This window comes from Felis catus, chromosome A1, assembly GCF_018350175.1.
Source record: "Felis catus isolate Fca126 chromosome A1, F.catus_Fca126_mat1.0, whole genome shotgun sequence".
Taxonomy (NCBI): Eukaryota; Metazoa; Chordata; class Mammalia; order Carnivora; family Felidae; genus Felis; species Felis catus.
In genome coordinates, this window is record NC_058368.1 from 233956043 (window position 1) to 234028131 (window position 72089).

Below are 72089 nucleotides of genomic sequence, written 5' to 3' on the forward strand. Positions count from 1 at the left end.
CCTTGCTTGTTAAAAAAATATAATAACTTCGAAAGCCTTAATAGATGGAACATCATAAGTAAAATGGAAAAAGTTTAAAACATACACTAAGAACTAAGGGAGACACCATTTTCAATTGTGAGGTTAACAAAAAAATGTTTTGAAAGCTTCACGGACGTGGGCGAAAGTGTGGAGAAATCCATTCTGACGTGTTGTGGTTGACGCATTCTTTAATATCACTTCTTTCAAGAATAATATGACTCTAATATTATCCAAATTTAAGAACGACATACCCTTTGACTTGATGATTCTCTCCCAGAAGATTCTCTCTTGGACGATAAAGTACACACCCACGGGTATCCAGTGGGGTATTGGTTGGAGAGACAAAGCACTAGAATCAATACCACTTGGTTCTGCGAATCATGTTTATTCAATAAAATTCCAGGTGACCTTACAATGAAGGAGGGAGGCTCACGTTTTAAAAATTACATTTTTAAAATTACATTTCACAATGCATTGATGGATTTTCTTTAACTACTCATCATGTACATGCATTACATCAAAAGCAACCACAGCAGCAACAGCCCTGATGATAGTTTGTGGGGAAGTTTTCATCTAACAAGGTGACTACTAGGAAAAATCTTATTGTTTCTAATTAAGCACATGTCAGAACTAGTAGAGTTATTGTCCTTAATTAGCCCTCTCCCTATTTCCCTCTGTCCACCTGATCACACAAAATGCATGTTGCATGGATTCTAAATAGACACCCATCATCTCCAGGGTCTACTTTGTATCTTTTATTCTGTGTTTTCCATAAACACCTACATTTGCTGACTGCTTACCGTATGCCAGGCCTTTGCTAGGCACATAACACTGACCTGTAAAGTCGACACAGTTCTTCGTCAATTTGAACACAAAGCTCTCTGGGGCGCCTGGGGGGCTCAGTCAGTTAAGTGTCCGACTTCAGCTCAGGTCATGATCTTATGGTTTGTGAGTTCCAGCCCCGTGTTGGGCTCTGTACTGACAGCCCAGAGCCTGGAGCCTGCTTGGGATTCTGTGTCCCCTCTCTCTCTGCTCCTTCCCCTTCGCTCTCTGTCTCTCTCGGTCTCTCGCAAATAAATAAATGTTAACAACAACAACAAAAAGAGTCTCTTATGAAAACGAAGCTCTCCAACAATGAAGCAATAAGACTTCCTTGAAAAATACTTTTGTACATCTCCATTCCCAGAGTTTGAAATAACAATTTTAACGATTAAAATAGTAATTTTAATAATGTAACAATCGCATGTAACAGCGGTTTTCATAATTGAAATCATATTTTGATAATGTAACACTTGTTAATGTGGTAATAATTATAATTCTAAAGAGCTGGAAGTCAGGAAGCAAGCACGCAGGCTACTGCATTTTGCTTTGGAATCGTATTTGCTCAAATTCTTTTTCTAAAGTTTACTTGGGCTTTTTTGTTTTACTTCTTTTTCTTTTTTTCTTTTCTTTTCTGGAAGTGCAGCTGAGCACAACTAGGTCAAGACAGTTAAAAAGAAAATCATTTTTAGCCACTTATCTTCGCCAGAAAATCTGTTGAAAGTGAATTTGCTGCTGTCAAAAAAAAAAAAAAAAGCTGTGTAATGCCAGTTTTTAAGTGTACATGGTATTTTGAATTTGACTTTCTGGAACAAAATCCAGGTGGGGGAGAAGCCCTCATTACCATTTCTTTTACTTGTTCTGTTTTAATTCATCCGCTTCCGAGTACAGTCACCTTACTGATGCAAAGCTGTCCATGTGGAATAATTCAAGGTGAATCCCTGTGCATTTAGAGTAATTCCTGAGCAGAGCTATTAACCAAAAAGTAATTCATTAAAAATACTTTAATCAAGACCTATTGCAGACTTCATTGTCGTGCCGTCACTTGCACAAAAAGTTAAATGTAAAAGAAACGTATTCGCAAAAAAACGTGGCAAAATTCGCAACCCGCAAGATGCCAGATCACGCCGCGCTTTGCGGCTGTGCTCTCGGAGATGTGCGCATCCAGATACATTTTTCAATACAAAATGTAATTAGGAAACATCACACAAAATCATTATGTATTTGAGCCGACTGGAAGCAATTCTTTGTTCATTTTCTCTCTTGCGCTCTGAGATATTAACCTTCAGAATATTTCCCAGCAGACCCAAGTCATTACTTTCACAGAAGAGGCCAATTCAGCTAAGCCACGCGGCACTGCTCTATATTTATCACCCAGTAGATGCAGGCTCTGGGCGGGGCTGGGAGGTTAGGGGTGAATTAAACACTCTCGAGTCTGGTTAAGTGTGGATGGACCTCTCAACACGGTGCAGTTGCCAAGGAACAGCACCATAGCTCACGTGGCCGTCCCTGTGCTGGAGGAGAAGGCAAGGATAGGGAGGCCCGCAGAGGAGGAGAGCTCGAGATACTTCTGGTAGAATAAAAAGGCTGTGATGCTTTCAGGAAATGCCAGGCTTCCTGGAAAGCAATGCAAGCGGACAGAGAGTTCGTCGAGGTGGGGATACGGACAGAAATCAAGGCAAAGGAAGACCGAGGCCTGTGGACTCCCAGAATGGCGGTGTTATCAACTTCAGATTGTTAAAATACACTGGAAGGCACTAAAGGACTCCAAACAATAGTAAGCAAGTCGACAATTACAACATATAGCTCTTAAGGTATAAAAGTGCTTTGGGGCGCCAGGGTGGCTCAGTCGGTTAAGCTTGCGACTTTGGCTCAGGTCACCATCTCTCAGTTTGTGAGTTTGAGCCCCACGTCGGGCGCCGTGCTGACGGCTCAGAGCCTGGAGCCTGCTTTGGATTCTGTGTGTCCCTCTCTCTCAGCCCCTTCCTTGCTCATGCTCTATCTCTGTCTCTCTCTCGAAAATAAATAAACATTAAAAAAAAGAAATAAAAGTGCTTCAGTCATATCTGTACCTACCCTGAGTCTCACTGAAAATTTTCATCATTAATAGATTCAGCGATGCCCCTGATGATGTTGTGTTATGTATCTAGGATTCCTCCCTTGTTCTGGGAAGTGTACGACCCATGCATACTGCAGGCTGTGACCAACCAAGTCCAAGATTGCCTGGGTAGCATCTATAGCCCAATATCAGACCTCTCCAACCTCTGAGGTTTGTCTTGCCCTAGATGGCGTGCTTGGCTGCTGATTCTCCACTGGGTACATCCTTCCATCCCATGGTTCCCAGCACCCTGCCATCCAGAACCCCTCCACACATGGAGACCACCAAGAGCCATAACCAACAGCCCCCTCGAAAGAATCCAGAGATGTAAACACTGGGAAGGCCATGGCTGACTTTACCTTACTGCCTCTACAGCAGTACTGGAAGTCTACAAAGGACGCTTTGAGTTGAATGAAGAAGAGGGGTTAGAGACAGGAAATTAAAATGTGGGAAGAGAAATGCAGCCTCCAAATGAGTGTTCCGTCAATTGAATGAACAAGCCCAAATAGAAGTTAATTGTGTGCAAGAGACGCTTGTGTTTTGCTTGCTGCTGATGTATCTACCTCCGAGAGAGGACGTTTCCAATCGGCCCTTCATAGAGATGTACAACTTCACCCATTAGGTGGTCCAAGGACAAAGAAATTCCTCACAGAAACTTTCCCCACATAGTGGGTTGGATCGTGTCCCCAGAAAAGACATGTCCAAGTCTAGGACAGAGGCAGGGGTCAGAACAATGCTGCCATATGCCACAGAATGCCAAGAGTCACAAGAAGCTGGGGGAGGCAAGGAAGTATCCTTCCCTCGAGCCTTCGGAGGGAGCGTGGTCCTGTTGACATCTTGGCTTCAGACTTCTGGCCCCTGAAACTGTAAGAGAATACGTTTCTTTTGTTTTAAGCCATCGATGCTGTGATAATGTCTCTGAGCAGCCCCAGGAAAGTAAAATATCCCCAACCTGTGTTATTTAGTCTGGGTCAGGCTAACACTCAGGGGAAGGAGGAGATTGGGGAGTGCGGAAGAGGTGGGAAGCTTCAGGGGGCCGGCGGAGGATGGAGCACAGAATGACAAGCCTAGTCCGGTATCCGGTGCCGCAAGGTCAAGCATGGATCCAATTCTGTGTGGACATGGGACTGGATCACATCGGACTGAATCATGGTTGAGTCAAACACTTGCCATGTATCTCAAAGACCGATGTAAATTCTGAACGAGGGTACAGTCTAGTTCCATGCTGGAAATAAAAACTTTGCCTTCAGTGCCACACCAGGTTCACATACTCCTGCCCAGAATGGAAGTTTCACTTCACAATGTGAATGTGAATGTAAATGTAACATCTCCCTTTAGTCTCCCCTCCACCCATACCATCCTCTGGCCACGGCGTTGGCCCGGGGCTTGCCGGAGCCATAAAGATCATGACGACGTCAATAATAAAGCTATAAATAAAAAGAATTGCAGGCACTAATGTAGCACCTACTATGTTCCCAGAATGGTTCTAAGCAGCTTAAATCCTTATACATATTACGTTTTCAAAAAAAAAAAATCTGAGACTGGCAATTATTATCCCCATTTTGTTAGAAGAGGCTAAACACAGAACGTGACTCGTTCGAAGACACAGCTTGCTAGCAAATGGCAAGGACTTGGTCCCATTACAGAATGTACACCTGTGTATGGAGACTGTCCTGGGTTGACTTGTGTCCCTCCAAAAGACATGTTGCAGCCCAAATCCTGCGAAAGTGGCTTTATTTGGAAATAGGGACTTTGCAGGTATAGTCCGTTAAGACAAGGTCATCAGGGTGGGCCCTAACCCAATATGTTTGGTGTCCCTCTAAGAGGAGGTAAGTAGGGCACAGACACACACACACACACACACACACACACACACACACACAGGAGAAGGCCATGTGAAGACGCAGACGCAACGGGAAGATGGCCACGTGCAGACACAGAACGCAGTGATGCTGTCGCAGACCAGGAAACCCGCCACCGCAGGAAGCTGGAAAAGGAGGGAAAGCATCCTTCCCAGAGGCTTTGGAGGAAGCCCAGCCCTGCCCACACCTTGATTTTGGCCTTCTGGCCTCCAGAACCATGAGAAAATAAATTCCTGTGGTTTTAAGCCACCCAGTTCGTGGTACTTAGTTACTGCAGCCCTAGGATAAACTAATACGGAAATCTAGGGAATTTTCAGAAATTACTAATTTTCTTTTTCTCTTCTATTTGTGTTTAGATTTTTTTAATTAGAAAAATAACGGACAGCTAAGTAATGAGGCAAGCACCCTGAACTCACCCCCCAGGTCCCAGAAATACAAAACGTTCAGGGCCCCCAGAAGCCTCCTGCACGCATAACAGTCTTCTGAACTTATATTCTCTTAGTACCTCAGTAGGCATCTTCGTATTACAGTTGGGTTTTGGCCGTCTTTTATCCTTGTAAAAGGAGCCATGCAGCATGGATGACCAGTGAGCTCATCGGTATAAAGATGAGCAGAGGCTCCCCTCGCTTGCCCGGCTCATGTTGTGCCAGTGAGATCATCCTAACACCCCACGGACTAGGTTCTTCACTTTGCCCCTCTTCAGGAGTGCCTTGCCTACTGCTGGCTCTCTTAATTTCCATAGAAATTAAAAAAAAATTTTAATGTTTACTTATCGTTGAGAGACAGGGAGAGTCAGAACGTGAGTGGAGGAGGGGCAGAGAGAGAGGGGGAGACTGAGAATCCGAAGCAGGCTTCAGGCTCTGAGCTGTCAGCGCAGAGCCCGACGTGGGCTCCAACCAAGGAACGGTGAGATCATGACCTGAGCCAAGGTCGAATGCCTAACCGACTGAGCCACCCAGGCGCCCCCATTTCCATAGAACTTTTAGAATCAGCTTGTTAAGTTCCATTTGAAAACAGCTGTTGGGGTTTTTATTCTACTCCATTGAATCCATAGATGATAATGGGGAGAACTGGTATTTTCTCAATACCGAATATTCTTCTATATAAATGTGCTGTTATCTGTCCATTTCCTTACTTCATAATTCCTTAAACATATCCCACAGGTGACTGGATTGAATTACTGGGCATAATTTATTAGAATTCTTAAGTAACTTGCTGTTTTTATGCTATTTTACATTTATATCTTTAATTTCATGTTCTGTTTGTTTCTCATATATGGAAAGACCTGTTAATTTCTGTTTATTGACACAATAGCAAATACATTACACTTTTAAATTCTAATAATTTTTCATAGGTTTTGTTATAATTTCAAGATATCAAACATTGACATCATCTGCTAATGTTTGCTTTTCTTTCTTTTTTTAAGTTTATTTATTTATTTTGAGAGAGAGAGAGAGAGAGAGAGCATGAGGGAGGGGCAGAGAAAAAGGGAGAGAGAGAATCCCAAGCAGACAGCGCAGAGCCCAATGTGGGGCTCGAACTCATGAACCGAGAGATCGTGACCTGAGCTGAGATCAAGAGTCGGACGCTTAACTGACTGAGTCACCCAGGTGCCCCACTTTTATTTCTTCCCGTCCAAATATTCTACATCATTTTTTTTTTCCTTTTTTCACTGCAGAGACTAGGACTCTGGAACAAAGTTCACCAGAAGCGGTAAGAGTGAGCACGCCTGCTTGATCCCAGTGTCAGAAAAGAGCATTCCAACATTTTGCCATTTAAGTGATATTTACCACTTAAGAGAGCTAGTGTTTACTGTAGTGGTTTCTAAAAATACCTTTCCAAGATTGAGAGAATTCCTTTCAGCTACTGGTATTTGATGGCTTTTTAAAAAGCATCAACAAACACTGATGATTATAGAACACATTTGCTGCGTCTGTTGAGATGATCGTCCTACTTTCCTTCTTGACTCTACGCATGCAGTGAATCGCAGTGTTGATTTCGAAGGTTAAACAGTTCTCATTTCTGAAATCTGGAGCCAACTGACTAACCGTGATGCAGGGTCACACATTGCTATAGATTTAGAATTTTTAAGAGCATGTTTTTAAAATGATGTTTTTAATTGTATGTGCACATGCAAAACAAAACAACTTCAAAACTATGTCTGTACTATACGTAAATACTTCCTTTTTCAATTTTTGGTAACAGATTGTTTAAAACTGGTATCATTTTTCTGTTAAACATTGGGTAGATTTTATTGGTGATGCTATTTGGGCTCAGAAACTTCCTTGTCAGCCTTGGTAATCTGTATCTTTTATGACTGTGTCTGTTATGTCCAAATTTTAAATTTCCTCGAGCTATTTGTAATATCCTCCTGTGATCTTTTTTATTATGTGTCAATCTGCAAGAAATTACTCTTTTTCATTTCTGGTGCTGGTCTAGAAGTAGTCCCTGCCTCCTCTCCTTTCTTGTTTTTCTTTGCTTTTTTTTCCTCTTGCTTTTACCATGGATTTATCAATTTTATTAGTCTTATTAAAGAAGCAACTTTTGTTTTATTCACCATGGATATTATATATTTTTTCTGTCTCATTAATTTCTGCCTTTATCTTCACTTTTTCTTCTAATATCTTTTGATTAATTTTGCAGCTTTCTCTGCAACACTCTAAGATGAGTCTTTAGATCACTGATTGTTCACTCTCTTCTTGTTTTAGTACAATGAGAAGTCGCCCAAGCTAAAAAGGCTAGTGATAGGACCTCAGTGACATTTTAAAAAGTACTGTTCTGGCTAAGTTCAAAAGATATGATCGGGGCACCTGGGTGGTTCAGTTGGTTAAGTGTCTGACTCTTGATATCAGCTAAGGTCATGATCTCACCATCATGAGATCAAGCCTGTGCATTGGGCTCCACATAGGATGTGGAGCCTGTGTAGGATGCTCTCTCTCTCGCTCTCTCTCTCTCTCTGCCCCTCCCCCACTCATGTTCTCCTTCTCTCTTTCTCTCTCTATCTCTCTGTGTCTCTCAAAATAAATACGGAAACTTAAAAGAAAAGATATGATCATAATTAACATTATATTTCACAGGCATTCTATGCTTACTTCTGAAAAACTAAGTAAACACTCAGAAACCCATATAATGGCAACTTGCCTTTTCAATTCTAGAGTTGTTTCAATGGTAAATATAGAAGGAAAATAATTGAAAAAGAAAAGATTTCAGAGAAAGTCAGACCTTCAAACAAAGGGAAAAGGGAACATCATTATAGCATGAGTTCAGGTGTGTTAAACCAGATGGAAAGATGATGCTTCAACAAATCCAACAAGCAAGCCATGGATTTTAAAGACAAAGGAAGTCTATGAAATGAAACCAGCATCCTTGAAGTTCATTTCCATAAGACCTCCTAATGCAAGTCGAATCATCTTGGAATCACAGGTCTTTATCTCTTACATGAGCATACCTGGATGGTTACTTCATTCTCTGACACCCAGGATAAAGCAAGGAAAAGAATACCGTGATGTCTTTCACACTTACAGACAAGCCCATTTGTACTGACTTGCTATTATCTCAAAACAAGAAAAACCGAAAGAGCCTACCAAGTTGACCTTGTAAAGAGAGATCAAGTTCTTCTTTGTGAACATGTATTAAATGGAAACTTCGAAAAACTTGAGACTGCAGAAATCAAGTACCGACATTTGGAACAGGTGAGTAATCTACACTAAATCCATCAAAGCCTTTTGCTCGACAAAATGTAAGTGTTTCAAGTGGTGTCAGTCCACTGTTGAGCAAGTTCTTTGGCAGTAGGAGATATTTCTAATTGCTGACCACCTCGATAGGAACTTTTGCTGTGGTAAAAGTGAAGGCACCTATGACAAATTCTGAAGCAAAAGTTCTGAAGCAATGGCAAGAGGAAATTAGAGATTAAAGATGTTAACCTGCAGAAATATCTGGAAAGAACAAAAGAGGAGGATGGCATCCCTTAAGCTAATAGCTATCCTGTTCTTCTGTTTACAGGTTTAGAAAGCAAAGGTTTTAAAACATGATAGCATCCACATAAGAGTGAAAACATATGGTATCTGTCTTTCTCTGTATGACTTTTTTCACTTCGCATAACACTCTCCAGTTCCATCCATGTTGGTACAAAAGGCCATATTTCATTCTTTCTCATTGCCACGTAGTGTTCCATTGTGTATATAAACCACAATTTCTTTATCCATTCATCAGTTGATGGACATTTAGGCTCTTTCCATAATTTGGCTATTGTTGAGAGTGCTGCTATAAACATTGTGGTACATGTGCCCCTATGCATCAGCACTCCTGGATCCCTTGGGTAAATTCCTAGCAGTGCTATGTTTTCACTCTTATGTGGATCCTGATTAACTTCACAGAAGACCGTGGGGGAGGGGAAGGAAAAAAAAAAGTTAGAGAGGGAAGGATCCAAACCATAAAAGACTATTAAACACTGAGAACAATCTGAGGGTTGATGGGGGGGGGGGGGCGGGTAGGAGGGAGGGGAGGGTGGGTGATAAGTATTGAGGAGGGCACCTGTTGGGATGAGCACTAGGTGTTGTATGGAAACCAATTTGACAATAAATTTCATATTAAAATTTTTTAAATAAAAAAATAAAATAAAATGTAAATGAACCATGAATGGGAAAACAAAAACAACAACAACAAACGTGACAGCAGCTACTTCAAGCATAGAATGAGGAGCACAGTCTAAGGATGGTCCCGTGAAGTGTTGTTACAGGAGCTTACAAGATGGCAGAGCACATTATCCTCACGTGCCTTCCTGGCTCAGAGGACAAAGCATTTGTTCAATCTCCACACACTTCATGGATCTGCTCACCTGACCACATGTCACGGACGGACCAGGTAATGGAGGAAGCAGACAGGTTCAGAAGGGCTCCTATCTTCAAGGAAGACACGTCTTTCTCGTCACACAAGTTACAGAATCCAAGACATAAAACTCAAAGGGGGTGACTCATTGGCAAGAGCAAAACGGGAATGGAAGAATCTCCTGACGAGGAAAATGATGACAGAGAAGTGAGAATAATTTGATGCTTACAGGGCTGAGATCAAGGAAGAGAAAGAATGGGGAAAAAGCCAACTTGTGCTGAGGAAAATGGGGAGGGATGTGGGAAAGACCCTGATGACCAAGACAGAGAAAATGGCGCACAAGTGAGAGGAGAAACAGAGGTGCTGACCTAGGTCCCTGAAGCACAATGACCCACGATGGCCAAACAACTGTCCAACCGAACAAAACAAATCCTGGTCCTCCTGGTTCAGCTTGGCTTGGTTCTCCTGAGGGACGTGGTCCTTGTGAGAGTTTGTCAGGACCCAACGCACGTTCCCAAAGTCATACCATGGTGCCCATGCCACACCTGAGTGAGAACTCTGTAAACAAAGGTTTTGCTCAACTGTCATAAGCTCTGCACAGTAAATAGCAAAGATGTATTCATATGTGTGGAAGTGATTCACCCCCTCAATGATAACATGTCAAGTTTGAACAAAGAAATATATGCATACCTTATCAATTAATTCGCTTTTAAGGTGTCTCATGTAGGCAAAAGTATGATGACATAGGCAATTTCATACCCGGATTGTGGGGATGTAGACCAATGCAACTGTTTTGAAAAACAATTAAGTATAATTTATCAAGATTCTTAAAATGTTTATTCCTCTTCCCTCATCAGTGCTAGCTGTAGGTATTTATACTGAAGGAATGATCTGTTGTAGCTGTGCACAAATACTTGTGTTCAGAGATGTTCATTAAGTTATTTTAGATACTAGTAAAAGGATAGAAACAACCTAAATATTCAAAATAGTCGACTCGTTAGGCCAATTATATATATCTTGCACCATATTTGTCGTATAACAAGTCATTACAAAGCTTAATGGCTTAAATTAAAAATCATTTGTTCTGCAGGTTGACAGTTTGGGCTGGCCTCCACATGGCCGTTCGTGTAGTTTCCTCTGGGTTTGGCTCTCCGAGCTGTTTTCGATGTCCCATCTGGTGCCTCGGCTGGGGAGACCGGGGTGACCAGAGGTCTTTGCCACACGGTTCTCCCCCTCCAGCACATTAGCTTGGGGATTAAAGAGTGCATTTGGAAATGTGCAAAGGTTCTTGAGGCTCAGCCTCAGACTAAAACATGTCTTTTCAACCACAGGGTATTGGCCAAAGCAAGTCCTGGTTCAGCCCAGACTCAAGTAAGTGATAGATTCTACCTCTTCATGACAAGTGCCCATTTTGGTCATTGATCCCAGTTGCTAAAATACTCTGCAGCCATGAAAATCCCATGTGTGTGGTCACTCTATGGAAAAATTTATGTCAATGCTAAATGAAAAGATAAAGGATGCAAATTTGAATAGACAGTGTGAGGGCAAAATAAGCTCGCTATAAAAGTAGAAAATAATACAACTGGAAATTAATAATAATTGTGTTTTAGTGGCAGAACAATGGATGATGTTTCTGTTCCTCTTTACATTTCTGTGTTTTGAAAGTCCCAATATAATGTGAACATTTGTGCATGTATATGTATATGCACACACACACACACACATGCACACACAGGTGCACACATGCTTGTGCACAGAAACAGAGAGAGAGAGAGAGAGAGAGAGAGAGACAGAACACTCCAGCTTACGCTTTCTCTAAATGGATATATATTTTGTGGTAGAGTTGGGGGTAGGGTGAGAAGGTTTTGAAAACTCATTATGGCTGCCTCGCTATTTACAAAGCAGTCATTTGCTCCTGATTGGGAAGGGGAAAACAGTCTACATAAGTGCTTTAATATAGTGTATCCCAAAACCTTTATAAAAGTTACAAGCATCATTAAAAGACCACATGTAATTAAAACATAAAGAAGAAAACAGAACAGAAGGGATTTCATGCAAATGGAACCGATGCTTTTCCAACAGACTTTATGTTCTAAATATAAGTGTGGTTGAATTCTTCCTCGGGGTATACAGAGCAACAAATGAGGGCTCACAATACCCAACTACTCTGTAACGGGCTGATATAAGAGCAGAGATCATGGTTTAATGTCTGGGGAGGTTAAAAACCACAAAGAATACCGTGGAGAATATTTACTCAGGTTATAACAGCTCAAATCACAGGCAGAACCTAGTGGCCAAAACATGGATTGTTTGTAGGAGAGGAGAACTCTAATCACTCTTGAAGTTTACGATGAAATATTCCAAATAAAATGTATTATAGAAAGAAAAAAAATCCAGAAGCCCAGCAAGAATTAATCATTAATTGATCATTTAATTGATAATTGTGACACTCAAACAAGTGTGAAATCTTAGGCTGGATGAAGAGTAGCAAAGGAGTGAACAAAGCCTGGTTCCACATGCACTGAACACACTGGGCATCCACATCCTAATGCAGCAAGAATTTCTTCTCATTATTTCCTTTATAGTTCTTGGGTAGATTTTTTTTAAGTTTGTTTATTTATTCTTAGAGAGAGTGTGTGTGTGCCAAAATGGGGGAGGGGCAGAGAAAGAGGGAGAGAGAGAGAATCCCAAGCAGGTTCTGCACTATCCGCGCAGAGCCCGACGCGGGGCTCGAACTCATGAACTGCGAGATCATTACTTGAGCCGAATTCAAGAGTCAAACCCTTAACCAACTGAGCCAAGGTGCCCCTTGGATAGATTTTTAAATCAAAATTTCCTAATTTTTATTTTTAGTAAAATATCCATAGGCATGAGCATTTACGCAACAAACACTATAAGATTTGTTGGGAGAACACTTATTGCCTCAGCCTGTGACTATCAATCACTCTGCACTCCCTGCTCCATGTGCTGTTCTAGGACTTACAAAGAAAACAGACATGCATTTGGGGTGTTGGGGGAACAAAGCAGAGGCCAGCGTGGTTCAGTCAGTGAGTAAGGGGACAGATGTTGAGGGATTCTTGAGTCCAAGGAAGAAACTTCAGATTTTACCTCCAACATGATGGAAACTTACTAGGAGGTTGATTTTCTATGGAGTGACATTACCTGATTTAAAAGGTCATTCTGGAATTGCATGGAGGAAGAGTAGAAACAGAGAAAAGAATTCGAGTTATAGACATAAAGGGGATGAAACATGGTCCTATTGGAAATATATCATGAAGACATCACCAACAAACTTGGCTAATGGACTAAATGTGTGGGGTGTGAAAACAATGAGCCAATGTGTTTGGCCCAAGCAACTGGTTAAAGCTAACATTTACCGAGAGGAGTGATAACAGCTTCTCGAGAAGAAATCAAAAGATTTTTTACAAAGATATGGGAAGTTTAAAATACCTATTAGACATCCAAGCTGAGATCACAAGTTGCCTGTAAGATTTATAAGCCCCAAATTCAGACAACATGGAGGCCGGAGATAAAAATTGGGGAACTGTCTGTATATGAATGGGACTGAATGAGATCTCCCAAACAATAGGTACCTAGAAAGTGAATCACGAAAACACCAAGACTAATCTTGGTCATGGATAGAAAATGTTTTGTGTCGACAGAAACTGTTATTGTAAACATGTAACTTCTCTCAAAACTATAAATTTGATGTCACCTCGATCAAAATTCCAAAGGGAATGCACACGGAATCTGAGCCTCTAATTCTTTTTTTTCTTTAAGTTTATTTATTTTGAAAGGGAGCACAAGTGGGAGAGGAGCAGAGAGAGAAAGAGAGAGAGAGAGAGAGAGAGAGAGAGAGAGAGAATTCCAAAGGCTCCACATGGTCAATGCAGAGCCCGACGCGGGGCTCGAACTCATGAGCTGTGAGATCATGACCTGAGCCGAAGTCGGATGCGTAACTGACTGAGCCACCCAGGCGCCCCTGAGCCTCTAGTTCTGAAGTGTGTATGTACTTATGTGAAGATGTTCTTGCATTTGTGTAACAGACAATTCAAAATTGTTTAGGGAAAAGGACCATTCCTTGGATCACGAATTTCAGTGATAAAACTGCAGCGATATGTTTATTTCAGTAGGTCAGGGTTTCTTGTGCTTTGAGATTTGGCTGTATTTTCCTCTAGATGTTGTCCCTCGTCTTCACGCTGGTCCCCTGTGTGCAGAACCAGGACCTGTCCTAGCTGCTGTCCTAGCTCCGCAGCAGAATGCAAACATGGTCCACGTGAGAAGGAAACACCTCTTGGGGAACAGCTCTCTTTCTCCTAGAAACAAGGCAGCTCTGTGCCTGGAGCTTCCAGAAAGCATCTCGGCCAGCCTTGGCCTGAACAGGGTCATGTGCCCATGCCAGTCTCAGGGCCCAGTCAATGTCACCAATCCATCTTAGGTCTGGGGTTCTGTCCTGAGGAACATGAGCTGCCTGGTGGAGGGGAGGCGACTGAATGTAAGGAGGCATATGTTAGGGGGAAGGAAGAAAGGCAGTGGATGTTGAGTAAGATATAATAACATATATTACTATACCAGAGAAAAAAATGCATGCAAGAAGCAAAGACATGTTTAAAAGAATAGTGAGGGGACACTTGGCTGGCTCAGTCGGTGAGGCACGTGACTCCTGATCTCAGGGCTCTGAGTTCGAGCCCCAGGTTGGGCGTAGAGTTTACTTAGTAATAATAAAAAAAAAAAGACATTAGAAAAACAGTGGGGAAGAATGTGTCCTCCTGAATAACATAGCATCCTGTGGAACTATAGTGGTAGAAATGTGCTATTGGCTATTAATAAGAACAGAGTATTTACTATACTATGAAGTATTTACTATACGATGAAGGCAGTGCTTAAAACCAGTAGATACAAATGGATTATTCGATAAACGGTATCATATGATCAATGACACATCCAGGCAAAAAATAAATTAGAGCCCAACTTCACAACAGACACAGATAGAGACTACAAATAAAGCACTTAAGATAAAATATGTGTGCTAACTCAAAAAGAAATGAGATTTTTTTAAACAATCTTTTGGTGAGTGAAAGCATTCCTGAGCAAGTCACAAAGCCTAGTATCCATAGAAGAAAAGGCTGACGGATGGTGCAAGATGAAAATTGAAAATATTTGTAGGATACAAGATGACATTCCAAACCTGAAAATTAGCCCAGGAGGAAATATTTGCATACTAATGGCATTAAGTTATTTAGCAAATATCCAGAACGCAAAAATGGAGCACAGAAGTACGTCAAGCTAAGCCTTCAAGCTAAGAGAATTTCCTGCTCACCGCTTGATTCTTTTTCTGGAGGGCTTTCTAGAATGCCCTCAGCGGATAGAAGCCCTCCACCCCAGGAGGCCCCGAAGACTGCCAGAGAGAGGATGCACAGACCCACCACTTTGCCTCAAAGGGGACGTCTCTGTGGTGTCATGCTAAATCCCACCGCCACCCCACCTGATCAGTCCAAGGTTAAACCTCGGGATAATTCATTTCCATCAGCATTTTCCCTTCCCTGTCCTGCCTCCCTCCGTCACTCCCTGAAGAGCACGTCCTCGTGGGTCCATTACCTGACCCAGTGTGCAGACAGCGTCCGCAGCTGGGGAACTCCCTGCTCTGACTGCTCATCCTGCCTCCTTCAGGTAAAAGTCATTCCAGAAGGAAGTTCCCCTGACCCTCCAGACTAACACAGTCCCCTCCGTTACGTGCCCAGAGCCTTCCAGACCTCTGTGAGCACGCTCCCATGCAGCTGACTCACACGTTCCGTCTTGCCTGGTGGACACTGGTTCCCAGCCTCAGGATAAGGACTCATTAGTGGGTCAGAATTCCATCTCGCAGGTCACAAACCAGCATTTTACAGATGGTATAGACTAGATTCGAATGGGCAAAAGAGAAAAATGTCCAAGAGCATCATATAAAAAAATAGTGGACATTGATTCTTTGAGGGCTTCTTCGTGTGTGTGTGTGTGTGTGTGTGTGTATAACAGTGTGCAGAATGTGTATTTCTTCTTGTGGTTCAGAGTCAAGGCGCTGACCAGCCCCCGTGCTAGACGGCAAATGCTAGGAGGGGACTTTGCCTGCTTGGGGGGTACTGTGTCTGCAGCACCCACTGCGATTGCCAGCATGTGGCAAAATACTTACAGCAGTAATAATATCTAAGAGGAAAAGAGTGTCTACTATGTGCTGGGCATCATTCTGTGTGGCTTATGCAGATCTCATTTCAAACTCACAATTGCTTTAGGTGATGCTATTGTATGAATTTCACACATAAGGAAACTGATGCTTCGGTGACTGCTTTATGGCACGGGAGTCACTATTTTTATTTTCCTTCTGTCAATAATAATAATAACAAAACGAGCGACAGCCCGTTACCAGTTATGAGGCTTGTTGACTAGCATACATCATATCTCCTCCACTCCAAATTCTGAAGGGCCGACATTACAGTTGCCATTTTCCAGATGTGAGAATTAGGCACAGAGAAGACACAGAACTTGCCCGATGTTAGACGCTACGGAGCGTTTTCCATCCAGAGCATAGTTAATGCATATTTGCAACAGTGAGCTGTGGTACCACATCCACAGGACCGGAATTTCACGGTCCTGGGAGTCGCTGTTGGTGGTCGAGTAGAAAATCTTACACACCAATGGCTTTATCAAAAGCCTCTCTTCCAATAAAGTAGATTAGATGGAGCCAAATGGATGGTTCTAGTGTTTTCTCCTGTGCACTTGCTCATCACTGTTCAAGCTCTGATGACAGGTGCAGCCAAGTTCGGGTTTACAAGACCCTGTTCACTGGTCTGCAGGTACCATGCAGTGTCCAGATTGCTAAACATTTTTTTTTTTTTTTGGCAATCAGTATGTGTACCTGGAAATAATAGATTCTGAGTTCATGGGGTGAAAAATGATCATATAAAAATAGCCCTTTCCTGACTGTGGTGCAGTAGTTTCCTAGAACACTGTAACAAATGAGCACAGACAGAGTGGCTTCGACAACTGACATGTGCTCTCTCCCAGTCCTGGAGGCCGTGAGTCTGAAATCAAGGGGTTGGCAAGGCCCACACTCCCCCTGGAGGCCTTCCTGCTCCCCCAGCTTCTGGTTTGCTGGCCGTGCTTGGCATTCCTTGGCTTGTGGCTCCAATCTCCACCTGTGTCTTCACATGACTTTCTCTCCTGTATATTTGTCGTTAGATTTAGGCCCCTCCCAGGTAATCCAGGATGATCCTACCTCCAGATGTGTAACTTAATTACATCTGCAAAGACTCTTGTTCTAAAAGAGTCCAGGGATTAGGATGGGGGGAAGGGGTCCCATTCAGCCCGTCTCCACATGGGTTCTCCCAAAGCAGAGCCTCAGCTGAGATTAGGTGACCCGGGGGCTTACTAGGAGGTCATCTTTGGGGACAGGAGTGTGTGTGCTTGGGGAAGGGGCAGGTGCAGTGGAGGAATCAGGGAAAGTCTACATGAGGGTGCGCCATCAAGATCGCCACTGAGAGAGCTGAGGCTCAACAGCATCTGGAACTTTCTGGGGTATGTGTGTGTAAGAGCCTTCCGGAATACCCCAGAACGTGTCTCTCCCTTGACAGGTTCCCATGGACTCCCCTGTACCTGTGGCTTTGGAGAAACCCAGGCAGAAAGTGAAGCACTTTTGAGGCAAGACACCAGAGAGTCCTGGCAGGCTAGGGGTCTCATAAAGTGAGGTATTTTTAAATATATCCATGTGCCTTAAACATTTCAAAGCAGTTTGATTAGGAAATAAGTCACTGCCTTAAAATATGCTTTGTTTTTCTGATCTTCAGTTAAGACTGCATTGTTTCCAGAAGATAGACCAATCTTTTGCGAGGCCTTGGCTTAACGGTTAAACGTGTTTTAATGACAAAATCACCATTACATATATCACCATTGATATAGTTAGGTAAGTGGACCCCAATCATTTAAGATTCTGGGCACACAAGGAGAATAATGTAAGGGGTGCCCAGTTAGGGATTCCCCTGGCCCGCCTGTGTTACAAGCCACCGCACAAACCTCTAGGAAGCATAAAATCCAGCAAGACAAATCATTCCTGCTCCCCCTAAATTCAGTTTGCGGAGCTTGTCGGCACTAGACTGGCATAGCAAATCAACTGGATTTGTGATACAAAACTGGTAAACGTTTGCTAGTTAGCTGGGAAATGGCTCTATGGACTTTTCATCTTCCCCAGCCAAAGAGAAATGAGAGTCTCTTGTCTGGGGTATAACGGTCTGATTTTACCACTTTACAGTGAAAACTCTTTTAGAGAAGAGAAAAGCTGTCAGGTAGGTCACAGATTATTCTCAAGAGATTGCAGACCAGCAGCCAGACACAGCCTTGGCGGGAACTCAGTCTTGTCTTTCGGAAGAAACGAAGATCGCAGTGGACGTATAGAAGCTGCATCGATCACGGACCGCTTTTTAAACTTGGATATTGCTGGATCAGTGTAGCTCATTTTCATTAAGAAACAAAGGTTGGGAAAATTACCCCTAATATTATCGATCAAATTCCGCAAATACTTGAAAAAGAAAATGGAGGTATTGAAGAGAAACTACTAAACACCAACGTATCCTAAAGACTCAAAGAGATTCCTTTGTCAGAATTATGAAACCTGTATCACCAGTTGTAATGACTTTAGATGTTAGAAATGGATATGAAAAATATTTCTTAGAGCATGCATTCACAATAGGGGTGCTCTTACCTTAGGGGGAGGAAACAAATGTTTGCGGCGGGGAGAGCAGAGAAATCTTACTCTAATTATGCGTAAAGAACAAGTATGTGTAGAATGCATCAAGGTGTATCTGCGATATTAAAATTCCATAAGGGGTGCCTGGGTGGCTCAGTCGGTTGGGTGTCCGACTTCAGCTCAGGTCACGATCTCACAGTCCATGAGTTCAAGCCCCGCGTCGGGCTCCGTGCTGACAGCTGGGAGCCTGGACCCTGCTTCACATTCTGTGTCTCCCTCTCTCTCTGCCCCTCCCCTGCTCATGCTCTGTCTCTGTTTCTCTCTCTCTCAAAAATAAACAAAAACATATAAAAATTTTTAAAAAATTCCATAAGAGGGGCGATTAGAGAAAATGAATCTAAAGAGTTGGCTTGGGGGGGTTAAAATGAAAATACAAGCTTCAGAAAACCTGCTTTAGGGCATGAAATTGATCCATGAGGAAAACATACTCAATTCAAAACATATGTATTGAAATATATGTGAAAATATGCTATAGTATATATCAAATATACTCTATATTAAAGTATAAATTAAATTAAATATTTTATATATTAAATAATCATAATTGTTAACATAAATGTACAAAAGATGTGTTGACAATATATATTAGAGATACACGGCTGTGCTTGGCACTGGGCTAGGCATGGGGAGGGGAAAACCGGAGCCCTCTCAGGTGCTTAAAAGCTAAGTTGGGACATACGACATCTCTGGCCGTAGAGCTGTCGTACAAAACGTTGAGACTGATGCTTTCAAGCCACGAAAGCCAACCAGCCATCTCGTGTGTGTGTCTGTGGACACGCGTGGGTGTAGGCGGTGGCATCAGTGTGACAGAGGCTGTGGGCACCGTGCGAACCTCGTGGAATGAGAGATTTGGATGGACAGACGGGCGTGTGCCAGTGTGTGTGCGAGCGTAGGTCTGTGAGTGTGTGTCGGCCTGTGGGAGTGTGGGCACGAGTGTGAGTGGGTGAGTGTGTGCGAGAGTGTCTGAACATGTATAAGAGTGTGTGTGCACCTGTGTGGGCAGGAGTGTGTGACAGAGAGAGAGAGAGAGAGAGAGTGTGTGTGTGTGTACGCGCGTGCATGTGTGTGCGTGTGCATGACAGGGACAGAGGCAGGAAGGGGGAAGGAGGAAAGGAGAGATGACAGACAGAATGAATATCAATTGGACAAGTGCTTGTCCAGAAGAGCCTTCTGGAAAAGGTAAGTCATTCTGAGCCTTGACAGGAGCCCAGGGCTAAGAACTCCGTGTGAGGAGAGGACATCCCGCCAGGAGGTGAGGGACAAGCGTGAACTGGGGCATGAACGTCAGAGCCCAGGGTGCACCCAACGGCGGCGGCAGGTGGCGCGGGTCCGGCTGGGCCTGAGCCTGGTCACCGGTGACGAGGCGGCCGGGGACGGCAAGGGGCTCCCGTGCGGAGGGGGCCCCGGCACCATCTGGGGACCTGGCAGGAGGGGGCACAGGAAGGCGAGAGGCGCGTGGGAAGGGGGACCTGGCAGCCGGGGCCCTCAGGATCCAAGCACAGAAGTGACCGTGTCCCCAGCAACGACTGAGCCGAGCGCTGGAAGCCCGACACCCCACCTTCTGGCTTCCAGTCGGCTGACCTGCTCATTCCCAAACAGAACCAAGGCCGCGTGCAGCACGCTCGTGTCCGGTGTGTGGACGTGTGACGGTGGCATCAGGAGGGCTCAGGAGGCCGATGAAATCAAGTTTCGCACAAGGCCAAGCAGCCAGGAAGGAGCGCGAAAGGGTTTCGCTGCTTCTTCACCAAAAGCCCACTTTCTCTTCTCTGCCCGTCGCCTCCACCGCGTGCTGAGAAAAAGAGAAGCACAGCCAGACCCCGCCTCTCCCCGACTTTAAAAAAGGGACTGTCCGCGCAGTGTAAGCCTGTGGCAGGCTGCTCCACGCTAAGACACACACGCCCAAGTCACAGCCGTTTGCGTGGACTGCTATCATGCTTTCTGCCGAGCCGCTGGTCCATCACATACGCATATTGGATTCCGAGCTACATGTACGTTCCTCTTTCCCCCATCAGGGCGCCCTGTGTTGGGCCTCCTGCTGGAAGAGAATGTTTGTCGTTCCAGATGCGCTTAGAAAGAAGTGTCAGCCTGGAAAGATGCTCAATGTCACTCATCATCAGGGAGATCAAATCAAAACCCTCATGAGATACCACCTCACCCGGGTCAGAATGGCTAAAATTAACAACTCAGGAAACAACAGGTGTTGGTGAGGATGCGGAAAAAAGGGGACCCTCTTGCACTGTTGGTGGGAAGGCAAACTGGTGCAGCCGCTCTGGAAAACAGTATGGAGTTTCCTCAGAAAGTTAAAAATAGAACTACCCTGCAACCCAGCAATCGCACGACTGGGTATTTATCCAAAGGACATAAAAATGCTGATTCAAAGGGACACATGCACCCCCATGTTTGTAGCAGCCCTATCGACAATAGCCAAAATATGGAAAGAGCCCAAATGTCCATCGATGGAGGAATGGGTAAAGAAGATGTGGTGTATGGGATGCCTGGGCGGCTCACTCAGTTGAGCATCCAACTCTTGATGTCGGCTCAAGTCATGGTCTCACAGTTTGTGAGTTCGTGCCCCACGTGGGGCTCTGTGCTGACAGTGCAGAGCCTGCTTGGGATTCTCTTTCTCTCTCTCTCTTCCCCTCTCTTCCCCTCCCTGCCTCTCTCTCTCTCTCAAGATAAATAAATAAACTTTAAAAATTAATAAAAAAAGAAGATGTGATGTATATATACGACGGAATACTACTCAGCAATGAAAAAGAATAAAGTCTGGCCATTTACAACGACGTGGATGGAACTGGAGGGTATTATGTTAAGCAAAATAAGTCAGCCAGAGAAAGACAGATACTATATGATTTCATTCATATGTGGAATTTGAGAAACCCAACAGATGAACATAGGAAAAGGGAAAGAAAAATAAGATAAAAACAGAGAGGGAGGGAAACCATAAGAGATGCTTAAATACAGAAAATACAGAGAACAAACTGAGGGTTGCTGGAGGGGGATTGGGGGGTAGGTTAAATGGGTAACAGACATTCAGGAGGGCACTTTTTGGGATGAGCACTGGGTGTCCTGTGTAAGAGATGAATCACTGGGTTCTACTCCTGAAGCCAAGACTACACTGTATGTTAACCAACTTGAAAGTAAATTCATAAAAAAAAAAAAAAAGAAAGGAAATCTCCATTACATTATGTAAACTAAAAAAGAGAAGAATCAAGAAATGGAAAGACCATAAATCCTATCTACAGCACTCCCTGAGTTGATTCACACTCTCAAGTGCCTCACATTATGCCCCAGTTTTTTTTTCACCAAAGCTGGGGATGCGGAAATGGATGACAAGGCGGCTGTAGCTGCGAAAACCAAGTGGGCTTAGAGCGAGCGGTCTCTTCTCCCGTTATGTGCCCTGCAGCGCCATGGGGCAAAGCAAACGGGATGGACGGTGGAAACTGGCATCTTAGGGAAACCCCAGAGATTCACAAAGTAGACAGGGGCTCAGGCAAGATGGGTAGCTAGAGACGGCCGATAGAGTAAGACTTGGAAATCAAGTTACAGAAAGCTAGAAGACAGTGCGGATTACCTTGCTCTCCCTCCCCTTGTGGCCGACAGGAGATTAGCTAAAGCAGATCCCAGGAGGGATCCCAGGAGACAGGAGCGGCAGGGAGCAGGCAAACACAGCATCCAAAGAGCCTCTTGGAGACACTGCCTAAACCTCTTCCCTCCCGCACAAGGAAGCAGCATCATTCAGGGCTGAGGAAACATCAAAGCTCAGGAGGGAATCTCCAGCCGAAGATCTGGAATTTTTCTGTTGCACGATTTTCACGTCAATTAAGATGTCTCCAGACTGAGAAATATCCATCCGGACTTTAGCTGGACGTCCTGATTCCTCTTTCCTTGTATCCTAATGCTTTCTGCCTGTGGGAGAAAATGTATCTGATTCTGGCAGGAATTCTCACGCTGAACGCATAAAATAGAAAGTTTATTAAAACTCTTATAAAGAGAAGCCCAAGATCCCTTGGGCAGTGAGAATGATTCATTGACATCATAATCTTCTTAAAAGCTAACCTAGAAGGGTCAGGGAAGAAGGGAGATGGAAAAGCTTTTATTCCTGGAAAAAAGAATGTCTAAAATAGACAGTTGAAAACAATTTTAAATGACAAATTTTGAACAAATTGTTTTGATATTTGCCTTAGAGCAGAAACTTCTTGACAGGCATGGCGGCGTTGAAGGAGAAACAGTGTTTAGAAGAATCTTCCCTGAGAGCAATGGACAGGCTACATACCAGACCCATTGGAGGGGAGCGAAGGATGGCACGCCCCTAACGAGGATGTCCAGCATGCCAGAGGGGAAGAAACAAACAAGGGACACCTGGGTGGCTCCGTTGTTTGGGTGTCCAACTCTCGATTCCGGCTCAGATCATGATCTCAACTCTTGATTCCGGCTCGGATCATGATCTCACAGTTTGTGGGGATCAAGCCTCGAGTTAGACTGCATGCTGACAGTGTGGAGCCTGCTTGGGATTCTCTCTCTCAATCTCTCTCTCTCTCTCTCTCTGCCCCTCCCCTGCACTCTCTCTCTCTCTCTCTCTCTCTCATTCTCAAAATAAATAAATTAAAACCTAAAAAAAAAAAGTTAAAAAAGAAAAGGAACTCCAAAGCCAGAAGCTCTGAGGCTACCATGGCCCCAGTCAAATAAAACAAATATTCTGAGCTTCTGTTGCTTAACCCGTTTATTGGAAATAATCTTTGGTGTTTGTTCTAGCAGAACAGAATTTATTTATTTATTATTTATTTACTTATTTATTGTTTTTTTTTTTTTTTTTTTTTTTTTAGAGAGAAAGAGAGCACACAAGCAGGAGAAATGGGCACAGGGAGAGAGAGAGAATCTTAAGCGGGCTCCACACTGAGTGTGGAGCCCTACATGAGGCTTGAACCCACAAACTGCGAGATCATGACCCGAGCCGAAATCAAGACTGAGCTACCCCCGTGCCCCACCTTGGTGTTTGTTTTAAAATGTGTCTACAAAGTCTTTGATACTTCTCCCTTCCAAAGGTGGGGTCTATTTCCCCTTCACTGAACTGAGGGCTGGACTCAACGAGTTGAGTCCAGCAAATCCAATATGGCACACGTGATGCTATGTGAGTCCTGAGTCATCAAAGGCAGCTTGCCCTTTGCACTTTCTCCTGAATCACTTACTCGGGGAAAGCCAGCTGCCATGTTGTGAGGTCACTCAAGTAGTGGGCCCTCTTGATGGAGAGACTTAATAATGAGGCCTTCCCTCTTGGAAGGGGGCCTCCCGTCTAAATAAAATCTTCAGACGATCACACCCCCAGCCAACATGTTGACTGTAATTTCCTAAGAGACACTGAGTTAGAACCAACCGAGCTGAGCCACTCCCAAATTCCTGACCCACAGAATCTGTGAGATAATAAATGTGTATGGTTTTAGGTCACTAAGTTTTGCGGTATTTGTTACCCAGTCATAGATGTCTAAGTAACAACCCACGCCACCTCATAGAAAAATTATGGTGATTCGGTGAGACAGTGTTTGCATAAGGATTGCAAGGGCTTGTGCAAATCCACAGATTTAGCCCTCTCCCTAAACATCAGAGTGTTACTTTATACTTTATTAAAATAAATGAGTAATGGGGTGCCTGGGTGGCTCAGTTGGTTAAGCATCTGACTTGGGTTCAGATCGTGATCTCACGGTCCGTGGGTTCAAGCCCCACATAGGTCTCTGTGCTGACAGCCTGGAGACTGCTTGGGATTCTGCGTCTCCCTCTCTCACTGCCCCTCCCCAGCTGGTGCTCTATCTGTCTGTCTCTCTCTCAAAAATAATAAATAAATAAATAAATAAATAAATAAATAAATAAATAAATAAAATGAGTAATGCATAGAATTGTCAACTCACTCTGTTGGACACCTGAGACTAATATAAAATTGTATGTCAACTATACGTCAATAATAAAAATTAGGGGTGCCTGGGTGGCTCAGTCGGTTAAGCCTCTGACTTCGGCTCAGGTCATGATATTGAGGTTCGTGAGTTCGAGCCTCGCGTCGGGCTCTGTACTGACAGCTCGGAGCCTGGAGCCTGCTTCAGATTCTGTGTCTCCCTCTCTCTCTGGCCCTTCTCCTCTCAAGCTCTCTCTCTCTCTCAAAAATAAATAAACATTAAAAAAAATTAAAAAAATTAAAAATACACTTAAAAGTTTAGTGAGTTAAAATTCAGAGAAATGGCATAACTAAATTTTAGTATAAGAGGTGGAGTAGGCTCCATTCATAGAGTTGGAGGATATTAGTGATTTGACCCACTTCCTATCAGATCTAGGACACATTTGCTTTTCCATCTGAGCTTCGGTCTGAGGTCTGGGTACAAGGGGTGCTATTTGGTTTTCTGTGGCCCAAGCGGTCCAGAGCAGTCACTCCCCGAAGTGAAGCGATTCCAGAAACTTTGCCCTTAGTGAAGCCCTATTATTAGCTTGAGCATGGAGCTGGAAGAATTAAGGATTGATGAGAATCTATACGCAAGGTTTTGGGAAGGCTCGAAGTAGCTTTGATTTGAATATTGTAATTCTTCTAGAATTAACTAAATCCCATTTTGATGGCATAGATCGTGAAGTCCTTGGGAGGTTGGCTTCCAAAGGTTATTACCGTAGCCGTTGTACCACCAGGACTTTTTCTCTCTTTCAAAAATGTGAGGGAAGATACACGGAAGCCCGAGAGGAATGGTTTTGGTGTGGGGGAACCATCAGAGACGAGTAAAGACCCTCGAGCTAGAGCCACATGCTAGCTAAGGTTATGAGGGCCCAACATAGGATCCGGTTCCCAGAAGAGAGCACGATGCTGTAAACAGAAGTAGAAACCTTGATCTTGTACAGAGAAAGAATGATGTTAATTAACACGAGGTCCGGGTCCACATAGCCAGCTGTAGTTCCAACATTGTGTTGTGGGGAAAATGTTCCTCTTGCGTTTTAAAATTTTTTTTTTCAACGTTTACTTATTTTTGGGACAGAGAGAGACAGAGCATGAACGGGGGAGGGGCAGAGAGAGAGGGAGACACAGAATCGGAAACAGGCTCCAGGCTCTGAGCCGTCAGCCCAGAGCCCGACGCGGGGCTTGAACTCACGGACCGCGAGATCGTGACCTGGCTGAAGTCGGATGCTTAACCGACTGCGCCACCCAGGCGCCCCTCCTCTTGCGTTTTAAATTGTGGAAATGCAAACACACCACACCGTCCCTCGCCCTGCCTCTATAAATCATTTTTGCTCAGAGTTACGTGGATTCTCTGCTTTTCCTATGGCTTCTCCGTACCTGAGTTACTTACTTTGGTTCTTCGTTAATTCGGTAGATTTTTATCATTTAGGGTTTTTGCTCAAGAAGGGCTTGGAGGAATTATATATCCTAAGCTGTTTCATGCTTAAATGACTTTATTTTTCAATGACAGTTCATCAGACGTTACCATTCTTTTGTTATTTTGTTTCTTGGGGACTTTGCACGTATCAAATCCTGCACTGCAGTAGTCGGGGCCTGCCTGACTTCCCCTTGAGGCTGGCTTGTTCTTTTGTCCTTTGTCCTCGAAATTTTCCAAATGGCCTTGGTTTTGAAGATTGTGTACCAATTTTTGTGAACGCAGTGTGATTTTCCAACCTGCAAATTCGGTTCTTTACCAATTCCGGGATTTTCCAGGCAGCTTTGAAGTCCATTGTGATTTCACCCTCATGGCTAGCAATTATATGCTAGACTTTTTCAGTCTGTTTTCCATATCTACTATCTTCTCTGATTACAACAAAATATCTGTTTTAATTATCTCTGCTTTGATCGGTCATGTCCAATCATCTCAAACCTCTGGGTGAACGATGTGACTTTGGGTGAGTTTCCTTCTCTTCCTCACTGTTCTTTCTTCTTTATTAATTCAGAGACAACATTTTGTTCTTCAAATATGTTTCCTTGGGCACGCCTTCCTTTCCATCTCGTTCCCTTGTTTATCCATATTGCCTTTGAGCTATTATTTCTTTGAGCGCGTGTCTCATTAACTTGTCACGCAGTGTGACACAATTGTGACAAATTCTCTGGTGCTTCCTGAATTTTGTTTTCCCTTTAATTTCTTAGTCTGTCATTTACATGGCGTCCTTCTTTCTTGTATGTTTTGTGATGTGGTATGATTGTAGGACCCCCCCCCCACTACAGAATTCTTCTTTATCCTGCCCAGGAGTGAAATGCTGTATCAGCACATTCTTCTTGCTCTGATGTGATATTGATGATTTGACCCACTTCCTATCAGAGCCAGGATAGATTTGCTTTTCCATCTGAGTTTTAGTTTGAGGTCTGGGTATTAGGGGTGCTATTTGGCTTTCCATGACCCAAGGGGATGGCAGGGAGGAAGGGGATCTGGCCTAGGCGGTGTTATCTCTTCTGCCATGTTGTTCTGTGTGTTAAGTGCCCGGCACCCACTTGGGCCTGGGAGACGCCCCAAAGCCTCAGACCTGGACCCCAAACTGAACTATGGAGTCTCTGCTTTCCCTTTACTCACTTTCCTGCTCTTGCTACTTTCTCCTCAGTGGCTCTTTCCAGAACCCCACGGTGAAGGAAGATAAGGTTGCCTCTCAGTTTGAATTTCCACATATTTGGAAGAGAGAGGCCAAAAACTCTCTAGATTTGTGAAATCACCACTATAGTTTCGGGGGAATGGAGCAGAGTTAGGAATGAACTGGAATGAATTGTGTCTCCTTGACCCCCAAATCCCTTTTCTTTCCTTGATTCCAAGTTTGGGGGCTTATCGAATCGGGTTATATCCACCTCTGTGTCTGGCGCTATAAGTCTTTTGAGGGTGAGCTTCTGGTTTCTACGAAGGTTTTGCTCTTTGGGTACAAAGGGAGAGATTCTATAATGTCCTTGCAATTTTCCATCTTAAGTTGCAGGTTTATCTTCATAGCAAACCTCTGGTATCTTTATTAAAAAAAAAAAAAACAACTACAACAAAAACAAACCCTCCTTTTCCCTTTGTCTCAAGCACCTTTTGCAGGTTTAGCTTTTTTGGTTTGTTTCTCATCAAATGATATTTTGGGACAATAATTAATAATACAGTTGCCTCAGTTGATTTAAATAAATAGCTCTATTTTCATATTTCTTGTTATTGGTGTGAATGTCATAAAGGGTCATTGCATAGGGTCCTGAAGGGAGCGCGAAGGATTGAGATGCAAATGATGTATCTTATGTATGGTTTTAAAAAATGTACTTGAGGGGCGCCTGGGTGGCGCAGTCGGTTGGGCGTCCGACTTCAGCCAGGTCACGATCTCGCGGTCCATGAGTTCGAGCCCCGCGTCAGGCTCTGGGCTGATGGCTCGGAGCCTGGAGCCTGTTTCCGATTCTGTGTCTCCCTCTCTCTCTGCCCCTCTCCCGTTCATGCTCTGTCTCTTTCTGTCCCCAAAATAAATAAACGTTGAAAAAAAAATTAAAAAAAAAATGTACTTGAGAGGAAATAGAGTCTAAATGTCCCCTGCTTTGTTGTCTGCGGGCCGGGACTTGTGAGCGTGGACAGGCGAGCGGCAGAAAGGGGCCTCGTTCCTGCGTCCGCAGCCCGGCCCCGCTTGGTGCCCGTCAGCCCCGACAAGGCTGGAGTGTAGCAGGAGTCTGCACGAATTAGCGGTGCTGCCCTAAGGCTGTGTCTGGCATCATCTGTGTCACAGCTGACCTTCTGCATCCAGGGCCACCGGGCGTCCTCTTGCTGCTGCTAGCACCTCGCCCCCCAGCAGCATCTCCCCGGCCTGTCCTCAAAGAGCGCCTCCCGCCCTGGCCGGACAGAATCCCCTCCGATTGCCTGCTCCACCCGCGAAGTTTCCTCTTCACCTCCCCATCAGCACCTGCAGCTGCTGGCGACCTTGTGGATGTGTGTGTGTCACACGCACCAGAATGCGAGCTCTGTGACGCAGGAGGCCCAGTCTGACCTGTCCAGCACTGCATTTTTTTATTTTTTTATTTTTTTTTCAACGTTTATTTGTTTTTGGGACAGAGAGAGACAGAGCATGAACGGGGGAGGTGCAGAGAGAGAGGGAGACACAGAATCGGAAACAGGCTCCAGGCTCTGAGCCATCAGCCCAGAGCCTGACGCGGGGCTCGAACTCACGGACGGCGAGATCGTGACCTGGCTGAAGTCGGACGCTTAACCGACTGCGCCACCCAGGCGCCCCTCCAGCATTGCATTTTTACCTCGACTCAGGATTTTCTCATCCCGTGAGTCAAATGCATTTCTGAACTGTCCGTCAGGTCTGCAGGACGGGTCCTCGGCCCCAGATTCCTGCTTGGCATTCGAGCTCTCTTCCAGCTTCTGAGCTCTGTCCCCGAGACTCATCTCTGGCTTGGGACCCTTCCAGTCCTCCTGGTCTGTGCTGCATGCCTATGCCAGCTAGCAGGTGTCCCCACTGAGGCGATCACCTGAGGACTCCCCGGCCACACGCATCTCAGCGGCTACCCCACCCCACAGAGCTACCTTCCCCTCCACCTGACCTCGCCTTGCTGGAGTCCGCAGACCTACCAAGGTAATGGAGACAGGGTGACAAGGAAAGAGCAGGCCAGAGTGACCCAGTGCTCTTAATTTTAGCTTCCTCCTGGAGCTCTTTGTTAATCTGACTCTTGGGATGGCACGGAAGGTCCAAGTCTGAGTCTTTGTTCCGACGGCCCTGTCCACTGCTCCATTTCCTCATTTCACCCCGAACTCCCCAGGGCTGAAGGGACGCGAATTGGCCACGGCCACGGAAGGTGTTCCCGTATGTATATTCAATGGGAGAAAGCTTTAGGAACGAGGTACAAATTCTGTTTCTGTGTCATCTGCAACAATCCTTTGCAGGAGCGTCTGTTACTACCTGGAAAGGAAACGCCGCTGGTTGCTTTGTGGTTGTTCGGAGGACGTTTTAATTGTCCCTTTCGGGGTCAAACCCGGGACAGGCCCTCCCCCGCTCAGATCCCGGCGCTCAGAGGGAGTGGGACAGCTTTGGTCTCTGAAAATGGCCCCGTCCCGGGGAGGAACCTGCGTGTCTTCACTTGCTAGAGAGAGGGTGACTTACCGCAGAGATGAGATCTGAGAAGCCGCTGGATGGGAATCCCTGCAGCAAAATCCTTCCTTTCTTCCCTCCTCTCTGAATAATAGGCAATTTCCTCTCGTGGAGTCAGTCTCGTCTCGGTAAATCACTTCCAGACAGGCTCACCTTGACTTCACAGGACGCAAACAGGGAGGAAAAAGGATCGCCTCACTTCTCCGCTGTCACCGAGAGATCAGATGAAATTATTTTAAGGTCACATGTTCAAACGTATTGCACTTGCCGGCAGGAAATGAGCTTCCGAAGGAAGATTCGGGTGGAAAAGACAGGATCAGACACAGCAATAACGGTCAGGCCCAAGTGATGCGGAGTCCTGGCCCTCCGCGCCTGGAGAGCTAGGTCACCTTTGCTGTTCTATTAATAGAAAACTCTCTCCTGGCAGAAGTCACATTTAGCGCCCGCTGTCAATGGGGAATTGGATAATTTCTACCACGATTACCTCTCGGCAATCAAAAAAGTCACTTTTCTGTAACTTTTATGCAAGCGAGGGTGGGTTCCCAGCTCGACAAGAAGGAGAGCTTTGTGTCGTGAAGATTTATATGGGTAAGTCAGCGAACGTGCCTCCTAGAGCCTGCGTCTTGTTCCTGGCCCAATGCCAGCAGCTGGAAATCAATAGAAAACTTCAGTCTGTCCTTACTCCGAGGTGTGTACCATCTAGCAGGTGAAGGTTGCTCAAGGTGGCTGTAAATGATGAAGGACAAGGAATTTCAACCTGAATTCTGTGTGCGTTAAAGGAGGGCAAAATGTTGGGGTGCCTGGGTGGCGCAGTCGGTTAAGCGTCCGACTTCGGCCAGGTCACGATCTCGCGGTCCGTGAGTTCGAGCCCCGCGTCGGGCTCTGGGCTGATGGCTCAGAGCCTGGAGCCTGTTTCCGATTCTGTGTCTCCCTCTCTCTGCCCCTCCCCCGTTCATGCTCTGTCTCTCTCTGTCCCAAAAATAAAGAAACGTTGAAAAAAAACATTTTTTTTAAATTTTTTAAAGGAGGGCAAAATGTTGAAGCTCTACGATGCAGTCCTCAGAATATTTCATACTCTCTGTCTCTAACTACTTAGAATATTATCTTAAATATCCATAACCCCTTCTACGTGAGCTATTGAAACTGTCAGCTGTCTATCTTAAATGAAAATATTCAGTTACTGGGCCAGAAATAAGTCACTTTTTAGCTGCCGGTAACCTGAGCAATAAAAAACTAAAATAAATAAAAAAGAGGTGAATAACTAAAGAAGACACCAAATGAGCTTGAGCATTTATTCAAAAACACTTCACCAGACAGCAACTTCCATGGCCAGACTTATTTTTGATTGGAGGGGAGGCTGGCATTCTCTCATTAAAAATAACATTTGTGATGATTGAATACCGTTACCTTCTCTGAATACTACCTTTTCAACGTTTCTTTTGAAATGAGTGTGGACTCACAGGCAGTTACAAAAACAGTACATAAAGATTCCCAGGGAAGATTTACGTGGCTTCTTCCACCCAGTGACATTTTACGTGAAGGTAAGACAATATCAAAACCAGGAAACTGGCCTCGGTGTAATCCTGTCAACTAGACTACAGACTGTGTGCAACTCCTACCAGTTTTTACAGTTTTAGCATGCACTCGTGCGTGTACGTGTGCGTGTGTGTGTGTGTGTGTGTGTGTGTTCGTGTGCACAGTACAGTTCTGTGGCATCTGGTCCCACCTGGGCCCCCCTGCAGCTGAGACACAGAACGGTTCTGTCACCATGATGACCCTCTCTCTTGCTCCCCTGCAGACCTGCACCCTCCCCACCCCCATCGATGTCCCCTGGCAACCACTAAATGTTCTCCTACTTAGATTTAATTTTAAGTGTCTTGTTTGGCCCACCACACTGGCTTGGATCTTGTTGATGAAGAGTTTCAGCCACATTGTGCTTGGCATCCAGACGAATTAGACATTAAGGGAATATCAAAGTGGGACACAGTGACCTTCTAGCAAACTGAAGAAGGTAATTCATTTACTTGGTCGTTCTCCTTTTTTCTGATAGAATAAATTTTGGTTGATCCTTTTTGCTAAGTTCAGAAGGCAGAAGCGCCCTCAGAGACAATATAAAGGGAAAAGATCTATCTATCTATCTATCTATCATCTATCTCCATTCATCCAAATATCGATCTATCCACCATCTATCCAAAATAACAGTACAACTTCATTTAAATTAAAAACAAATATATTCCCCAATAATTTAGCAAATATCAATTTTACGGATGGTGAAGAAAAAAATTGGTTCCAGTAACTTAACAAGAATTTCATAACACCCTAACTCTCTAAGTTGTTAGCAATAATTCTAAACCCTGGTCTGATTTTCAAGACTTTTTCATTCAAATCACCTCATAACATTTTCAAATAATTACATGAGAAGTTCCCAATGGAGTGTTTGGCATTTGGACCCAAGGACCAAAATGATATGAAACACCTGGAAATGTGTAACTAAATGAATGGTTTTAGGGGCGCCTGGGTGGCTCAGTCAGTTAAGCATCCGACTTCGGCTCAGGTCACGATCTCGTGGTCCGTGAGTTCGAGCCCTGCGTCGGGCTCTGTGCTGACAGCTCAGAGCCTGGAGCCTGTTTCAGATTCTGTGTCTCCCTCTGTCTCCCTGACCCTCCCCCATTCATGCTCTGTCTCTCTCTGTCTCAAAAATAAATAAACGTTAAAAAAATTTTTTTAAAAAATGAATGGTTTTAAAATACTTACATTCAACTATTTGGTAAGCTTATTATCCAAGATACAATATAATTATACATGATGCAGCAGTAGTATCTGAAAGGGCGGGCCTATGCCAGCCGACTCCATCTTGTTCTGTGTCCTCCACCCTGAGTGACTATGTCCCCGACATGCCCCCTTTCCGGGAAAATCGCAGAAACCTCAGACCACGCCTCCACCCCTTGAGTAACCTCCCACTCACCCGTTCAAACTTCCCCATCAAAACATGCCCGGCGACCTGCATAACAGGACTCTGACCCTTCCCCAGCCAATCTGCTGAGGCCACAGCCATTACCTCACCAACTTCCCCTACACCCCAATAAAACCTTTGTGCTTTTGAAACTCACTCTCTCTCCCCAGCATCTCACCGCTACCTCGGTGCAGGTAGGGGAATGAGCTCGAGCTAGCTCGAATAAAGGCTCTTTGCTTTTGCATCAGACTCGGCTCCCTGGTGGTCTTTGGGGATCACGAATTCTGGGCATAACAGTATCATAATACATATATTATATATTATTATCTATGTTGATATTATATAACCATCTAATATAGTCATATTAACACATAATATGGTTATTATGATATATCATTGACTATTATTAATGTATACATTTTCTTATATATAAGTATATAATAGAAGTCACTATGATATATGTAATACAAGTATATATTATATTTATGTTGTTGTATATATTTATTATATATTATTGTTTAATTTTACAACACAAGTCATTGGGCAACACATATTCATGAGGGCTTCACTGTATACATTTATTTGCATTTGACACGTGGAGGGTTGTTCAGGTAGTTAGCTTTGCAAAGTGACATCAAGATTATACTTCACAGTAAGACCGGACCTCACATCTCCCACGGGCCTTGAGCACCTAAGTATTTACTTTATATGTATTCATTTTTCTTTTTGATTGTAAGCTTGTTTAGGGCGAACTTCTATTGTTCTTTGGATCCAAATAACAGTTTCTATGACACGCACAACATACGGGCAAGTTGGACAAGTAGCTGTTGGAATATTTCTCCTAGAATCAAGAATAAAAACCAATCTGAAGGTTCGGTGTTTTCTTCTGTAAAGGCAGAGGTCTCCAGCGTTACCCTAAGGTCTGAAGATACATTTATCTTTGGGGTTGTTCCCTGTCCTTGGTGCTGAGCACAGCTTACTCTGCTGGTCCAAAGACTAATGCCGAACAAAAATATTTCTCTTACACACGTTTTCTAGTAGAAACTATTGTTTTTTGCAAGTTTCCTAGCCTTGAAACCATGAGACACTTATCTCATTGGTGTCAAACACTTGATTCAGCCTACGATATAAAGTGCCTTTTTAGTATTTTCTCCAATATTTTATTTAGAAAATATTCAAATGTAAAGACAAGTTGAAAGAATTGCATAGAAAACATCCATACAACCACCTCCGAATACTATTTTTTTTACTACTTTTTATTATGTTTGCCTCATCACATATCTATCCATTTATGCATCCTTCTGTCCACCTACCAATCAACCCCATTTTTTTTTTGCACCAGAAAGTAGGTTTTTGGCATTGGTAACTGTCAGCCTAAATCCTCAACATGCATGTCTTCAACTAGTGTTTCATATTTCTTCATAGTTCTTTTTATTAGCAGACCTTACTTTAAAAAAGAAAATAAAAGCCATTTCCCCACATTCTGACATTCTGTTGTGAATGTTACAAAAACCCACCTAATACCGCTGTTGTTGACATATGCTGCTTGGTAAGATTCTGTGGTTATAATTCCAGATGAGTAGTTTGCACATGTCCCGGATGCACAGAGGTAGGAATGTTCTTTACCTTCCCAGCAGGGAAGTCTGTGACATTCTTTCCAGAGACTCTATTCACCAAGTGTATTCAGTGTAAGGTTATCCTGGATCTACCAGAGACCATAACTCCTCTTTCCTCCTGGATGTGGGGGGTGAAGTGTCCCAGTGGTCCCCAGGGACCTTCTGGGGGAACATCACTGTACCATGACACTAATGTGCATTCCCCCACTAGGAAACGGACTCCGAACAAACAATGTTCTCTGTTCTACATCGAGTTCCCACTTTCCTTATGCGTAACAGATGTGTTTCCTTGTGCATTCTTCCTGGGATGTGGCACCTGAAATTTCTTATCACTGGCCTGGTTTTCTAAATGGGCTTTCCAGAGTGTTTCCCTTAAAAGGGGTGTTTTGCTAATTTGAGATTACATAATAGAAATGGAAATGTGTATAATTCCTTGTCATTTGTGATAGAAATTGGCATTATGATGAGCCACACTATGGATGCTGAAAGGTCCTTCTCCCAAAGACACATGGTTCCAGAATAAGACTTCCAGGCCTTTTCCAAATTTTATATAGAGATCCACTGAATTCTATAGCTTTTTCTAAGTTTTTGTAGAAGGAAATATAGGTACTTTAATAAAATTCTTAGCTAATTCCTTTATGTATTTGCTTTGAACTACTTGTTTTTGTGGGCCATCTTGAAAAGAGTCTAAAGATTACCATTGACTTTTCTTTTTTTTTTTACCATTGACTTTTCGTTAAAAAGATTATTTTAATAGCACCAATACCGTGTGATATCCATTAAGTGCTAAAATGTACCAAACATTAAGGGCCTTATATATATTAACCTACTCAATCCTTTCAGCAATCCTCTGAAGTGGGCACTCTTATCTTCAGCACTTTACAGCAGGGGAAACTGAGGCCAAGATAGGTCGGGTAATTATTTACCCAGAGTCACAGAGCCAATGAAAGACCAGCTGTAAACTGTGTTATCTGTTCTTATTTTCTCTGAACACATTTTGCCACCTCTAAAACTAAGTCATATGGAGACCTTTCCTGAGAAAGAACTTCCAGTATATTAGTAGGTAGCGTATCATTTAATTATTTTTCATCATAGGCCACCAATCCTACTTCTAAGTGGCTTTAATGTAATGAAGAGTCTGTCTCCACTTGTGATGTGTGAGCACTGACTTCTTCCTAGGCATCACCCTACTTTCCTCTTTGGTCCACGTCTGGACAGACTGAAAGCAAAGCTCAAATATGCGTTTGACCCTTGGCGCTGGTGGGAGATACAAATCTCCTGCACCTGGGGACTTTCCCAGTGGACCCCCAGCCACCATCAAGATCAACCTCTCCTTCCCCTCTGTCCAAGCCAGCCCATACCTGCTTGTGTCTTTCCAGACACTTTCCCCACATTCTCTTGATGTGTAGAGTCTCAGGAGTCTCAACACCCAAATCAAATTTTGGGTGAAGGGTCCATCTGTTCTCTGTGGAATTACCACAAAGCATTTAAAGAATTTTGGTTTGGCCTAAATTTTATGTCTTTATTAGTCCCATCATTTTACAATTATGCAAAAAAGAATGAACTAAGGCAGATTAAGGTAAGACATGTAAAGTGTCCCTATCCCAAGATTGCTCATTATTATAGTGTTCTACAAACTATTTGTGATTTTTTTTCAAACCCTAGGTCCCTATACATCCCTCAATCTCTTTATTATGTTTTCATCTGCTCACTGAAGTGTGATCCTGGTGTGAAGGCAAGGCTTACATGGTAACCATGGCCCACCTTGCCTTACGTGGCTGTTCTCTGCCACCAGAAGGCCAAAGCTCACAGGCTGAAGGATGGCAGGGCAATGAAGGAGGAATCTGGTCCCCAAACTCACTACTTCATGAAACACAGCCCACCTTGGACTCTCAACCTGCCCCCAGGACCAGCTGAGTCACCTCTGGATGGCCACTGGTGTCCAACACGTAGAAACTATCCAACTTTGTTCTTCCTCTTGGCTGCCCACCTTGTTAATAGTGTTTATTACCCACTTTGTGGCTCAGGACAAAAATGGGAGAACTTGTCTTTGATTCATGACCTGCATTTGGTCAAATTACCTACCAATCCATGTCACTATCATGTCATGCCTTGATGCCCCGTTGGTCCCCTACCTGGTCTCCACTTTTTCTTGCCACCCCATCCTCATATTCATTCTCCAGTTAGAAGCCAGAGGAATCTTTCTAAAATAGTATAAGTCCAATAACCTCTCCCCTGATAAGACCGTCTGATAACTTAGGGTTTTACTTTAAATACATCCAGATGCCTTATCCTACTTATATTGGCATGAATTTTTTGATATGCCAGAATTGTGTGCAGAGAGGATTAATTATAGCTAAAAGTGTTATAAGTCAAGATCCAAATAACTAAGGATGATACATTTTAAAAATCAGTTTTCCTTGGGGCGCCTGGGTGGCGCAGTCGGTTAAGCGTCCGACTTCAGCCAGGTCACGATCTCGCGGTCCGTGAGTTCGAGCCCCGCGTCGGGCTCTGGGCTGATGGCTCGGAGCCTGGAGCCTGTTCCGATTCTGTGTCTCCCTCTCTCTCTGCCCCTCCCCTGTTCATGCTCTGTCTCTCTCTGTCCCAAAAATAAATTTAAAAAAACGTTGAAAAAAAAATCAGTTTTCCTTGATCTCTTAAGTTCCAATTGTAAATCTGATTAATACATCTAACAAAATAAAAACAATTGCCTTCTGATTCTGATCATTATTATGATTATGATTGTTAGACTAGCTCAAGTCTTGACTGGACTAAACTCCCTCAAATGATTTGTCATTTATGAACTTATTTAATTGAATTTCTTTAAAAATTTTAACTGCATTTATAAAATTAATGATCTCTAGTCACTGTAAGTATTTCTAATAACTAGGCAAGTTTAAGACCATATAAGTAAACTGTCCAAGCATGAACTCCCATGTCCCATGAACACTGGGGACAGCAAACTTTGGCCGACAGCCCATGCCCTCAACTACCTGTTTCTGTAAATAAAATTTCACTGGAACACTAACACACCCTTTTTGTTTTATCCATTATCAGCGGAGGCTTTCAAGGAACAGGTGACGCAGCTGAGTAGTTACAACAGAAACCATAGGACTCACAAAGTGTCAAATACTTACTATCTGGTCCTTTACAGAACACATTTGCCGACCCCTGATCTAAGATACTAAAATGATGCAGATAGCAAATCTCAAATGGTCCTAAGTCAACTTACACTCTAAAAACTAAATCAAATTCTCTTGACATTGTTCAACTTAAAACGACAAGTCTAACACTTTGGCACGTTAATCTTTCGCCAATATTTTATTCTACAACTTTTCAGACATACGCGAAATGTGAAGAATTGTACAGCACTGGACCCCCTGCTCCTACATTTAACATTTTGCTATATTTGTTTTACTACATTTCTAGCCGTCCATCTTTTTTTCCCTCCGCCATTGGTTCTCTCTTTTTTCTCTTTTGATGTATTTCTAAGTTACAGATTAGTAAAGTTCACCACTCAAAACTTCAGACATGGTGTCCTTAACTAGAGTTTACTACCTCTTACAGTTCTTCTTCCTTTTATTTTAATTTGCATATCAAAATGCACATATGTAAAATACATCATCGGAAGAGATCTGACAAATGTGCATCTATTAATTTGGAGGAGCTCGTTTTTTTAATTAAATGTATTTATAAATTTAAATTTAGTAATATTTACTCTTCTGGCATACAGTGTTACCATCTTTTAAGCACATAGAGCCTGTGTAGATGCCATCAGAATCAAGATACAGTGTAGTGCCATCACCCCACGTTTCTCTTGCACCATTCCTTTGAATCAACCCTTTCTGGCTCCCAGCCTTTGCCAAGCACTGGTCTTGTTTCAGGGATTTTTGTTACTGTCTGATCTCCGTCTTCATAGCTTAGTCTCTTTCAGAATGTCATGTGCATGGAAGGACCTATCCGACTTTGATCACTATCTAGAGAGGCAGTGTTGGGCAATGGTGAGCTCCAGAGTCTAGCATCAGATCAAAGCTCTGTTAATCATGTGACCTTGGGTCGTTCCTTTTCCTCTTCCACGGCTCAATATCTTCATCTGCAAAGTGGAGATAATAACAGAACCTGCCCTCGCAGGCTTTTCTCAGATAACAAATAAAAGGTCTGGGAAGAACACTAAGTGCCACAGAAATCTTGGACATCGTCGTTATCATCGAACCATACTGTTCTGTTTTCTAAAATGCCAAATTTCTTGGGAACATTTCCTATCTTTGGAATAGCGCATATATATAAACTATTTACAAATTTAGCACACAATACGGATATGGGGTTTATTTGTTTCCTCATCTATGCATTTCATTGGAAACCCTTCTGAGATAAGAAGGACACTTCCCTGCTAAGGGGAAATGCTTTTATCATGTCAAGGGGTCTGAGACCCCAATAGGATGGTCATATCTGGAGAGCCAAGGGGACTTCTAGGCCTTGATTTTGAAGCTGAGAAGTAGAACACAGGATGCTGTCCATCCTGAGCCATGCTTCTGTACCACTGATGGGCACTCTGAACCCACTTTATAATCTTCACGACAACATGGTTCCTGTAGGGGAATTTGATGGGGTTCGATTTCTCTCGGGTTAAAGTGACTCCCTGATGTAATTCTTCTGTAACGTCTTTTAATCTGATCACCTAAGCTGGATAGTATTTCATCAGCAATATCACCACCCTTGATTATAGATGGCTTCCTTCATTGAATCTCCTTACCGTCTGGTGGAATCCTGTACGTACCTACCGTTCTCACAGATGTTCTAACTGTCTGGTTAGGTTCTGAGTGTTTCCAAGTCCTGAATGTTCCAGCCTCTCCCACTTACCTGGCTTCATCACCTTTTGCCAATGACTCTCCTTCAGTACCTTCCTGGGCCACCGTTTCTGTAACAAACCAGCTAGTTCCTAACACCAGGCTCCATATCTTCAGGCCATTGGTTCCACCTGGGATGCTGTCCTAGATCTGTGTTCAAATGAGTGGTTTCTTCTCTTCACCGATACCACCTCTTCAGAGAGGACTATACTGACCTTGCCAAAAAAAAACAAAACAAAAAAAAAAACCAACCCCTCAGTCATGCTGTATTGTGGCCCATTCTTCTTTTCCTTTTGGATTTTATACTTATTTCCTATGTTTCTCTCTTCTTTGCACTATATCGGTGAAGGGCAAGTCTGCATCATTCATTGCTTCATCTCCAGAACCTACAACAATGCATGGAACAGAATAGGTGGCACAGGGAATACTCAGCGAACAAGTGAACAAATGAATGAGTTGATGATCTGCTTTGCTTTGGTTTTCTTGCTGTTGTTGTTGTTTTGAATTTTTTTGATGGAGCGGTGGTGCAATATTTACTATTGCTAACATTTCTCAGGAAAAAAAGATCTATTTGAACCGTGTCTATTTAATGCCCCTGAAATGTAGGGAAAGTATCTGCTTTGGTAATGTGATTATCTCCTTGCCCAAACTGATCTCAAACAAGGGGGATTCTGTCTTTGAGACAGCTGAAGCCCAGATTCTTATCTGGGCTCCACCCCCTTGTTTGGTTTGCCTAGAAGGCACCCTTAGTCCCATTAGGTAAAAGGCTTTGAAATGAAGGAGAACCAGGTAAAACTAACCACAGGGCATTCTGTGCAGACAACTGAAACTTGAAAGGTTAGTGATGGCAGTTAAAACATTAAGAGGCTCCAAGAAACGTTAATAAGATGACCCAACAGAGATGTGCACAGCCAGCCATAAGCTAACAGCCTCAGAGCCTGTTAGCTTTTGTGGGAAAGAGCAGTCAGAATGTAAAACATTCAATCAATGGACTATAAATGCAGCTGAAAGCTAACAGAAAAGAGTAGAAAAACAAAAAGGAAAAAGTAGCAGCTGAAGTCAAGAATATGGATACCGATTATCGGTCTGAAAGGCATGTGAGCGTGTTTTTAAAGAACTTTGAAGTCACGTCTCCCATAAGAGAATTTCAAATTCTAAGACGAACGAAATTTGAAATGCTGGTTGTATTCGTCATTCTGCATTTCCATTTGGTTATCAGATATCCTCAGGGAAATAACGACCAGCTGTATCCAGCACTCGTGTTGGTGAGGTAATGTGTTTGTGATTTTAGGCGATATTAATTTAGCATTATTTGAGGGTAGATTGTCCCCAGCTGCCTAGGGATAATGCACAGTGCAGCTGAACCTGTGAACAAATGTGGCACCGTTATTTCAAGGGTGCCGTGTTGGGGACGGAAGGATAGGCACCGCCCACTATTTGAATTGTGAGAGTAATTACAACCCCCGCCCCCCTTCCTGCTCCAGAAAAGCACTACATTCAAAGGCTTCGTACAGGTTTGCATTCCTCAGCACTAACCGCAGCTCAGGAAAGAATTCAAACATCCCAGGAGGAGTGAGTGCATCAAAGGCAGGCACTACCCTAGTCGTTGCATCGCCGGATCACAAAACTAAATCAGAGTATAAAAGAATTTCGTATTATAAACTAAAGGAAAAACCACAGTAAAATCACCATAGGATTAATTCCTATTAGCAATAGGCTTATGACCAAAACGTCCTTGCTGTGAACATCTTCAGAGTGAAATGGAAAACTGGAGGCCTGTGTGAAGAATCCCAAGATGTCACACAAGAATTTACTGTCCTGGAAAAGTTTGGAAGTCTGTTTTAACTTATTTTATCGATGTGTAAATTCTCTCTCAATTTAAACATGCACCCCAAACATATATCCTTGGGCAACAGAATGGAAAGCTGATAATTTGCAGATAAAAATGCACACTTGGAAGAAAATCTAGGCATCAGGCTGGGTGAGCTTGAACCACCTTCGGGGTGAAGGACGTATGTGGCCCGACAAACTTCCCTTCTGTTCACCAACATATGCCGAAACTGGCCTGGAGCGTGCCACAGCAAGGAAGGAGAACAAAGATTTTTTTTGCTCCAGACCACAACGGTTGGAGCAGAGGGGTGGAGTCTCATGTGTTAATGACGGTAACAGCAAAGTATTAAGCTGAATCCATTCTCGCTTCTAAATTCGTAGTCCTCAGGCCCAACTGCGGCCATGAGATGCAAGTATGAGGATATCACAATTTTCTTTGAAAATTTAGGGCTCAGAACGCACCAGGCCTTCCTCCTCCCGTGTCATAAAGACGGAGGCTGGGTTCCTGGGCCTGTTTTCTTTTTTTAATGTGTATTTATTTTTGAGAGAGAAAGAGGAAGAGAGAGAGAGAGGGAGGGGCAGAGACAGAGGGAGACACAGAATCGGAAGCAGGCTCTAGGCTCTGAACTGTCTGCAGAGAGCCCGACACGGGGCTCGAACCCACGGACCGTGAGATCGTGACCTGTGTCGAAGTCGGAGGCTTAACCGACTGAGCCACCCAGGCGCCTCCCCCCCCGGATTTGTTCTCAAAGTTTAAGTAGAACTGTAGTTGTATCAGTTGCGTTATTAACTTAGCTCTACATTCCGTTTTGCTCCCTACTTATGTGTCATGTACCTCTTACCCTCATGCTCGATCAGTCCTTAACTTTGCCTTTTTCACCACTACTCCCTGTTCACACACTGATTGTAGAAGCCTAATGGGAACCAAACCATAATGTTTGTCTTGAAGCCATCTGTGGGACCTGATGGTGCCAGGCCCCAAATGGTGCCTCATTGTCCAGAAGAGTGCATACCTCCAGATTATTTTAAGGTCTTCCTGCCTGCAGGTTTGTTTTTTTTTTTCAATTTTTATTTATATATTTTGAAGGGGAGGAGGGGCAGAGAGAGAATCCCAAGCAGGATCCCTGCTGTCAGTGCAGAGCCTGATGCAGGGCTCGATCTCAATGACCATGAGATCATGACCTGAGCCAAAATCAAGAGTCGGACGCTCAACCAACTGAGCTTCCCAGGAGCCCCTTTCCTGAAGGTTTTAAGAAACCCCTCACTCTCCTCTCACGTATCCACCTCTTTCCCCAAATACATACGAGCTGTCCCTAGGCTCAACAGGGCAAGGCAGCTTTGGGAATGATCCCCAGCTTTCTCCCTGGGCTACCCTTCTGATAATAAAGCTTTCCGTGCCTCAACACCAGCGTCTCAGTCACTGGCTTGAGACACAGCAGGGACCGGACTCGGGTCTCCTCACCCCTGATGACAAAATCCAGCGTTCTTTGACAGCTGAAGCCCGGTGCCCCCTTGAGTAGCCTGTCTTGCAAGAATGTGGAAGCAGGATGCTTACCGAAGGAGGGGTTCGACTACAAAGACTGGCAGAGACCCAAACAAACCAGTCTGTGCCAAGGTGGACCCCGGTGCTGACTCTTTGATGACCATCCCCCTCATTATAATACTAAAAATCAGGCCCATGGGTGGACATTTTACATGCTAATGAGACATGTGATGTATGAAGAAGCATGTTCTGGCCCTTATGCCTGTGCACCCAACTTTCTGCGTCTCTCCCCACCTCTCCATGCTTGGATTTCACTCCTTTCCCACCTCAGTCTTTTTTAAAACGTTCCCAGCCTTTGCTCAGAGGGCCAACAGGAAGGACCCTCTTCTTTGTGCTGTCTCTCTTGTGCTTGAGCAAAAGCCCCAGTAAAACCCTTGCCTGAGAATTCCCATCTGGCTCCAGCCAACACCTATTGCTTGGAGAGCCGAGGACCTGAGCCGGTAACAGACACACTGATGCATGTCAGGTGCACGGGCAGGTCTGAGTTCTGGAACATCACCCGGGCATTTTGCTCCCGTTCGTGCAAAGGCAGCTGCCATGCTGAGGTTTGGTCAGTGGGGTCGGTGTCGCTTTCCTTCTCTACTCCGTGAGTTCCACAGAGGCCGGCAGGGGCTTCATTCCCTGTTGCCCCCAGCACGGTGCTCAGAACCCAAGAGATTCTTTGTTGAACCAATAGATAGGAACAAGCTGTTTATTTTGCAATAAAATGCTCGTGGGCCCGATGGACAAAGAATTTTAAAAGTTCGATCACAGCAGGAGGAGGAGCAGACATTCAGAAGATATTGGAAAAGCATGAATGACCTCATTCGGAGTTTCCTAGAGGCGGTAATAGGTATCACGGGCCCTGTGGATGGTGAAACATCACTAGCATGCATCTGATCTGCGGGTATTATTTCTTCAGGCCTTTGAAGACCTTCATCTGCCCAGACAATGATCTCATAGCCAGCGGGGTTGGGGGATTTGGGGGGGGGGGGGGTGAGGCGGGCAGGCCAGGGAAGGCAACAGGAACACTGGCTTGCGTGGTCTCAAGAAAAGTAATAATGATGAGGCATCGGATTTTCCATAAAAGTGGGGGCGAGGAGAGGCGGGAGGGAGGATTGGGGCAATGAATGTAGGTAGGTGGGTAGGTAGAAGTACCTACCTCTTGCAGGAGGGGTACAAATTGGGGGTTGGGGGAGGGGGGCGGGGGGTGAGCAGCTGCAAGACGACTGAATCCTGCCGGAGCCCCCTGCTACGCTCCTCAAGCAAACCTGAGACCTGGAGCATCCGTCTCCGCAGAATTATAAAATAGCTGTTGCTCTGTGTTTGCACCTTCATCCAGGAGAGCGGGCATATCACCTGCCCTGTGCACACGCCGCTCAACCGAACCCCCGCGTGCCATTCTTCTTAGTTGTACGTCTGTTTTCTTGGAAAACAGCGCTAAATGCTGCCATGTTTTCGTAACTGGGTCTCATGAAATCTGAACGACGACACCTTCACGAGAGCTCAGCCGAGAGAAAGCGGGAACGGTACGTTAAAGAGGGCTACTGTCGCAAAAAACAGTTGCCGAGGGAATCTTCTCCGCGAGGCCTTACTAGCAAAGTAAGCTGTCTGTGAACCCACCGGTCCGTGCTTGCCGTTTCAGTCTGGAAGTTTATGGATTCTTAGAAAGAAACATTTTCGTTCACTTTGTGTTTAATAAACAGAATTTCTGAGAACCTTAAACTTTTCTCCTGCCGTCACACGCAAACGCCCTGTTCTTCAACGTGATGCTTTGTACCTGCTGCTCTCTCTTGCTCAGATGAATTCCCGCAGATTTTGACATCGTAACGTTTTCTCAGAATTGAGGAATTATTGCTTATGCCGTCTACTTCGAGAGACCCTTCTTGGTGTCTCTAAGTAAAAGAGCCCTCGACACCCCCACCCCCACCATCCGGTGATCTGTTGGATCTTCCTCAGAGCATCTGCTCATTAGTGTGAACGTCTACTCCTCTGTTTTCTGCCTCCTGGACAGAAAAGCAGCTCCCGGGAGGGCAGGTGTGCCTGTCTTGCTCATGGCTGAGTCCTTTGTGCGGGCACAGAAGGAGATGCTCCGTGTATTTAGGGGAAAAGGAGGAGATACTTACCCTTCCAAGTTCTCATGGTCCCAGAGAACGTCCAGGATGAAGAGACGGAAATGCTTTGCGGAGACTCCCAGGCATTCCTCAGGTGTTTGCAGGCATGGCTACCCATCCCCCTCGTTTCTGGGGCAAAGTCTAGTTCCAGGGACAATAATGACACAAGGAAGGTTGATTTCATTATGAGCAATGCAAACACAGCCGACTTTGAGGTTCTCAGAGCAGCTTATGATGGTTCTTTGAAATCTGCCCTCCCACCACGGGGCACTGTGCAGACAGAGCGCTTTGCACACATGAGGTGCCCTGTAGTTGAACAGAAATGGGGTGATGAAGGGTCTATGGAGCTGGTCAGAGTCACCTCTCACTTTGTCCCACTCTTCTAAAACCTTAAGACAAAATGGAGAAATCCAAAGTACGTTAATCACAAAATAACTGTTCCTGGAGTGATAAAGTCCACAGGAGAACATTCAAAAGTGGTTCTTTGCTGAGACTGACCTTAATTTCCAGGATTGGCCTTCAGGAAAGGGAACCAACAGGATCATCAAGACGGAGTCCCTTGTCTCATCAGTTCTCCAAGAGGTAAATATTAGAAGCATTAGCAAAATCAAATAGATGTAATATGGCCAAGGGGTGTCTTGATTTCTGTTTCCACCAAAGGTAATGGAATTGACCCTAGATTCTCTGGAATAAGAGGCAGCCTCAAGCAAATCCCATGCTCCATATCACTCAACACTCCTCACCGGTGCTTCCATTAAAGTCCTATTCTTGGCAGTGTCACAAGGGAGCGTTCGCTATAGGTGTTGGCGAACCTGAAACAGCAAGGGGGAGATGATTTCACTTCTCTGCTCTGAGTTGACCTGTTGCCCAGCTGGGGCAATGATCGCATTCCCTATGACTGCTGAGAAGGTGGCTCCCCTGCTGAGCTGAAAAAAAAACACAGGCCAGGACTTACCTTCTGCCACGGACTTTCTGTGTTTTGCTTATAAATTATTTATTGCTTAAACTTCTTCATAATTATCCCCCAAAAGCCATAAGTTATTCTTACTCCTTTTCCTCTTCTCTATTCCCTTGGCTAGTATTTTCTCTTACTGAAATTATTCTTAGCTGTCAAGCGGATATGTTGTTTTCAAAAAAGAAAGTAAAAGAAGAAAGCAACATTGGAAGAAGGAAAGCAGTGTCTTTTTTTTTTTTAAAGAAAGGAATGCCAAAGAAAAGAGAAAAAAACCTTGAACCAAACCCGTCGGCACAGTTTACACAAGAGATTACATCATACTTTAATGAAGATCCTTTTCTATAAATGAAATCACTTGGCCAGGACCATTTCCCCAAATATGCAGAAAATGTACTCAATGGGACTGCCAACATAATACTGTAATGGGTATTTCTGGGATGTAGTCTAGCATTGTTATAAAAATAGGACAATGTTTAAAACAAGGCTGTATAATTGTGGACACAAACAAAAAACACCTCCCAAGACAACATGAAAAGGAATAAAAGACTGGTTTTCCCCACTACCGGGAAGCGGAGGGAGCGGCCAAGTGCTCCCTATAAAGTTCCTGTGGACTTGCTGTCTTTCCAGCTGAATGACCAGTGGCTGCCTCAGGAATATGTCAGGAAAGTGGTCGGGTATCGCAGGACGGATATTCTGCAGTTTGCAGCCTGTGTCGAAGGGAGGGAGAACACTATTTCTGTGACCAGAAGTTAGGCAGATGAGACATTTAGTATTTTTGCTGGTTTAGCACACTTTCTGCATCTCAGGTGGTGGGACCTGCTTGTTCTTTGAGGCTAGTCAAGCCGGTCTACACACGATGCTGTGGCTGTGAGGTCTGGGGGAGTCTCCTTTCGGGAAGACTATAGTTTTTAAGGTACACCCAGGTTTTAAGGTACACCCAGGTTTTAAGGTTTTAAGGACCTTTCGAAGTCCTTTGAGAGACCCCCTCCAAAATTTAAACCATGGGTGCGTTGACATAAAAAAAGAAGATTGAAGGAGAATTCACCAGAGATGGGAAACATTAATCACGGCTCTCTCTGGGTTATCATGTCATAATCGATTTCTGTGCTCCTTTGATCCTAATGGTCTACCATGAACACGCATTGATTTTTTTCACGAGGAGGAAATAAAATCCAAACTACTGGTGTTAGTTTTCACACATTACAAGGTTTCTCTCTGTCTTTTCCGGGTCAGCCATGGAATCCATTTTAATGTGACAGAGTTAGGAGTCAGCCAGGTGAGTTGTGTTTTCAATGATGGTTAAGAGGAAAGGTGGGAGGGGGCACCTGGCTGACTCAGTAGAGCACGTGGCTCTTGATGTCAGAGTTGTGAGGTCGAGCCCTGTGTTGGGCATAGAGATTGCTTAAAAAAAAAAAAAAAAGAGGGAAGGTGTGAACTCACTAGGACAGTTTTATATGGCACCGTGGTGCCCTCTGGTGATAATTCTGGTGTTCTTTAGTTCATCTGCACAGTTTTTCATTCATTCATTCACTCACTCACTCATTCACAAAAAGCTGTTGATTGGTTACCTCTGCTGTGAACTCTGTGTAGCACTGAGTTGAGCGAACAGGTGCCCCTCGCCCCAGGGAGCCAATGCAAGGGGAGATTCAAGACCACCGCACACGAGTCCTAAGAACACCTGGCAGGGCCACTGAATGCATTCGGGGAAGATCGGAACACAGATGAGGTCATTTTGAGCACCATGGGGCTTTCAGTGTGGGAGGAAGGATACACCTCACCTGCAAGAAACCACTAGAAAATACACACAACATGGGGAAGAGAAATTTATAGAGGAGAAAAATAAATAAATAAAAAGGAAAGAAGTGGCCAGTGTAGGGTGAAATCAGTCAGGAAAATCTTCTCAGAGGTAAGTCACTGCTTCCTCCAAGGAAATACATGTGACATTGGACAGTGGTTTAGGGGAGTAGGATGATGGCCTGTGAGGGTCTTAGATCCAGGGATAAACAATGCCCTTCTCTCTGGAAGACATGTGCTGGATCACACTGGTGACCTTTGGCTTACACCCGTGTGTCTGCAGGAACGCAGTCACCCTCGTCAGCGCCCTGCCCAGCTCTGCCCGTCATTCCTGCTGGTTGACGACATCACCATCATCAGCCATCATCCATCACTGACTATCCAGATGGTTCAACCACCCTCTCCAGGATCTGTGGCTGTAAAGGTCAGGAATGTCTCCCGGAAATTCCCACCTCCCTGGATCCCCCTGTTCTGTCCCTCATTTGAGTCTCCTTGGCTCCCAAGGATAACCATTCGTTTTGGATGACCAATTCTTTCGTAAACAAGTGCAGGTCCCTGGGAGCGAGGGCTATCATCTTTATGGTCACCCACACTCGAAGCAGAGTGTCACAAAACATATAGGGGTGAGTATATTTTGACAGCAAAGCCATACCCAGAAATCCTGAAAATCTGAACAACAGACACACTTAACTAACCTCAAACTTGCTGGACAACCATACGCTCATCCAAAAGGAAACCAAACTGGAAAAAAACCTCTAAAGCCATTGAAGAGAGCTATGCCATGCTCTAAGATCAGGGCAGTGGGGGAAGTTGGCCCTGCCACCAAGGGGGAGCCCACAGGTGCCTTGTCTCTGAAGCACATGGGACCTAGACCTGCCTCCTTCCGCCATGAACGATGGTGGATGCTTCCAGAAGGACACAAGATTTGCCTTAATAGAAATGTTTATATCTTGGTAACTGATCTCCTGCAAAAGCCACATGTTAATTCCCTATCATGGCATCTATACGAACAACTGCGGCAAACTCAACAGGCGATTCCTACTCAACTGTAGGAATCTCTGGGCCACGGGGGTTCTGTGCCCCTGGACATGGGAAGTGGCCCATGTGAAGCTGGCAAGTCCTAACTGATGTGTAAGGGAGATGTCTGAGAGGGACGAGGCACCAAGAGGGTGAGTCCTGACACAGCAAGGGATCATTATACTGGTTTTATGCACAAAACTGCCTCTTTGTGGAACCCCATCGGCCATCTGGAAACTGACTTGCCATCAGCAATTTCCGAGGGAGTTGGGAGTGAAGGATCTACTAGGGAAGAGTAGGTCTAGGGACCACCCAGCTTCTTATTCCCCTTAGCAGCTTTTGATTATTGTCTTTTCCAGAATTCAATTTCCTCCTCTTTAATATACGCAAGAGCTGAACTGTGTTACCCTGCAGCGTCTTAAGGAAAAGGGTAAGTGCGCAGGCGTCCCTGCACAGCCCTTCGTATCCGACAGGGTTCATTATAACACCGTCATTGTCCTAGTGATGGACACTCAGGACACAAGGGGAGAAAAGAATTCCATTTTATCGATCTACCTGAATTTTGTTCCATGTATGCTTCCCTTTAAACCTCTTTTTCTTCTGAGTGATGTAACTCTTAACCAATAATGTCGATTATGTGGTTTGTTTCTACCCAACAGATTTCACCATGAATCTTGTAAAGCTCATCTGGAAATTGATTCTGGGCAAGGTGTGCGCAAGACAAGCAGATGCTGACATTTTCCTCAAATGGAATTTCTTCACCAAAACAAACATTCAGATCACTTTGGGAGGAGATCCGAGAATGGGCCACTTGCAGACGACTGGCAAAAAAACAGTGGGCTGACTGGTTTGTTGTCATTTTTACCAACCTGCTCCCCCCACCCCCGCCCAAATCATATCGCATCTCATCAAAACAAATGGCTTCTAATTAGTGCCAAAGCACACGACTAGTAAATATGTGGTATAAATTGTAATCTTTGACATTTTCTAGGAAGCGCCTGGTATAAAACAAAGGAAGAATAATGTGACACATTTTATAGCTGTCTTACAAGGAGACCGTTGCTTTTAGCTGACAGACACAGAAATCCTGACTGATAAGCCATGACCACACTCTGAAAACCTACACAATACCTTTAAAATAAATTCCAAATGTAAATCTGTGTTTCCCATTCTTAAGTCACAGAGATCAAATATTACTCGTGGGCATGGCTACCTTGATGTCACTCTTACCTTCTGAAATAATGTGTGTCAGCAACAAACTTTTATTTACTTTGAGAGAGTGAGAGAGAGAGAGAGAGAGAGAGAATGAATGAGGGGCAGAGAGAAAGGGAGACAGGCCCGAAGACCAGCTTCCCTATTTCTCATCTGGGTGAATCGTGGAGGAGGAGGAGGCTCTCCGGGGGTGGGGGTGGAGTTCAGGCTCACTAAGGTCTGATTTGATAAGTTGTAAATCCCCCGTTTGGAATATGAATGGGAAGGGGTGGTCTGGACCTTGGGAGAAGGGAAGGGCCAGAGGAAGGCTTGAGGGTGGCCGAAGTGAAGAAGGGCCCTTATGCCCCGGATGAGGACTTGGACGAAGACGAGCCAGCCACCAGCCGGTCTAGGTAACTGTGGTTCTCAGCGGTCCCGCACCTGTGGTGGCATATAAGCTGAGCCTGTCACATCACTACACAAAGGCTCTACACGCACTGGAAAGTAAGCGTGCAGGTCTGTGTGTGCGCACGAACCAAGGGAAGGGACAGGAGAGAGGTGAAGTCATTTTACCTGGTTTTAGCTAAAAAGCCCAGAATAGACCACTCGGTCACAGCCCGTTTTCATCTGATGAACAAATGAAGATTTTAGAGTAATCAACTTCCTTTTTCTCCACAACAACCTAGACACGAGGGACAGACAACCACTGGCTGATGGATTTTTCTCCACCTCAGTTACTTGTGCACAACGCCAATTCAGTTACTTGGGAAACCCCTTGTTTTAGGTTTTTCCCAGCATCAACACCATGCTTTTATAAAGCTACACTGAACGTTATAAAAATGTGATTAAAATGCAGCCCAAGTTAAAAGTGACGGACAGAAGAGCTAATTATCAGATGAGCACTTTAAAAATAGGCATTTTCTATCCAAATCAATTCAGAAGACTAAAAATAATAAAAACATTAAGTGAGTAAAGGACAGCAGGGATGTTAAATGAATTATTTACCACGATTTTTATCTTGACGTTCTTAATCATTCAGTTCCGCCAAGTTTTAAGATTAAAGATTTGATACACATAATATAATACAAACCCACCTAGTCTCCACCCAAATTCTTGTGCTTTAGGCATTTCATGCCTTTATTCCATTTGTTTGGGGAATGATGTCAGGAGCCCCACCAAGGCACCTAACCTATTGCAAAGGGCTAGAAATTTGAAGGTGGGGAGAAAGGTTAGGATCTCAGGGAGAAGAAACCTGGGGCTGAGATGAAAATAAGTGTGCCTGCAGTGATGGCAGGAAATACAGACCTCACCTCATGGTGACAGTGTCTGCAGAAAGCTTTGAAACACCAACATAAATTCATAAATAAACACTGTAAAGGCCTGAAGCCATAAAACTCCTAGAAGAAAACATAGGCAGTAAGCTCACTGACATAGGTCTTGATGATGATTTTTGTTCATCTGACATTAACAGGAAAAGCAACAAAAGCAAAAATGAGCACGTGGGGGGCACCTGGGTGGCACAGTCGGTTAAGCGTCCGACTTCAGCTCGGGTCATGATCTCACAGTCCGTGAGTTCGAGCCCTGCGTCGGGCTCTGTGCTGACAGCTCGGAGCCTGGAGCCTGCGTCTGATTCTCTGTTTCCCTTTCTCTCTGCCCCTCTTCTGCTTGCACTCTCTCTCTCTCTCTCTCTCAAAAATAAACATTAAAAAGACATGAACACGTGGGATTACACCAAACTAAGAGGTTTCTGCACAGCAAAAGAAGCCATCAACAAAATTAAAGGGCAACCTACTGAACAGGAGAAAATACTTGCAAATCATACATCTAATAAAGAACTCCTATAACTCAAATAGCCAAAAAAACAAGCAATCTGATTAAAGAACGGGCAGATCTGAAAAGACTTTTTTCTTTAGAAGACGTACATTTGGCCAACTGAGTACATGAAAAGATGCTCCACATCACTAATCAACAGGGAAATGCAAATCAAAACCACAATGATTTATCTCCTCATACCTATTGGAATGGCTATTATCTAAAAGACAGGAAATAACAAGTGTTGGCAAGGATGAGGAGAAAAAGGAACCCCCCTACATGGTGGCTGGTAATGTAAATTGGTGCAGCCACTATGGAAAACAATATAGAAGTTCCTCAAAAAAAAAAAAAATACAACTATCAGGGCACCTGGGTGGCTCAGTCCATTGAATGTCTGACTCTTGATTTCATCTTGATCTGTGTTGGGATCTCTGCTGGGCATGAAACCTGCTTAAGTCTGTCTCTCTCTGTCTCTCTCTCTCTCTCTCTCTAAAAAAAAAAAAAAAAAAGAAAAAAAAGAAAAGAAAAGAGAAGAAAAGAAAAGAGAAAAGAAAAGAACTATCATACGATCCAGAAATTCCAAGTCTGGGTATTTATCCAAGGGAAGGGAAAGCACTAACTCAAAATAACCTATTAATATCCATGTTCACTTCATTGCAGCATTGTTTATAGTGGCCAAGATATGGAAACAACCTAAGTGTCCATTGATGGGTGAATGGATAAAGAAGGTGTGGTATATGAATGGAATGGAATATTATTTGGCCATTAAAAAGAATGGAAATCCTCCCGTTTGTGACAACATGGATGGATGGCAAGGTCTTTATGCTAAGTGAAATAAGTCAGAAAAAGGCAAAGACTGTATGATCTCTCTTATCTTACACGTGGAATCTAAAAAATTATCGGGGGGGGAAGCTTATAGATACAGGGAACAGATGAGTGGTTGCCAGAGGTGATGATGGCAGTGGTGGTAGGGGATGGAGGGGAGAAATGAGTGAAGGGGGTCAAAAGGTAAAAAGAAGAAGGAAAATAATAAAATAAATAAACACTCTACACTCAGACCAATCTGAGGTTTGAGGATCTATAGCTGTCCTTGGCACTGAGATCAGAAAGAGGTTGTGCATAGGATACTGACACATCAGCAAAGCCCTTCACGACCGTCCTGGGCTGCTCCACGGTGGGCACCACAGTGGGGGTCTGGCTGGTTCTCACGAAGGTGTCAGGACGGGCTGATTGCCCAGTGCCGTTCACTGGGAGCAATGCTGCATGTGCGTGTGTGTGTGTGCGTGTGTGCATATATGTGATGCATATGGTGCACATGTCTGAAGGTGTGTGATATGTGAATGCCTGTGTATGAGTGTGATTGTATGCATGTGGGTGGGTGTACAAATGTGTACACGTATACGTGCGCATGCACGCATATAAATGTGTGGGAGTGTGTGTGGACTTGTGAGTTTGCATAGGTGTGAGATCGTGGGTCGTATGAATGTGTGTGTGTGCAGGTTTGACTGGATATCTGAGTGTAGACATGTGTGTGGGTGTATACGGATTGCACGTGAGTGTGGATATGTGTGTATGGATGTGTGAACACGTGGGTGTGGGTACACAGCGTGGTCACACGTATGTGGTGGGTGTGCACGTGTGCACACGTAAGTGCTTATATGGGTGCAAATGTAATTCACACACATGACTGTGTGAATACGCATGTGCGTGTGTGAACGTGAGTGTGTGAACGTGCACGCTGAGAGCAAAACCTGACCTAGTGGGCGTTACCTAGCTCTCTGCTGATCTGCCTTGATCTCAGGCTTTATTTCTGAGTGTCCTGGTCTGTATGTCATTTAACCGCATTTCTTGGAATACTATTTTTTTTCCAGTTGAGGTTCGGATGAATGTTGAACGGAAAGAGATGAAAATCTTGTTCCATCCACGTGCAGACAGTGGGTGTCCTGAGCCCAGCCCTGCACACACCGCCTGGATGCAAGAACACACCGCTGGTGCACAGTCAACACCCGCGAGGCTCAGAATTTCACTGTGAATCGGCTTCATTGCATGTGCTGGAGAACGACCGGGCTCCACACGCTGGGCACCACCCCCAGCTTTGCGGACGTGGTTTTGGCTGGGGGAGGGGGAGGGGAGGCTTCACCAGGTGCCCACCCCGGGGAACAGACAACCTCGCTGAAGCCTCCCAGGACCAGCGTTGAGCATCCGCTTCCCCATAAAGCTACTGTGTTAACTTCTTTGGGGACGCACCTGAAATACACAAACGAAGTGCTTTGCCCCACCGTTACCCTTGGAGGGGTTCCAAACTACAGAAGCAGATACAAAATAGGGCATGTTGACTTGGAAAAGGTTGCTCTGAAGTCCTTCCTGGCAACAGTAAGATACCAGCAAGGGTGTTCTCTTACAGCAATCTCCTGAACATTCCAGAAGGACCTTGTTAAACCCTTCTATTTTTACTTTTGTCCGTTCTCAGATACAGAATAACCTAAAGAGGGTTTTTAGTGAAACAGAATGATGAAGAGGAAAAGCGTGGGGCTGGGCATATTTCGTTTTTGGTTTTTGCTTTCTTGTCTATTAATCGTGCTCTCTGCCGACTCATTTGTCTCATCTCAGCTTTATGGTTTTCATAAGCACAGAGGGGACAGGAATGTCCTCCTTGGTCCATCTGCATGGATGTTGTCGAGGTAACACGGCAGCACTTACACGGAGAAGAAAACACAGGACAAGTGAAACTGTGGACACTGCCTGTCTCTGAATGCAGTGCTTTCTTGTAGGTTATATAGTGACACCCTTGGGCTTTTAAAATGGGGTGTGTTTAGGACCCCTGGAAGAAATCTGCATTAAGGGACCTGTTGCAGAAATGCTGGCCCTCCATCCAAGCTTCATTATGTGTCTCCGACATCACCTTCGGCAATTCTAGTGATTTATGGGTAAGGAAGGTTAATGGTGGGCAATTTTCGGTGACCACAGGGTATCGTGAAATGCAATTTCTGTGAATTCAGACTGACCATGGGAGGCAACACAAATTTGTGCTGATTTGTTCAAAGGCATATTTTGAGGGATTTGAAACTTCAGCCTGAGTTGTGCTGCACTCTTTGAAGAGTGTATGTGCTCACACGTTTGTATTTAACAGCAGTTCACAAAATGAATTTTCAAAGAACTGAGGGTGCGGGACGATCTCAGGGCCACAGGATTTAGGGAGTCTGTTTCTGCAGGAAGCAGGGACGTTTCCTGAGTCTCTTTGTCCTCCTCCAGAGCAGCGGGAAGGGTTTGATTGTTTACAGGTGAGCTAATTCTTGGTGGGGACTACTTTAGGTAAAGTGAGGGCTTTCATAGTGAGAACTTTGGCAAATGATGCTTGAGGAGTGAAACAGATTTTTAAGCAAGTCATATGGCCATTATTTCATTTGAAATGGTTGTATGACAATTCCGAAAAGATACCTATGGCCAAGAGAGGGGCAAGTGGGAGCAAATGACAACCGCAGAAGGCAAACTTGAACTTCACAATGCGGTACAATATCTTGTTCCAGATTAATACAGAAAGCAGGTATGAATAGGTGACGTTTCTAGTTCCGCATGCATGACTGTTTTGTTTTGTTATTCTTGTTAGAAAAGAAACAACAAAGGCAAAATTGGAGAAATTTGCCGCCCACGAGAGCAAACCAAGATTTAATGACAATCTATCCCTGGGACGTGACCTCGTAACAGTCAGTCTAAAATTTTCTGATTGGCATTACTGAGGTCCCCTGCAGGAGAAAAGCCTTGCTGTTTCCTTCTGCCTGAAGGTAGATGTCCTGGCCTGAAACAATGCTTCTTCTCCTTTGCCAACACCTTGCTGCCCTACCCTGCTTCCTACAAACACTTCCCTCCACTTTGCACAGCTCAGAGCGTCTCTCTACTCACTACACGGGTCACTGTTCGTTCATGAAATACTTCGTAAAGCCAGCGCGATCTTCACATTTGTGCAGTTCTTTGAATTTTGTTTTTGAACATTCTCTTTCCTTTTAATATGTATTCACTTAGAGAGAAGGCAAAGACACGCACCACCGAGACAAAGAAGATGACAACCATTGGCACGAATGTCAGATACAAGTCACGGCAGTAAAATGCGTCAACGCCCAGGGTTTTCCTGCTCACCTAAGGTCCACTCGAAAATACTTAAACCAAAACTTCGTAGAGGGGGCAGGGTGAAGGAATCTGTATTTTTCAAAAGGAGGTTCTTACGATGAGTGGATGTTAATTTTTTTAATGTTTATTTTTGAGAGAGAGAGAGACAGAGCGTGAGCAGGGTGAGGGGGGCGGGGGGCGAGTTTATTTTTGAGACAGAGAGGCAGACACAGAATCTGAAACAGGCTCCAGGCTCTGAGCTGTCAGCACAGAGCCTGAAGCAGGGCTCAAACTCACAAACCGGGAGATCATGACCTGGGCCAAAGTCAGACACTTAACTGACTGAGCCACCCAGGCGCCCCTCCATTAGTAGATTTTTAAAATGACCAGGGCGCCTGGGTGGCTCAGTCAGTTAAGTGTCTGACTTTAGCTCAGGTCACGATCTCATGGTCTGTGAGTTCAAGACCCGCGACAAGCTCTGTGCTGACAGCTCAGAGCCTGGAGCCTGCTTCGGATTCTGTGTCCTCCTCTCTCTGCCCCTCCCCCACTCACACTCTGTGTCTGTCTTTAAACATAAACAATAAAAAATAAATGATAAAAATGACCTCACAAACCTCTCCAGGAGCCTGGTGCTTAATCACCTCGGACTCACTGTCGCCCCAGGCAGTCTGATGGTGCTGGTCTCTCAACAGCCACCTCCCAACACAGAGCACAGAGCTCGTCCTCCACCTCTGTGCATCTCAGTGGCTTCGTCCATATAAAGTAGGGGCACGTGCATGTCTTGCAGGGATTTGGGGAGGAACTGATGGGCCGCCTGGATGTGCAAACGCCTTGCCTAGGACATAGGATGAAAAATGTGCGCTGTTTTGCCCCCAGCCAGGAAAAAGAAACCAACATCAATCGTGAGGCGTATGTACGGGCTGTCTGTCCGTGCTATTTTAGTTCTTCTGAGCTCTACAAATAAACGTTTGTTTCCCTTCCTTCCTGGAGTGAGACCTTTACCTATTTTTCCCTGATTCCAACCAATATGCAAAGGTTACTTTGTTTTACCGAATGTCTTCCTATATGATCCAACCCTTTTGTGTCTGAACACTTAAGACCATTAAATAAAACATATGTTTGGATCCAAGCTACTCAAGTGTCTTGACGTCGGTAGCGCTGCTGCAGTGCTGCTGATTCCATTCTAGAAGGTGTCCCATGCTGAGGCCGGGGGGTGGGGCCAGCTCTCGGGCCTGAGACCTCATCTTGCGGAGCCAGGGGCCGGGTTCTTGACGTCTCCGCGAGAAGGAATTCAAGGACCAGAGTCAAGTAGAGCAGAAGCAGCTTTATTGCAAAGCGCCAAGTGCACTGGAGGAACAGAGCGGCCGCCCTGACCGAAAGGATCGGCGTCTCGCAGGGTGGATGGGGGGGCTCGGGTTCTCAGGGGTGGTTATAATTCGGCATTTCTAGGAACAGGCAGGGGTTTCCAGGAACTTTGCGTGTCATTGGCATGCTCCGTAGCAGCCACTGTACGCAGGCGCAGTCTGATTTTTCTGGCAAAAACTCCAAATATACTCTAAATATACGACTGTCCCTCTAGCGCCCCTACCGGAGGGGTCATTCTCGGTCATTTGCAAGCTAACTGGGTGCGTGTGCGCATGCGTGCCGTGGGCTTGTGCGCCAAGAGGATGCTTGTGGCCTGAGAAACCGCAGGGGTGTCACAGGGTTTGCTTAATGGCCACAAACTCTGTCGTGTGTCTGAGTCAGCTCTCCGTTTTATGTTCCTGCAATTACCCAGCAGTTTCCCTATTCTACCTGCCTCAGTGCCGACTTTCTAATAGTCTGCAATCAAATGCTTTAAAATAAAATGCTGGGTCAGGAAAACCCCCAGGAGGCTTGCAGCCTCTGCTACGTTCTTTCAGCTGACTTCCCTCAGTACCTGCCAAGATGGAAATTCGCTTGTCTTCTGGGCCTGCTTTCTTCATATCTCATTAGGATTCTACGATGTTGCAAAAAAAAACCACTGCAGGACAATCAGATATGTGGCCAGTGGACTGCTCCAAAAGCCACATTATTCTGACTCACTTGCTCTCTTTCTTTCAAATCACCAAGCCAATAAAATGTATTCTTTTTTTTTTTTAAAATGTTTTTTTATTTATTATGAGAGAGAGGGTTAGAGAATGAGCAGGGGAGAGACAGAGAGAGAGGGAGATAGAGAATTGCAAGCAGGCTCTGCACTGTCATCACGGAGCCCGACATGGGGCTCGAACCCATGAACCATGAGATCATGGCCTGAGCTGAAATCAAGAGCCGGATGCTTAACAGACTGAGCTACCCGGGTGACACTACGATAAAAATTTATTCTACATGGCAATAGACATATAATAGATATCTAAGACATCCTATAATCCTTTTGGGAGAAAATTTGAAAACCTGTCAATTTTAGATTTCCGTACACTTCAGAGTTCTGTTAAGTATACTTGCAAATTGTACTTTTGTTTGTGCCGAACTTTTAAGCTTGATGTGATTGAATCTCCTTGATTTCTCCAATTTTCTCCTCTAAAAGCAACACAGCCACCCAAATTCAACTGCTTCCCTCAAGAGACAGCATACTATGGTTTATAGTTTCCTGGGATGGCCTAGAAAAAGTTCTAGTATACAGCCAGCACAAAGGTTCAAAAGTGTCTCTTCATCTTAGTGAGGAGTTTAACTTTGTCATTTACAAAGCTCTCTTGTCTCATGTAGTATGACAGATGAGTCACAGTCATATCATAGGCAAAAGAAAAAGAGATTCAGATATAGGGTCCTGCTTAGAATCTGGCCTCAGAAACCTTCCCTGCAGGTGTCTTCCAGATCACTAAGCCAGCAGGACAGCATGATAAAAGTTCATGTCATTTTAGCTACCCCAGACCTTGATGCCCTCGGTGCTCCTAGGATAATAGCAAAAAACCTCAAGTGTTCTCAAAGTGGGTACAAACATCAACATCTAAGTTAAGTGACTGATTTTCCCTTAGAGGGGTTCCAACACCCAGTTGAAATCTCCCTAATTCCAAATAAATAAACAGCCTTTTCTCCTAACCCCCTGCTGTTGTCTGAGTTAAGTTCTCTCTCTTTCCCTCACTATAGAAAATCTCAGTCGAGGAGGCTCCCTTCCCTGATTCCATCAATTGCTCAACACTTGACAGTCTATCTGTGCCCAGACCAGACCACAGCCACCACAAGCCTCAAAACTCAAGGAGTCCCTGCTCTGCGTGGCACAGCCGTGGGCACTCTGGGGACTCTTCCCCTCAGCCACCCACTGAAGCAAGTGTCGATACCTCCTTACAATTCTGGATCAGAAATGTTAAGAAACTTTACTCCGGGCAACTCCAGGGCCACATTTCATCTCATGTTCAAACATTACAAGACAATGACATTTATGGGGGTTGTTTACTAAATCTCAGAAGACCAGCAATCAGAAACCCTGTCAAATCTGGGAGACAAAGAAAACATGTCTTAACCCCGCGGAGATCATAGAGGCGGAAAATGTGATTTTTTTTTCTTTGACATCTTTTTAAAGACTTTATTTTTTACAGCAGTTTTAGGTTCACAGCAAAATTGAGTGGAAGGTACAGAGAGTCCCCAGAGTCCCCTGCCCCCACACATGCAGAGCCTCCTTCATTCTCCACATCCCCCAAAGTGGAACATTTGTTACGATTGATGAACCTACATCTACTCACCATAATCACCCAGAATCCATGGCTCGTATTAGGGTTCCATCTGGTACTGTGCATGCTATGGGTTTGGACAAACGTATAAAGACATGTATCCATCGTTATAATATCACATAGAGTATTTTCACTGCTCTAAAACTCCTCTGTCCTCCACTTATTAACTCCCCCCAGACCCCTCAGCCCTGGCAACCACTGATCTTTTTGCTGTCTCCATAGTTTTGCCTTTTCCAGAATGTCATATAGTTGGAATCATACAGTAGGCGGCCTTTTCAGATGGTGTTCTTTCACTTAGTAATATGAATGTAAGGTGCATGTGTGTCTTTTTACGGCTTGATAGCTCATTTCTTCTTGGTAACAAATAATATTTCATGGTCTGAACAGATCGCGGTTTATCCCCTCACCTACTGAAGGGCTTCTCGGTTCTTTCCAAGTTTCAATTATAAATAAAGAAGCTAAGAACATCTGTTTACAGGGTTTTGTGTGGCCATAAGATTGCGCTCTGTTTGGGTAAATGTAGAGAAGTGTGATTTCTGGAAGGTATGGAAAGAGTGTGTTTGGTTTTGTGAGAAACCACCAAACTGCCTCCCAAAGTGGCGGCACCATGTTGCATTCCCAGCGGCGATGAGTGAGAGTTCCTGTTGCTCCACATCCTCACCAGCATTTGGTGTTGTCAGGGTTCTGGACTTTGGTCACTCTAATAGGTGTGCAGTGGCATCTCATTGTTGCATCATTTGCATTTCCTTGGTGACATATGATGTGGAACATCATTTCATATGGAAGTCCAGCTTATCAATTCTTTCTTTCATGGACCATGCCTTTCCTGTTGAATCTCCAAAGTCATCACCCTACCCAAGTTCATATAGGTTTGCTTCTATGTTATATTCTAGTTTTACAGTCTTGTGTTTTACATCTATGTCTCTCTGATCCATTTTGAGTTAATTATTGTGATGGCTTAAAGTCTGTGTCTGGATTCCTTTGTTTTTATGTGGATTTCCAGTTTTCCCAGCACCATTTGTTGGATAGACTATCTCTGCTCCATTGTATCACCTTTGTTTCTTTGTCAAAATCAGTTGACTGATCCAGGTTCATTTTTCTGCATGTTGCTGTCCAGTTTTTCCAACGCCATTTGCTGAAAAGACCGTCTTCGTTCCATTGGATATTCTTTTCTGCTTCATCAAAGATTAGTTGGCTATATATTTGTGGGTCCATTTCTGCATTCTCTATTGTGTTCCATTTATCTTAGTGTCTGTTTTTTCAGCCAGCACTATTGATATTTGGAGCAGATAATTATTTGTCGTGGGGGCTGTCCGATGCACTGTAGGACGTTTAGTAGCATCCATGCCAGTTACACCCCCCTTTTACCACTCCATGCCAGTTACACCCCACTTTCCAGTTGTGACAACCAAAAATGTCCCCAGACATTACCAAATGTTCTTTAGAAACAAACTCTCCCATGTTTTAGAACCACTGACGTAGAGCACTACAAGACTGGGAAGTGCATTTCTATTTTATTGTCACTACAGTTGGAACCAGTGGGTGATAATAGCCAGTAGGGTGATGTTGCCCACCGTGACTTTAACAATATGATTCCAGGTGGGACTAAAACCAGTAACGCCTTTGAGGAAGCTACTTCTGTTGTTCATTCAAGAGACGATGATTGCTTTACCCAGGATTGTAGCATGGTGTGCAAGGGGCATTCTTGGCTAGATTTGAGATACATAATGTTGGTAGAAGCTACAGAGCTTGTTGGTGAGTTGAATATTGCGTGCAAAGGGGGAAAGAAAGCAATTATAAAGACTCAATAATCGTGATAAATACCAATGGCTTCCAAACACTTATTTTTGGAATTGGACTGAGTTGGCTTTATAAGAAATGTCTAGGGAGCTTGTTAAAATTATAAATTCTTGAGCCTCACACCTGGAAATTCTGATGTATTAAACCTGGCAAGTGGCCCAGGAATCTATTTTTAATACACTTCTCCTCCAGTGATTCTGAAAGGGAGTTAGTTTTCTGACTCCCAGATTGAATTGTGGGGGTTTGCATGGGTCTATAGCCCTGATGGGGCAATATTGTGTGTTACTCCATTTATAAAGTAAGAGCCAGCGTCATAACTGGTTTTCTCTGAGATGTAGAGCCAGGTAGGGGTGTTTCTTAACTTTGTTTTTGACACTTGTCTTTATTTCAGGTTAACAATGTGCACTGGTTAATTCATAATCAGAAAGGCATATGTCACATAATAACCTGGCTAGAGCTTACAAAGAAGCTCATAAAGCCTATAACATAGTAAATGAAATTCTGTTTGGCATGCTTTCAAATATATGCTCAATGTAGACTGCACAAAATGGCTGTTTGATGTGGCAGTTATGTTAAAGAAATTCATGTTTATCAGCCTATTTATGGGAATTTATATGCTGAGAACTTTTTTCTAAACTTTATAATATATGATAGAAGATCCTTAACTGAAGTTTATTTATTTAAAAAAATTTTTTCAACGTTTTTTATTTTATTTTTTGGGACAGAGAGAGACAGAGCATGAACAGGGGAGGGGCAGAGAGAGAGGGAGACACAGAATCGGAAACAGGCTCCAGGCTCCGAGCCATCAGCCCAGAGCCTGACGCGGGGCTCGAACTCACGGACTGCGAGATCGTGACCTGGCTGAAGTCGGACGCTTAACCGACTGTGCCACCCAGGCGCCCCAAAGTTTATTTATTTTAGAGAGAAAGTACTTGGCCCCGAGAAATCTCATCAAAGTGAGATTTACGTAGACATCAAGGCACCGTGTGCAAGCACCGAACGTGAGGCACAGGTTATTGCTGCCTCTGTCTTGCAGAGAGTTGTATTTCTCTGAGTGGGAGAGATTTCTAAGCTCACTCGCATTCCTCTTTTTTCTCTTCTTCTGCCGTGATAATGGTGGGAGCGCCTGTCAACCCAGAGATAGCATTATACCCAACCAAATGGCCTGAAAACCTGAGGCCCAGCGTGGAGGGAAGGTGTCCTGGACAGGCACTGAGACCCACGGCGATAAACAACAACAACAACAAAACTATTATGCCAGGCAACTGAGCGCTTGTTGTCAAGTGTCACATGAGCATAATCTAGCCTTCTAGAATGGTATGCTCAGTTTTGAAAATTAGGGTCTTCGTGATAAACTGCTAGAGAATTGTCTTGAAGTTTCCGTGACAATTAAACAAGTCACTGATGTCTCTTTGAGGCAGCTGCATTGACATGAATTATGGCTCAAGAAAAGCCACTGCCAGGGAAATGGTTAAAACATGCCATAGAAATTAAAGTAGCAGTGTCTCATGAAATGCCCTGGATATTGAAAGAACATGAAGAAGTTTATAGAATATACAAACTTGAATTTGAAATGTTTGAAGGTGACTTCAGGCTTCCCAAACCCTGTCTGTCTATTGAGTTGCATGCCCACACAGGCTCCACACTTCTGAATGTACAGTATTTTCAGGAAGAAGGAATACCTTGAGAAATAATTCTCTGATTCATCAGGGTGGAGCCCAAGAACTGTGTTTTCATTCTGTAGCATCATTCGGTCTTCACTATTCATGTGAAATGTTGAATTCTTGTTCTATTACAAAGATCCAGCTTGGAAATGTTCAGAATAACGGGGAATATCATACTTAGAAATCTCAGTAGGAAAAGTTGGAAGTTGATTGTAGGAGTGATCAAGAATTGGTAATGATGTCTTGCATAATATTTTCATGCAAAAGTTTTTGCCAACTCTGTTGATATCAAAATACTTCAGCAAGATTATAATTGTCATACAGTTGATGCCAGAGGAAGTTGAGCTGTGAAATGCATCTAAAAACTGGCTTAGTTAGAAGCACGAGGCTAACTCTTTCAAAAGCTGGTTCACCTGATGGTGGCCAGCTACCTAGCAGGTGCTGTTCCATCCTAGACACTAGCCCCCACGTTACTTGAAAGTTATAAATGTGTCCTTGAATACTAAAAAATGAAAGGATCTTGGGGAACCTGGGTGGCTCAGCTGGTTTGGAGTTCAACTCTTGATTTCGGCTCAGGTCATGATCTCAGGGTTCATGGGGCCGAGCCCAACATCGGGCTTCACGCTGTCAGTGCAGAGCCTGCTTGGGATTCTCTCTCTCCCTCTCTCTCTCTGCACTTAGCCCTCTTTCTCTCTCTTTCTCTCTTGCTCTCTCTTTCTCAAAATAAGTAAATAAACATTTTTTTTTAAAAAAGCATCCTGTTTATCCAGCCATATGTAGTGGTTGTGCATATGATGTTGTGGATATAACAATAACAAAGTCCCCCAAATACTTGATACTTTCAGGGAATTATCTTTGCCTTGTAACAGAGGAATATCACCACAGCCTGTGTCTCTCCTGGGTGTTTTTGCTGGGGAAAGACTTTTTCCAAAGTTCACATTGATTGCAGTTACAGCTTGCCATGGACGCCCTGCAGACACTCAAAATTGGGTCTATTTCATAGGACTTTTCTGGGTCTCATGGAGAAGGTGGTAGAGAGTTTTCATTTCAGAATGCTGATGTGGCATGAGAATTCCATTTGTGCTTTCACAGAATCACTAGGAAAGAAAACTCTTCAAGTCCTCCAGTATTTTGCTACATTGATGGGAGAAAAGGAGATGTGAAATATGTAAATTGCCTACCTGGTCATACCAACCCCTCCAGTGTTACCTCCACTCGAGACGAGGTCTGTCTTATACACACATCTCACTCCTCCTCCCCCTCTGCCTCCTCATTCTCCTCCACAGGACTGCTGACAGTTTTTCCCCCAGAGAGTGGAGGGCTGTGCAATCCAATTAATGGTTAGAAAATGCAACCGATATTGATGAATTCTCCAACCTTAGCTGTTGCCCAAAGTACCGTGGAATCATATCTGAATTTATGCTAGTGAAGTATTAAAATGTATGGAAGAATTCCAGTCTCTTATTTGTTATATTTCATCTTCCTTTATTAGAAATGCCAGCTAGTACCAAACCTTACATTTTAGAACAGTATTAATTATAAACCAAGTTGAAATATTTTAAGTTTCTGTTGTTATCTCAGAGGACAAGAGGTTCTTTAACTGCCCTTAGATTATTTTTCACAACTTATACCATCTATAAGTGTGTTTGGAGGCGCTTTTCAAGGGTGACTATTATGATAATATTTTTCCATCCAAGTCACAAATAGAATCAGAGGTTGAGGAAAACAGGAAAAGAAAATCACCTGTAACTCCCCTTCCAGAGACTACCATCATTAAAGATTTGGGACAATATATTTCTAAATTGCTTTTGTGAATATTTCTACATTTATATGTTTTACATGGGGATATACCATATACACTCTTTTATTTTTTTATGTTTTATTTTCTATTTGAGAGAGAGAGCGAGAGTGAGAGAGAGAAAGAGAGTGCTGGGGAGGGGCAGGGAGAGGGAGACATAGAATCGGAAGCAGGCTCCAGGCTCTGAGCTGTCAGCACAGAGCCTGATATGGGGCTCGACCTCATGAGCAGCAAGATCATGACCTGAGCTGAAGTCGGATGCTTAACCGACTGAGCCACCCAGGCGCCCTATATTTATTCTTTTATTACTTCCTTTTGTTCACTTGTATTATAGACTTGTTTTTCAATATAATGCGTTATAGATATCATTACTTACACATTTTTATATGCGTATCAGATACGTTTTAACACACAAAACGTACTGAGTACCAATTAATGGAACGCAAGATTAATAGAAGCAAAGACCAGAGAGGTGGTTGCCGGGGGCTGAAGGGAGTTAAGTGTTCATACCAGACCCCCACCCAAATGATAATAGTAACACAGGGGGTGGGAGGAGACTTTGGGAGCCGATAGATGTATTTGCGGTCATGATGGTGGTGATGGCTTCACAGATGTACACGCATCCCCAAATGCATCGACTTGTACACATTAAATATGTACAGATTTCCTCACATTAAACTTACCTCTACAGAGTGGTTACATTATCATAAAAAAAAATACAATTTCCAACAACAAACAAGTAAGCAAACATTATATAATGACCATTATAGGAGAGTTTCCTGTGAACAAATTACCCTTTTTCATGATAGGACACAAAATAATTTACAAATCTGATGGAAGCCCTCTGCCCTTAAACTTCATTGTCAGTTCTTAGGGTGATGTTTTCCAGCTTTACTCTTTGCGATTGGTAGAACAATTGCCTCCACGTGTTAATGCCCTAATCCCCACCCCGTGAGTGTGTTACCTTACCTTTGCAAAGGGATTGCACAAATGTGATTAAAATTAGGGACCTTGAGATGAGGGATTCTCCCTGATTATGTGGGTGGAGCCAATGTACTCACAAGGGTCCTTAAAGGTGGAGAGTCTCTCTGACTTTGGTTAAAGAGGAATGTGCTAACCAACAAGGATCCTGGAGATGCTGGCTTTGAAGACGGAGAAAGGGGCCAAGGACCCAAGTGGCCTCTACAAGTTGGAAAAGGCAAGCAAATGAGTTCGTCCCCAGAGAAGGTATTCAGAAAAGGAGCACAGCCTGGTCCACAGTGTGATATTAGTCCAGTGAGACCCTGGAGACTTCTAACTTAGAGAACTGAAAGATCATAAAGTTATATCGTTTAGGCCACTCAATTTGTGATTACTTGTTACAGCACAATGGAAAGCTATCACGTTGATCTATGAAACCAAAGCAATAGGCAGCTGACAGCATTTTACTATCAAGTCTTTGTATCAAGAGTTTCTCAATATTTTTCAATATTTCAAACACGTGTCTACTAACATGTGTGTCCTGTATGTTAAAAAATTCTTTTAGATGTATTTTAAGATGTGGGCTTATCATTTTTTAAAAGTTTTTGTTTTAATTCCAAATAGTTAACAGAGTGTAATGTTAGTTTCAGGTGTACAATATAGTGATTCAACACTTCCATACAATACCCAGTGCTCATCCCGACAAATGTCCTCCTTTATCCCCATCACCTAGTTCACCCATCCTTCCCACCCGCCTCCCCCCTGGTAACAGTGTGTTCTCTGTAGTTAAGAGTTTATTTTGGGGTGTCTGGGTGGCTCAGTTGGTTAAGCGTCTGACTTCGGGTCAGGTCGTGATCCCATGGCTCATAAGTTCGAGCCCTGTGTTGGGCTCTGAGCCCGGAGTCTGCTTCGGATTCTGTGTCTCCCTCTCTCTCTGCTCCTCCTCTGCTCAAGCTCTGTCTCTCTCAAAAATATTTATTTTTATATTTATTTTATATTTAAAATTTATATTTAATTTATATTTATATATAATTATAATTTATATATTTATATATATTTAAATTTATATTTAAAATTTAAATATAAAATTATTATTTTATATTTAAAATATATTTGTATTTTATATTTAATATTTATTCAAAAATAAATATTTTTTTAATTTAAAAAAAAGAGTCTGTTTCTTAGTTTGTCTCTCTCCCTTTTTTTTCCCTTTGCTCCTTTGTTTTGTTTCTTAAGTTCCACGAATGGGTGAAATCATGTGGTATTCGTCTTTCTCAGACTGACTCATTTCACCTAGCATAATACTCCCTAGCTCCATCCACGTCATTGCAAATGGCAAGATTTCATTCTTTTTATGGCTGAGTTTATCATTTTTAATTCTATAGCATAAAGCACTTTGACCCTTTGTACTGTGAAGTTTAGAAAAACAAGATCTTTACCAATAAAAAAAAAATGAGTTCTCTTTCTTCATCTCGGCTGTTAGTTCTAGGAGCTGCTGAGCTTCTGACTTCTGCCATTACCAACACTCACCTGGAGGTGACGATGCCCCAGAAACAGCCTGACAGACAGTGCACCAAAGAGACAGAAGTTGGCACGTTGCATCTTAGAGACTTAGTCCCCACAGTGTAGGCGGGAGCAAGAACACAAAGAATCCTGGTGGCAATGCTGCAGATTAGAATGGGCTTCATCTGTTCAGACTCTGGAGTGTAGGAGAGTCAGACACTAATCAGGGGGAAAAAAAGAACTTCTGAAAAATACTGCAAAAAATAGAACATACAGAAATGAACACTGCAAAATAGAAGTAAAAATGGGAGCGTCATTATGAAAATTCAGAGAAAGCATGTCTCTGAAAACAATTAGCCCCCCAGATGGGTGATAACTTAGAAATGTGGGGGGTGTACCCACTAATGACCAAATTGATCTGCCTTCCACCAAAAGGAGCAGAAAGGCTTTAGGAGCAAACTGGCTGAGAGGAAAGGGCAGTCAGAGGAGGGACAGAAGACAGGGCCGCAAGAAGCGGCCCTCAACAGGGCCCGCAAGAAGCCCCTCAACAGCAGTGCAGACGGACTGGAGTAGCCACGTTTGCCACGGGGCATTAACACAGGGCAGAGGGGGTCAGGGTGGCAAGCTCCACTCTCTGTGCAGGAGCCCAGAAAGAAAAAGCATGTACTGATGGAGCAAGTGGCAGAGATGGAAGACATGACAGGTGTATCCAAGCTGAGAATGAGAAATCGTTTCCACAGAAGCAACCTGAAAGAGCACAGACATAACTGGGAAATGCTTTACTGGGTTGAATAAATACATTTAGAGATTAAAAGGACTCATCGTCTGACACAAACCTTCCTTTCCTCTCGTCTACAATCTTCATTCTATGCTAATCTTCCTTATAATCACTAAGTGATTATGATCTCTAAAATTTTAAAGACTTTTTTAAGTTTATTTCTTTATTTTTGAGAGAGACAGAGACAGCATGAGCAGGAGAGGGGCACAGAGCGAGAGGGAGGGTAAAAGAATCCCAAGCAGGCTCCACACTGTCAGCACAGAGTCCAAGGTGGGGCTCGGACCCATGAACCATGAGATCATGACCCGAGCCGAAATCAAGAGTCAGACACTTAACCAACTGAGCCACCCAGGAGCCCCGATCTCTAAAATTTTTAAATGCATGGGAAAAATAAAACTCTATACCACTTAAATTTGGGTTTCCTATGGGTATGAGCTTTTAAGTAATTTTTGATTGTTTTTCTACATTTTTTTTCAATTTTATACAGTGAGCATGCATTACTCATAATCAGAAAAGCTGAGATGATATTTAAATTAAAATATACGAGTCAGGAAACACCATACAATTGTGTTGAAAAGTAAGTTCTGAAAAAGACTGGAGTTCTTTGTGATATCTCTCCCTTCAAATTTCAGCATTTACTAAATTTTCATAAATTTCTAAAACAATCATGCATAATTTTTATAAAGTAAAAAAAAAATGGAAACCTCATTCAGAAGCATATTTGGCATCATGGAATAGAAAAGTGGACCATATGCTAAGATCTAACATAAACTGTTAAAGACAAGGGGTTCTCCACCATGAGTGACCAATGATGAGGGAGTAAACAAGGATCATTTTGACGTGGTAGAAAATTTCAAGGCAACAATTTTTTAAATCATGGCCAACTTCTCAAAATGGACCCATCATAAAATACCCATCACCATCATCACATGACTGCACATATACTCCATAATATGTAGGATTTTCTCAACCTAAAATTTCTCACAGCAGATTGAACAAACGCAGGGACCAGTGACTTAAAGTGACATTCTATGTAAATTGTCTTTCTTAGAGAGTATTGGAGCCTGCTAAGCAATCCTGAAGCAGATTGCTTGGGGAGATCCATCTTATTTAACAGGAAATTCAACATCATAGATTACTCTTACAGGATTATTAATAGGCAACAGATACAGATATCTGACAGATACTAAATGTTTACTATGGGCCTGCAACCATTCTAAGCATTTTAAATGTGTGAACTTATTCAATCCTCGTTAAAAAATTACACGGTGAATGTTAATGTTACTTCCATTGTACAGATGGAGACGCTGTTGCAGAGAAAGAATGAGCAACATGGCTATGTTTTCTGTAAGTCTGTAGGTGAGGGGGATTGCAATGTAACCAATCTGCTTAGGTGTTAATCTCTCATAAACTGCTTGTATCAGCCAGGGTTCTCTAGAGAAACAGAACAGGCTCTCTATATCTTTACCTATAGATAGCTCTATCTATCTTCTGTCTATCTTCTATCCATTTATCTATCATCTATCTATGTGTCTACATTATCTATCTATCTTTGTATCTAACATCTATCTTTCTATCCATCTATCCATCCACCTATCCATCCATCATTCATCCATCATCCATCATCTATATATCATCTACCTATTTTTATCAATCAATCAATTCACTTATCTATCATCTATCACATAGTCTCCATTCACTGTCACTCACATTCTCCATTCATCACTCAACTACAGTAATACTTAGAATTTGAGAAAGTTCTATGTTACTTCTTCTATACACCCTGGTTATTTTACGAGAAGAGTTTTTGCAAGAAAAAAAGGAGCCTGTCACCCAGGTCCTGTGTCCCAAGCCCTCTGGGGTTCTGCAGCATCTCAAAGTTGGCCAGTCTACGAGGTCACTGGGCTCTAGGATAACTCCAGAGTCTTGATTAAAATAGAGGTGCTGTATTTATGCTCTGGCCACCACAGGTGGCCTGCCATTTCTATATCCACCTGGATTGCACAGAAATCTTGGCAAAGATCCTTTAAGGATGTTAGCTAGAAGGAAGTTATATGCATCTTATAAATTAGTGCAGATCAACTTTCTTACCTATGGGAGACATTTTAGAAGTTCTGTGATGGCTATCTGATGTCACTGGCATTCCCAGTACTGATAAGTGTCCTACCAAGACCAGCTCATCCTTGTTTTGTGTTACTTCATTTTCAGTGCTACCCAGCACAACACCAATATATTTACCGAGTTTCCCACATCTTGAGTTTTAGATAGGGCCCATGCCTTTTTTTTTTTTTTTTTTTTCTGATCAGTTCCAAAGCCCAGAACTTTTTATGATACAATTCGGGACTCATCCATGTTCTCAAGCTTGGGAAAAGCAGCCCCTTTGTCCTCCACTACAAGCCATCCCAATGACAATAGCTACTTGAAGAAGCTTCCAGAAGCACTTGGAGGAAGATTCCAGGGCCCGTCTGCACCCTCAGTCACCCAAACCTGGAATATAAGCAACTAGGGAGATCAACAAACAAGCTCAGAAATCAAGGCCAGCTTTGAACCTTTCCTCCTTTACTGTTAGAATTTTTTTTTCTGCCTTAAGGCAGCTGGGATTCAGCCATCAATCTGGAATAGCAAGATGTGGAAAGTTCCTGCCAGTGCTTAAGGGAGATTTGTCCTTCTCTTTAAAAGCTCATATTCCTCTATGGTTTAAAAATAGAATCAAACCTCATAAACCTAGCCTCGCTTCAGGATCCGGCAAGCCTACTAAATTGTCTATGCCAGTAGGCTGGTTCACACACTGCAAAGATGGTACGAGTTATGCTGACTTTTCTTTAAATGGCCTATTCTAGTTTTGCAAATCCCACTTTGATTACAGAATATTCCAACTGGATACGAACATTGCTTTCAGGATTAAAATGCCCATAGATTTTCCTTGAAGCACTGTTAGTTAAACCTACACCATAATTCCTAAGGAAAGAGCCCAGGGGCACTCCAGGTGAAGTTCTGATAGCCCCATTGTTAGCATTAAAATTCAGCCAGAGACAGTTATTTGAATTGTCAGTCATAGAGAATATATGTAGCTGGAAGATTGTTCGATTGACCCCAGACATCTGCATGAACAGTGTGCACTTGGGTATATGCAAACATGAAACTGTTAGCCAGCCACTCTTTCAGGCAGAAAAATTGTTAGGCATAAATCAGTTTCTATTGGAGAGTAACAGAAGCTCAGTGATATTTTTCTGACAAAGCCAACAGTGGAATGTCCAAAGAAAAAAGGTCAGAAGTCTTAAGAAATGTGCACATTAATTTCTTTTTGAGGCACATTCATATTATGGTCTTGAGGAAGTGAACATACTGGGACATCCACATTTCTGTGTTTCTTCTGCCATGTTTCCAGAGGGGAATTTTATTCATTGGAGGAAGACCCTGGAGAATAGTCTGGCTCTCAAAAGAGTGCACCCTTCATCTCAAGTAGTTTAAGGGCAAATAAAACTATAGGCTCCCATTGTGGGCTGTAGGTTGGGACCCCTCTGTATTGTCCATAAAAGAGAGTAACACAAGAACACATCTTTAAACTATGCTATTTCAAAAATAACTGCTCAGCAACTTGACTTCTGAAGTTAATAAAATCAAAACACTGACCTGCCAGGGCGCCTGGGTGGCTCAGTTGGTTAAGCGGCTGACTTCAGCTCAGGTCATGATCTAGCGGTCCATGAGTTCAAGCCCCGCATCGGGCTCTGTGCTGACAGCTCAGAGCCTGGAGCCTGTTTCAGATTCTGTGTTTCCCTCTCTCTGACCCTCCCCCGTTCATGCTCTGTCTCTCTCTGTCTCAAAAATAAATAAACGTTAAAAACAACAACAAAAAAAAAACAAAACCACTGACCTGCCTACAGCTATTTGTTTCTTCATTAACTGAGAGAAGCAAGTTGATTCTGCTTGCTTCCATAGTTTAGCAACCAGGTTAACTTGGTTATTTCAGGGAATGGTTCTACAGGTCAACAATCCAAAAGTGAAGCTGTTAAAAACAACACTAAAGGGAGTGCTTAACGGTTGTGACTAGCGGTTCAATTGATATAAAGGATCACAAGTTTCCCATGCATTGTGTGTGCCTATTTATATTTAATTACTTGGCCACTCATTTAAATATCAATAAATATCTATGATTATATACTTCACACATAGTTTATATATTTTAAAACTACTTGAGGGGCACCTGAGTGGCTCAGTTGGTTAAACATTGGACTTCGGCTCAGGTCATGATCTCACAGTTCATGAGTACGAGCCCCGCATCGGGCTCTGTGCTGACAGCTCAGAGCCTGGAGCCTGCTTCAGATTCTGTGTCTCCCTCTCTCTCTGCCCCTCCCCCATTCATGCTCTGTCTGTCTCTCTCAAAAATAAATAAACATTAAAAAAATTGTTTTAAATAAAATTACTTGACAGTATTCTTTATCTTACAAGGTTGGCATAAATATAACTATGTGTTGGGTGTGTATGTATATCATTATGGTTCTCTACTGGAACAGAGAAATATGAGAGGTGAGCCAAGGTATTTTCACAATTAATTATAATATCCAGCCCACGCCTCTCCATAAGGCCATCTCTGGTTGATCATGTAGCTCTTGTCTGTCATCATTCAAGTGTGGATTTTGAAGACCTATTAGTTCCTATGGTCCCTTGCTTTTCCCATATCTACCAGGCACTACTCATTCAT

The 72089-nt window shown here is 43.6% G+C and overlaps 1 long non-coding RNA gene across 2 annotated transcripts; it reads left to right on the top strand.

The window, feature by feature from the left end:
• The first annotated feature begins 43493 nt into the window (after window positions 1–43493).
• On the top strand, window positions 43494–48984 carry LOC111556638. 2 transcript variants are annotated; one of them, XR_002736301.2, is made up of 5 exons: window positions 43494–43740; window positions 44836–44907; window positions 47358–47498; window positions 48451–48521; window positions 48751–48984. It is a non-coding gene; the product is annotated as an uncharacterized LOC111556638 (long non-coding RNA). The 2 variants fall into 2 exon arrangements; XR_006586424.1 differs by lacking the exon at window positions 44836–44907 and having other exon boundaries at window positions 43495–43740.
• Window positions 48985–72089: the final 23105 nt, after the last annotated feature.